The following is a 72,089-nucleotide window of genomic DNA, read 5'->3' as shown; positions in this document are numbered from 1 at the left end:
AGAGCAACCCGGCAAAAAACTAAAGCTGTGAAGAAGACTGCCCACCGGAAAAGAACCACTCCATCTTCTAATCCGGCCTCTGATGACGAGGTGGATAATCCGGACTTTGAGGTAGAGCTTGACTCACTTGGTTTATTTTCCATGCATCTTATTGATGATGATATTTGTTAGGATGATGCTGAAGCCAGCCATGCGGATGTTGCAGAGGTAATTATTCTCTCTTCTGATTCAGAAACTAAGCCTTCACAAAAAATCCGTCAGGCAAATGGAAAGTTAAATTTTCTCATCCTCTTGCTTATTTGGATCCTAAACTTCTTATGAAGACTCAACAACACGAAGCTCGCCGCACCACCCGGCACAGCGGCCAGGTAGTTACCTCTGCCAGTTTACCGAACAGTCTGGTTTGGAAACATCATTCCGAGATCTCTAATTCGCTTGTCAGTACTTGTCCTAAAGCGGGCTGCTTTCGTCAACCTCTTAATCCGTCTAACTCCGATTATCAGGTTATTTCCCACTCATCTTTTGGCGAGTCGTCGGCTACTCAGCTCCCACCGCTCAAAACGGTGCTTGGGTAAGCTATATTTATTGTGATGTTTGCAGTATATTGCCTTAGAACATATGCTATATTTAATTTTGTTATTTTTCTCAGGGCCAAACCTAGGCCGAGCAAGAAGGCCCGCCTGGATAAAGCGGCCGAAGAAGATGTCATTCTTGAACCAGGCACAACACCCAATCTTGAAGCGGCTATTCCTGAGGATATTCCCAATGATCCACCGCGGCCAGATAATGATCTTACTGCTGAGGAAAGACCTACTGATACCTCAGGTCCTATCCATCAGCCCCATAGGTTCCCTCCGGGTTGAAAGCTCCACCGGTCTCGCGAAACCTACTGACAAGCCAACAGCTCCAGTGCAAACCGGCGGTACGAATGATGATGAAGTTGTCATTACTGGCACTGGCCATACTGAGCCAAGCAACCCTGTCGCTTTATCCAAACATTCTGCCAAGGAGGAATTAGCTGCTTTTGGCAAAGGCAAGTGGAATGCTGATCTGACGGCTTACGCTGCTCTGAACGCCCGAGATATCCATTCCGGCTATCTGAACCGGCTGTATACCAGCCGTGACTGTGAAGTCGGTCTGGTTAATATGATGAAGGATAAATATGAGGTAACTTCCACATGCTCCTTCTTGCTTGTATGCTTTCATTCTTGTTGACTCTCCTAGCCCCTAAGGGCCGATTTGAAATATTCTTTCAAACCGGGACTTAATAATATGAATCTTGATGCTTTGAAATTTGCTGATGTAGTCCCCAAGGGTCGGTTCAACTTAGCGTAGTTAAACCGGTACTTTAAGTAATTGAAACTGCCGCATCAGAATACATATGATCAAATAGCCATTAGCCCCCAAGTGCCAAGTTGAATACTTGTATTGAGCTTGGGACTTTGTAAACAATTGAAAGATGAAGATCGAATGTGCATTAGCCCCCAAGTGCCAAGTTGAATACTTGTATTGAGCTTGGGACTTTGTAAACCATTGAAAGATGAAGATCGAATATCCATTAGCCCCCAAGTGTTAAGCACATAACTTGTTATGTGGTTGGCACTTGAATCCTTCTACTGATTTGTTGAAACATATATCTGTCTGCCTGCAGGCGGAGCTGAAGGCGAAAGAAAACGAAGTCATCAATCTTCAAGAAAACTTGAAAACCCAACAAGCTGAAACCTCCAAAGCAAAAGAGGAATTGGCCAGTGCCTTAAGCGCCATGGAACAACTTAAGGAGAACTTCAAGAAGAAACGGGCGGATTGGGCCACTGAAAAGTCCGCTTTGACCAAACGAGCAGAGGATGCCGAGGCTGCATTAAAACCAGTGACAGATGAACTGACCAGCATAAAGCGGCATGTTCATGCCATGACCACTGCTATCTTTGGTAAGCCATCTTGCCTTCTGAATTGGTTCTGCCTTCTTTACAGGGTCGCCGGTTTATTAACCCTTTATGGTATTTCAGGGACACGCATTGGTCACTTGGGGTCAGATGTGCGGAGGAAACTGAAAGCCACCTATACCTTAGTTGAACAATTGTACACTGGTGCCCAGCGGATCATCTGCACCGCATCTCATAACAAACCGGCGCCCAATTTGATTCAAGATACTCTGATGAAACTGTCAGTTCTTCCTGCCCGGGTTGAAGAACTGAAGAAATCTGCTGCTCGAACCGGTGCAATCAACGCTTTGATCCGGGCAAAAGCCTGGGTGCCGGATTTTGATCTTGTTGAAGCGGCTCAAGGTTATCCCAGCTTGAAGGAAGACGGGTCTGAATTTGGTGAAGCGGATTTGCAAGCCATAAACCGGGAGGTACGTCCACTAGCTTGTCAACTGGCCGAGGAGGCAGATTTGTCTCATTATCAAGCCAAATATGACAGCCAGAACAAGCGAATAGCTGCACCAATCCATGAATCGGAAAACCTGATCCCTCCAATCCGTAAGCATACTTACGCTCCCGATATTGATCCATCTTCGTCAATCCATGACGAAGCTATTTTTCAAGCATTAATGGGAATCGACTGGACAACTGTGGATTTCCAGCCACTAGGTAGAGAAACGGAAGCTGAAGCGGCGCAGGATGACCCACAACCATCAGGCCAGGCTGGTGGCCAATCTTAAACCGGAAGCCGGTTTTAAAACTGTCTCTCCTTTGTGAAAAACAATTATGTTATTATGGGCACCTTGTTGCCTTGTAATAGGCTAGCTGATACCTTTGACGTTTGATATGCCTTCGTGCATAACGTGTTCTTCCTGTGGTAATGAACTTTCCAAAATACTTTCTGAAATAAGAAATTCGTTAAGTGCCACTGCGGTTGTACCGTCAGGCGGAATACGATGTCTATACGTATAAAGTAAAACATCCAAAACAAAAATTTTAAGTATATATGATCAAAAAAAATTTGCGATACATAATACCTGCCACCGTTGAGTGTGAAGTTGGCTTGGCCAACCTTGACGCGGAGTTTTGTAAACCCACACTGTTGGAGGAAATAACGACTCCTGTATATATGTATAATCAAATATGAAATATATCATACCTGTGACATTGAATCACATCGTTGGTTTTACCAACTTTTTGTAGTAAGGGTGATAACCCAAAATTTGAGTACTGATAATTCCTTCCATATTGTGCCGGTTTATAATAAAACCGTGCCGGGTTGTGATAAACACCGTGTTACTCCGTAAGAGGATGTTAACAACAAGGATCAAACCGGGCAAATAGTCTCCGGATTGACGTGAACTGTGTTCCGTCAATTTGATTGGTTAAAAAACTTTGCTGGTTTAAAGAACACAATAAAAAGCAAAAAAAACCTTCAAAGAAAAGTATGAAGCAAAAGCAACGACAAAAACGTTTGCCAAAAAAGATTTATTTAAGGTGATCAAATGGCGTAACCATGGTCAAACACGACCAAGCTCCCGTTAGGTGTAACTATGGTTCTAGTTAGCCAGGTCCCCAAGTGATTCTTGTGGCATTTATGCCGACCAAATGGTGTGGTCATGGTTCGGGTTCGACCAAGCCCCCAAGTGATTCTGTGGCCTTAGGCCAATCAAGAGGCGTGACTGGTTCAGACATGACCAAGTCCCCAAGTGATCTGGTGGCTTTCGCCTATCAAGAGGCATGCTATTGGTTCGGACACGACCAATCCTCCAAGTGATATAACACGATGCTTTTAGAGAAGCAAACTCAAGGGGTAAACCGGAGGCCGCTTTAGAGCAACTCCGTGTAACCTCGCATGATGTAAAAGAACAGATACCCCGCTTTAGCTGAGGTTCCGTTTTATTATATTTAATCATAGTATATACATTGTCGTAATATGTACATAAGTATAGCCAATGGCTCAGGTGTAGTAAGGCCGAAGCTCCGATACATCCTCATAACTCCCTCCATGGATCATTCCCACGAAGGCACGCTTCATGGCCGGTTTAACCCGGGCAGACCGCGCATGCTGAGCCGTCTCGACGAGGTCGGCGCAGATGTCCGGCTCAGGGCCCGGTTCACCGATCTTGCCAATGAAAATGTGAATGCTACCAAAGGGGACCCGGTACCCATACTCAATTGAGCCGGCCTCGGGGCCCCAGCCTGCGTCGTCGATGTAGAGTTTGCCGCGACGACTTTTAGTCATCCGGCCTACAGCGTAGCCCTTGAGTCCTTCAAAGCGGCCCTCCAAGAGCCGGAAACCATCGTGCGATGGCCCCACGGTGGGCGCCAACACATGGCGAGTTATCAGTATCAAGCAAAATAAGTATGCTCGATGGCATAACAGACAAGTGTTTGAAGTAGCCTATTACAAGGCGCTTTCATGCCCATACAGAATAATTGTTCCAGCAAGAGGGGTAGGCTACGACAGGCTAAACCGGCCTCCAGTTTAGGATTCATCACCAGGACGACTTGAAGATTGGGGATCATCTTGCGTTGGTGCATCTTCCTCCTCCCTACCCAGTGGCTGGAAATCAATGGTTACCCAATCGATTCCAGTTAAGGCTTGGAACACGGCTTCTTCACTCATAAGGTTGGAAGGATCAATGTCAGGGGGCATAAGTGTGCTTACGAATTGGCGGAACAAGATCTTCTACATCATGTGTGGGCGTAGGATATCTTTTCTGATCAGCATCATAAACCGGTTGATAATGAGAGAGATCCGTTTCTTCCGCCAATTTGCTTGCTAAAGATCGCATTTCCCTTGTCAGCCTTCAATCATCATTGTTAAATTCTGCACCGTCTTCCTTCACGCCAGGATAGCCTTTGCCAATATCTTACGGTTCAAGATCTGGAATCCATGCCTTGGCCTCGATTAGCACAGTCAGCGCGCCTGACCTTGTAGCTGATCTTTTTAAGTTCATCCAACTGGGCAGGCAACATTGACAATTTCTCAATAGTTTCTTTTATTAACGTTGGAGGGGGCTTGTTATGAGCAGCGGTGCAAATAGCCCGTTGGGCTCCGGAATATAACTGCTCTATCAAAGTATAGGCAGCCTTCAGCTTCATCCGCATGTCAGAGCCCAGATGGGTAACGCGGGTCCCTGTGACATTGAAAGCATCAGTAAACCGGTAACTGATGAGATAAAATGAATCGAAAAACATCAGCTGAGGATACTTACCAAATACAGCAGAGGTCATAGCGTTTATTTGCCTCTTTAAACCTGTCAGTTCTTCGACCACCAGTTTAAGGGCTGCTTTTGCGTCCTCGGCTCTCTTTGTTAAAGCAGTTTTCTCTATGTCCCAATCCGCCCATTCCTTCTTAAAGGTCTCCTTAAGCATCTCCATGGCTGCTAAGACGGTGGTCAGTTCCTCCTTGGCTTTAGAAGCCTCCGCTTGCTGAGATTTAATGTTCTCTTGAAGATCAGCGGTTTGGGTGTCCTTTTTGCTCAGCTCAGCCTACAAAGGAAAGTATCATCAGTGGGCTGTATATACTTGAAGTACCAAGCACATAACAAGTTATGCACTTTGCACTTGCGGGCTAATGCCTATTTGCTTCATTATCAAAAGAAAAAAAATTAAGTCCCAAGTATAATACAAGCATTATTCTTGGCCCTTGGGGGCTAATGTACATCTGCTCAAAGTAACAGTGGTTAAAAGTCCCGGTTCACCTTGGAAAGATAAATCGGCCCCTGGGGACTACACAGGCGAAAGTTACAGGATTACAATGCTAAAATACCGGTTCATTTTTAAAAAGGATCAACCGGCCTTGGAGGATAAGTATGCAGAGTTGAGATATTACAAAGTCCCGGTTTTTGATTGCCATCATAAATCGGCCCTTGGGGGCTACTAGAGTTGGTACTTACAATTGGACTTAAGAGAGAAAAAGGTTATGTAATTACCTCATAACGCTCTTTCATAAGATTCACTAAACCGGCTTCGTAGTCACGGTTTGTGTACAGACGGTTTGAAAAACCAGAATGGAGTTCCTGGGCGTTGAGGTGGGCATAGCTTGATAAATCGGTGCTCCATTTGCCTTTTCCCATAGCAGAATGTTCCTCCTTGGCGTTGTGCTTTGATAATGCAACAGGGTTGCCAGGGGAGGTATGGCCAACGCCAGTGATGATAACATCATCTTCCTTGTCATCGGTAGCCTTCACTGGAGTTGACGGGATATCAGCAGCCTTAACTGGACTAGACAGTCCATCATCAGTACGGACCGAGCTCGTCGGTTTATCAGCATGGTCTGCTGTTTCAACTTCCACTTGTTCATCAAAATCATGATCTTGAGGGGGCGGTTCATCAAACATGACGTCAGCATTTGGACCTTCTGGTTCAACAACCACATGGTCGTCAAACGGTTTATTCGCCCAAGCCTTCTTGTTGGGTCTAGCCTTGGCTCTGAAAGGAAAAAGATGCAAGGTTTAATATAGCATGCAAGTACAAAGCGTTAAAAGATTCAGTTAAAATACTTACCCAGCAACTGTCTTAAGAGGAGGGAGTTGTGTGGCCATCGACTCGCCAGATGATGGCGTTCCCTGATAATTTGAATCGGACAGATTAAGAGGTTGTCGGAAATAACATGCCTTGGGATAAGAAGTAGCATAAGTGGGTGACACCTCAGGTCGACGTTTCCAAACCGGAGTGTTCGGTAAACCGGCCGAAGTGACTACTTGACCGTTGTGCCGGGTTGTACGGCGAGCTTCGTGCTGCTGCTTCTTCAAAAGAAATTTTGGGTCCAAGTGAGCAAGGGGGTGAGAAAATTTTATTTTCCGGATTCTTTGACGGATTTTCTGTGTTGACGGAGTGTCTGAACCGGAGGGAAGAGTAATTACCTCTGCATCGTCAGCCTGGCTGCCTTCAGCATCATCCTGATAATAATCATTGTCAATGAGATGTATGAAAAACGAACCAAGAGAATCAAGTTCTACCTCTGAGTCCGGATTATCGAGGTCTTCGTCGAGGTTCAGCCCGGTGGATTCTACCGCCTTCTTCTTGGCAGGCCTCTTGACCACCTTCGTCTTAGGTCGAGGGGTTTTCACCGGTTTTTCTTCAGGTTTCTTGTTCCAAAATGGGTCATCGCCCTGTTAAGAGAATTGACAAAAGTTATAGGAGATTACACAGATTAAGGACAAGCAGGAGAGAGGCAATGCTTACAGCTGGCGGTTTATTCAAAGTGTAATAGGGACTTAACCCGGTCCTGCTACAGACAGCCTCCGATTCATTCAATATCTTCTTCACAGCTTTAGTAACTTCAGCTTCTGTCAGCTCAATATCAATATGACGTTGAGGGCCTTTTGAGTCACCAGTATACTCGCACATTAAACCGGGGCGACGGCTTAAAGGCAATATACTCCATGAAATCCAGTAGCGAACAAAATCAACTCCTGTTAGACCATTGGCCATAAAGGCTCTGAGCTTGGAGAGTTGTGGAGCATATGTAGCCCGTTTTTTGGTAGTCAACCGTTGCGGAAATGGATGTGTGTTGGTAAGCCCGTGAGGAAGGTAACCCGGCAGAGGATTCTCATCGTCAGGGGAGGTATCTTTACAATAAAACCAAGTCTAGTTCCAGTCCTTAGGATGGCTATGGAGTTTGGCATGAGGGAAACTGACATCTTTCCTCTTCTGAATTGAAACGCCACCCAATTCTGTATTGGGCCCGTCTACAAACTCAGTACGGCGATTCAAATAGAAAAAGTCCTAGAATAGCTCAACAGTTGGCTCCTCTTGCAGGTATGCTTCACAAAATACTTGAAAGTCGCAAACATTGGACACGGAGTTTGGTCCAATGTCTTGAGGATGGATCTACAAATTGGCAAGCACATCACGGAAGAATTTGGACCCGGGCGGTTTAAAGCCACGACTCATGTGATCAACAAACACTACTACTTCGCCATCTCTGGGGGTAGGAGGGTTTTCTGGACCGGGAACTCTCCACTGGATTTCACTCTGTTTCGGTAAAGTGCCAATTCTGACAAATCCAATCAGTTGCTCCTCAGTAACCCGGGAAGGGACCCAGTTACAGGCATAAAATTGTTTGGCCATTGCAAGTGAAGAGTTGGAAAATATTAATGCCGGTTTACGATTCATGATTGACAAAGCATAAAGCGCAACAGGTTAAGAAAAAGGAATTCAAGCATGCAAAATTGTTAAACCGGAGGCTGATGCTGTTATAAATGGTAAAGCGACTGGCGGTTTACAAGGGGACTAATGGCATATGACAGATTATCTTCTAAAGAGATAAACTGCCTACGCAGATGAGGAAGGTACAGATTTGAGGCAGAAAATGGCTAAGTGAGGAAAAACAGGTTTCACAAGTTCACATTGGCATTTTGGATCCACCACAGGTCAGGAAAAGAAAAAGATTTAGACCTCAAACGTTGGTTCTGGAACAGTTTGCAAAAGTCTATATCGGTTTTTATACATAGAAGGCATGGTTTGATAGCCAAGATAAAGACTGCTATAGCTACCGCACGGAACGCATCAAAGTTGAGGTCTGCTGTGTATGAACTGACGAAGAACAAGAGAAGAACACCATGAACCCGTGTGAACCCTAAGTGGATCTACAGAGGAAAGAGGGAAAGACTTACCGAAGTTGTTGAAGTAGCGGAGGTGGGCCGCGTTTTTCTGGTGCGATCAGGTTGATGCAGCGGCCGACGGTGAGGCAGAGGCGAAGCTCGACGACGACGGTAGTGCTCAGGTGTAGAGGCGTTGCGAGGTGGAAGAAGAGATGAAGAGGCAACAGGAGGAAAAAGAAAGGGATCCTCATCCCTATTTATAAGGCAAAGATATAAGCGACTGACACGGGAATCGAGGAGCCCAAAAAATGGATATATAACAAGGTTGTCACCTCGATTGTTGGATACTCATAATAAAGGGTAACTTCGGCTTTAATGAACAAGTGAAGTCACGGCGGTTTACTGCAAATCTGGAGGATGACATCATGGCAGTTTACAAGATCTATGCGAAGGTGCAAAAGGAGGAATTTTTCTAAGTGTTGAAGATTGACATGAACAAGTTCAAATCAATCTGGGGCCTAATGTTGGGGATATTACTATTAAGTATAAACCGGCCCTGAGGGGGCGGGTTATATTTACAAGGAGTTAGTCATGTTTGAAGCCCATGAAGGTAAGAGGGATGGCGCTTTACGGAGGAGATATGACAGGAAGGCCCAGGGCCCAAAGGCAATTAGGGCCCATAGATGTAAACCGCCATATTATATGTAACTCATATTGTAATACAAGGAAAGGTAGAAACCGAGCCGGACACGTTTATGATCCGGCCTCGGGATTCTGTAAACCGCCGAGCGTCAACCTGTGTATATAAAGGGACGACCCGACGGCGGTTTAGGGACAACAGACAACAACTCGAGAGCCAGGCAAAGCGGATTCACTCCCTGGTCATCGAAACCCTAGCAATTCCATCACAACTGGATTAGGCTTTTACCTTCACCGTAAGGGGCTGAACCAGTATAACTCTTGTGTCCTTTGTCCGCTTTAAACCCCTTTAAGCTAACCCGTAGCGATGGCTCCACGACTAAGTCCTTTCACAAGGACATCTACCATGACAAAACCACGACAATATGACCAAGTCATCCACTTCGGTCACACCGAGTTCACTAAGTTGATCTAGGTTTTCCATCTGAGTGCAACCGATTTGAACTTTTCGGTCACACCGAGTTGCAGTAACCGCTCGCGATTCTGCATCTCGGTGCCACCGAGTTGTTCCACTCGGTCACACCGAAAGGGTAGGGATATATATACCGACAGGTTGAATTTTGGAAATTTCTCCAAAACCCTTCACCCCGCGCGTGTCCTGCTCTGTCTCCTCGGGTCTCTGGACCGTCTCCTCGCTGCCAGCGACCTCCCGCTGCTGGTTTCCGTCGCCGTCAACGGAATTCTACTCCGCCGTTGTCACCGTAGCGAACTCTCGCCGAACTAGGGTATGAGTTCGACTCTTTGTGCTATTTCCCAACTCCGATTCGTAGCTCATTACTTTGCCATGATCATGACCACGTATGCAAACAATCCATCCACTGCAAACTTCCTTTAGATTAGATTAGATTTGAAAATTTAGGGTTAGGTCTCCGCCGGACTCATCTCGGACAGACCGAATTGTAGAAATCGGTCTCACCGATTTGGCTTAGGCCATAGCACATGCATTTTCGGTCTGACCGAAAATTGCAAATCGGTGTGACTGAGTTCGATTCTCTATGAAACCCTAGTAGTCCCGGTGCCACCGAACTGTGACTCGGTCTGACCGAGTTCACTAGTTTAGGTTCCAAAAGTTGCTTTGGTATCACCGAGTTTATCAAATCGATAGCTCCGAAATGCTTTCTGTGGAGAACTAAAACTAAGCTTTTAAGTCATCTGTTTTGCAAAAACTCTGCACTTTATGATGCTCATCCACTCTACCTCATCTACATCTATTCACAGGGTTTGCTGTCAGTGACTGCCAAGATATCTGACCAGAGTGACAGTCAGAACAAATCTAAGGAACATGTGCAATTGAGTGAGGGTTCAGATACATCAAGCACCTCGGATGTTGGCAGCAGGAGCATTCCTGGCAGCCACCGGGACAAGGAAGAAGAAAACCGCATACTCCGAGGATGAAGACTATGTGGCTGTTGAGGATGAGGCTACCTCAAAGAGGAAAGTGTTGAAGAAGGAGTATGGCTCAGTTACTACAACAAAGCCAGGGATGCACAATAAGGCACCTGCCAAGAGAATTCCAACATCCAATCCTAGGAAAGCAGCCTTGGAAGAAACTATGGAGTTCACTCTTGAACCCAAAGAGGCTGTAGAAGGAAAGAAGAGAAAGGATAGGGTCAAGAAGACCACTGCCAGAGTTCTAGGGAGATCATCCATGTTCAAGGATCCCACAGAAGAAGAGGAAGAGGAAGAGGATGCTCCAGCACCCAAAGCTCAGAAGCTTATGGGAGATGCAATTAAGTCAGAGGCTGCAACATCAAAGCCCAAGTCTACTCCCAAAGCTCAAGCTCAGAAGTCAAAGAGAAACACTAGAAGTATTCCTGCAGAAGAGAAGAATGAGGCCCCAGTGCCTCAAGCTGAAGAAGAGGATGATGAGTCTCTTGTTTTGAGGAAATTAAAACCCAAGATCCCAGATCACAATGATACTCATCCAGTGGCTGAAGACATGCACATCACAAAAGATGCTGGACTGAGATTGTGGAGACAGTCTGATCCCTATGTTGTGAGGAGAAGGACTGCAGTTGACTGCAGGTTCCACACAAAAGAACAGCAAGACTTCTATGAAACTATTTTGCTTGACAAGAAGCCCATTGTTTGTGACATGAGATGGGTTGATTGGGAATTCATCAAGGAGAATGAAGATCACTTCCCAGGAGTATATGACATCTTCAAAGAATGTGGAGTGGATGAGTTTGTTGGACAAAAGCTCACAAAATGGAATGATGAGCTGATCATGCAGTTTTACTCCACTGCTCACTTTTACCCAGATGGAAAGATCATATGGATGTCTGAAGGTACTAGGTACCAATCCACTGTTGAACAATGGGCCAAGCTGATCAATGCCCCAGAGGAACATGAGGATGACTTGGATGTGTGTGCCAAGAAGAAGAAACTCCATGGAAAACATGTACAAAGAGATCCCTGATAAAGCTTTGGAGACTCACAAGCTTGGATCTGTACATTACTTGCTGTCTGGTCTGCCTACCATCAACTGGATCCTAAGGCACACATTGCTACCCAAGTCAGGAGATCACAAGATGATCAGAGGACATTCCATCAACATGATGCAAATCTTTGATGTCCCTCAGAAATTCAAGGTCATGAGCCTGATTGTAGAGACAATCAAGAGGACTGTTGCTGACCAAAAGAGAAGTTGTGGGTATGCTCCACATATTCAGGAGCTCATCAATTCTAAGATGGGCACAGGAACATACTTGTTGGACAAGTAGCATCTACCCCTTTATCCTGAATTTGAAGACAACATAGTTGTGATGAATGAGGAAGAACCATCTTCTATACAGGCGCAAGAGAAGAGAGCCAAAGCTAAGGCAGAGAAAGCTGCAAGGATGCCAAGTGCAGCAGAAGCATCTCAGGTGTTCCTCAAGTCAAAACAAGATCAATTAGGCTATCTGATTCAAGCTACACTAAGGATTGAGAAGGGCTTGGCCACCCTGACTCAGAATCAGGAGAGCCTGGAGAGGATTGTTGAGACAAAATTCTATGATCTTGACCTCAAGGTAACTGAGATACAGACTGCAGTTCAGCAGCTCCAGGAGGAAGCAAAAGAAAGGAGAGGGAAGGCAACTACTGATGCATTTCGGCGTGTGCCCCGAGGTCAAAGGTCTGCCGCAGTGCCAGTACTAGTCTCTAGAACTACTCTGTCAGCACCAGCAGCTACAGCCTTAGTACCACCTCCAGCAGCCACTCCACCAGCTCCAACTACATCGACAGATGCCTTCATCCTTGGAGTTCTCTCTACACCACCTCCCAAAGACCGAGCGTGAGAGACGCAAGCACTATGCATTTTCAAAAAATTTGGTAACTTGTTGCCAAAGGGAGAGAAATATGTATAGATCATAGGCTTCAAGAGAGAGTGTGTTGTTTTTTATCTCTCTTGTTTTTGGTTGAAACCTTTTTATGTGCTTGGTTGATACACTATGTCTTTGTCTGTGTGAGATAATTGTTTGATCATATGCTACCTTAATGCTTTCTTGGATGATATCATCTATTATATTCTTATATGGTCATTCACTTTGCTTTGTGATGAGTGCATGCTTTTAAGTTATATCATTTTGAGCGCTCCACCAAGATGTGTGTGACATGGAAGAGTAACCCATGATCCTAATCGATTGTGCATTTGCATTCAAAAGCAAATTTTAAATAATGCACAAATTTAGGGGGAGCTCTTGCTTATCACATACTTCTCAAAGCGACGATGTATTTTAATCTTATAATCATTTGTCAAAGTTTTGATCTATATGTTGTCATCAATTACCAAAAAGGGGGAGATTGAAAGTGCAACTATCCCTGAGTGGTTTTGGTAATTCCTAACAACATATAGCTCATTGAGCTAATACTATTTCAAGATAAATATTTCAAGAAAACTCAATGATTGGCATGGCATGGATTAAGAATGTGGACCCCTCAAAATGCTAAGGACAAAAGATTGGCTCAAGCTCTAAAGCTCAAGACTCTACATTTTACCTTTTAGTGATCTAAGATCACATTGAGTCCATAGGAAAAGCCAATACTATTAAAAGAGGATGAGGTGTTGCTTAATGGGTTACTTGCCCAAAGTGCTTAGTGATATGCTCCAAAACCCTCAACCACTTTCTCGTATCCACATATGTCTCAAACCAAAAGTCAAACTCGGCCCCATCGAAACTTTCCATCCGGCGCCACCGAGTTCAGTTGGCATAGCCACTTCAATAAAACCCTAGTCTTTTCGGTCTCACCGATAGGGATCCTGGTCTCACCGAGATGGGATTGCAAACTTTCTGTTTCCCTTCGTAACGTTTCGGTCTAACCGAGATGAGCAATCGGTCCGACCGAGTTCGCAATGCAAACTCTCTATTTCTCCTTCGTAACGATTTCAGTCTAACCGAGATAAACGATCGGTCCCACCGAGTTTGCCTGACCAACTCTCTGGTTAGCTTATTACCAAAATCGGTCCCACCGAGTTTGTGTAATCGATCTCACCGAGATTACGTTATGCCCTAACCCTAATGAAATCGGTCCCACCGAGTTGACGTATCGGTCCCACCGAAAATCCTAATGTTCACATTTTGAACTAAATCGGTCCGACCGAGTTTCATGATTCGGTCTCACCAAGTTTGGTAAATTGTGTGTAACGGTTAGTTTTTGTGTGGAGGCTATATATATCCCTCCACCCACTCTTCATTTATGGAGAGAGCCATCAGAACATGCCTACACTTCCAACTTACATTTTCTGAGAGAGAACCACCTACACTTGTGTTGAGATCAAGATCTTCCACTCCAACCACATAAATCTTGATCTCTAGCCATCCCCAAGTTGCTTTCCACTCAAATCATCTTTCCACCAAATCCAAGTCAGTGAGAGAGAGTCGAGTGTTGGGGAGACTATCATTTGAAGCACAAGAGCAAGGAGTTCATCATCAACACACCATCTATTACCTTTTGGAGAGTGGTGTCTCCTAGATTGGTTAGGTGTCACTTGGGAGCCTCCGTCAAGATTGTGGAGTTGAACCAAGGAGTTTGTACGGGCAAGGAGATCGCCTACTTCATGAAGATCTACCATAGTGAGGCAAGTCCTTCATGGGCAATGGCCATGGTAGGATAGACAAGGTTGCTTCTTCATGGACCCTTCGTGGGTGGAGCCCTCCGTGGACTCGCGCAACCGTTACCCTTCGTGGGTTGAAGTCTCCATCAACATGGATGTACAATAGCACCACCTATCGGAACCACGCCAAAAATCTCCGTGTCTACATTGCGTTTGATCCCTCCAAACTCCTCCCTTTACCTTCATGTGCAATGTTTTACATTCCGCTGCTATACTCTTAGACTTGCATGTGTAGGTTGTTTACTTGACTAGTGCTAAGTTGCTGAAATCTGCCAAGTCTTAAAATTGGGAAAAGGCTAGATTTTTATTTGGTCAAGTAGTCTAATCACCCCCCCCCCTCTAGACATACTATCGATCCTACACCTAACCAACACCAATTTTTTCCAACCTGAGGAAAACAATGAGCACTAAAGGAGACTAGTCTAGAGGGCAGAGTTGTTGATCCATTGCTCTAACATTTCAATAATGGAGAAAGTCGCTCCAGAAATGGACTTCTTTTCCCCAAATTGATTGATGTTAACATTTTATCTGCAGAAGCTTGAACATATCCAGTGATCTTTGACTTGTACGTACATGTGTACAAAGACGGACACGAGAATTCCATTGAATTTTCATACATACAGGAATAATAATGCAGGTAAGACAGGCACATAATTGGCACAACTCAATTGGCTATGGATTAACAAGCGAGTAGAGTAGAACCATATGTTGCAAGATCAGCATCTGGAGCAGCCTTGTTAGGATACAAAATGTGGCCTGATGTCTACTACACAACCTTCTTCTTGTAGACGTTGTTGGGCCTCCAAGTGTAGAGGTTTGCAGGACAGTAGCAAATTTCCCTCAAGTGGATGACCTAAGGTTTATCAATCCGTAGGAGGCGTAGGATGGAAATGGTCTCTCTCAAGCAACCCTGCAACCAAATAACAAAGAGTCTCTTGTGTCCCCAACACACCCAATACAATGTTAAATTGTATAGGTGCACTAGTTCGGCGAAGAGATGGTGATACAAGTGGTATATGGATGGTAGATAAAGGTTTTTGTAATCTGAAAATATAAAAACAGCAAGGTAACTAATGATAAAAGTGAGCGTAAACGGTATTGCAATGTGTTAAAACAAGGCCTAGGGTTCATACTTTCACTAGTGCAAGTCCTCTCAACAATAATAACATAATTGGATCACATAACTATCCCTCAACATGCAACAAAGAGCCCACTCCAAAGTCACTAATAGCGGAGAACAAACGAAGATATTATGGTAGGGTACGAAACCACATCAAAGTTATTCTTTCCAATCAATCCGTTCGGCTATTCCTATAAGTGTCACAAACAGCCCTAGAGTTCGTACTAGAATAACACCTTAAGACACAAATCAACCAAAACCCTAATGTCACCTAGATACTCCAATGTCACCTCAAGTATCCGTGGGTAGGATTATATGATATGCATCACACAATCTCAGATTCATCTATTCAACCAACACATAGAACCTCAAAGAGTGCCCCAAAGTTCCTACTGGAGAATCACGACGAAAACGTGTGCCAACCCCTATGCATAGGTTCATGGGCGGAACCCACAAGTTGATCACCAAAACATACATCAAGTGAATCACGTGATATCCCATTGTCACCATAGATACGCACGGCAAGACATACATCAAGTGTTCTCAAATCTTTAAAGACTTGATCCGATAAGATAACTTCAAAGGGGAAACTCAATCCATTACAAGAGAGTAGAGGGGGAGAAACATCATAAGCTCCAACTATAATAACAAAGCTCACAATACATCAAGATCGTGCCAAATCAAGAACACGAGAGAGAGAGAGAGAGAGAGATCAAACACATAGCTACTGGTACATACCCTCAGCCCCGAGGGAGAACTACTCCCTCCTCGTCATGAAGAGCACCGGGATGATGAAGATGGCCACCGGACAGGGATTCCCCCTCCGGAAGGGTGCCGAAACGGGTCTAGATTGGTTTTCGGTGGCTACGGAGGCTTCTGGCGGCGGAACTCCCGATCTATTCTGCTCCCCGGTCGTTTTAGGGTATATGGAGATATATAGGCGGAACAAGTACGTCAAGGGGGGCACAAGGGGCCCACGAGGGTGGAGGGCGCGCCCAGGGGGGTGGGCGCGCACCCCTGCCTCGTGGCTTCCTCGTTGATTCCCTTATGTGGACTCCAAGTCTCCTGGGTTGCTTTCCTTCCAAAAATAAGTTCCGTGAAGTTTCAGGTCAATTGGACTCCGTTTGATTTTCCTTTTCCTCGATACTCTAAAACAAGGAAAAAACAGAAACTGGCACTGGGCTCTGGGTTAATAGGTTAGTCCCAAAAATAATATAAAAGTGTATAATAAAGCCCATAAACATCCAAAACAGAAGATAATATAGCATGGAGCAATCAAAAATTATTGATACGTATCATGGCACGCAGCAACCGGGTTAATCCTACGGTTGTCGCAGTTGCATTGAATCTTCCGTGCGAGAATAATGTAGGTAGGCCAAGCTGCATCACTGGCGGAATTCAACTGGCTATAAACCTTGAGTGTGGTAGGCAGTCGCGGAGGTTGATCTGAGCCAGCCATTGCTCAATCCGACCACCCGGACACCGCCATTCCCACGGTTCAGAACGGAAGAAGATTCATCCACAAGTTCATGACTAACGTGTCAGCATGTGCGGCTGTCACCGGTGCCATATGTACACTACAGTTGCCATTGCATTGCTTCCAACAGATCATGGTATCTTCAACGAGGTGGCCAGGCAATTCAGCTCGTGGAGCTCCGGTTCCCGGCCGCTGAGTTAGCATAAATTGCTTCCAGGGAGAAAAGAACATAAACATATAATGGCTCCACTCGAAAGTAAAAATGTTAGTAGTACTACTCCATGAAACAAAAGGTATAATTTGCACTGCATAAGGAGTTACAGACAACAAATGTTTCCATGGGCAACTTTTTAGGCATTGCAGACTTGCAGTTGGTTGATAGTTTAGTCATGGCTACATATTTTAAACAACTAAAACCATATTGCATGCACATCACTTTTCAAACCAATGTATTTGATCATGTCAAAGATGAAAATGAGCTCGTCATGATCATGGGGCAGGTAAGACAAGCACATCATTGGCAGAATTCAATTGGCTATGGGTTGACAAGCAAGTAGAGTGGAACCATATGTTGCAAGATCAGCACCTCGAGCAGCCAAAAGTCAGGATACCGAATGTGGCATGCAGCAGTTGGGGTTAATCCTTGGCTCCAACATGTCGTCTAAGAAAATTTTATGGATGTCACAGTTACATTGAATCTACATACGGGAATAAGGCAAGCCAAGCTGCATTACTAGCAGGCAGAATTCAACTGGCCATAAACCACGAGTGTAGCAGGCAGGCGCGGGGGTTGATCTAAGCCATCCATTGCTCAATCCAACTTCTCGGACACCGCCTTTCCCACCCTTTCCCACGGTTCAGAAGTGAGGAAGCTTCATCCACGAGTTCATGACTGACGCGCCAGCATGTGCGGCTGTCACTAGGTGCTATATATGTACACTATAGTTGCCATTGCATTGCTTCCAACAGATTGTGGTATCTTCAAGGTGCCACATTCGCTACCACAGCCAATTATGGCCATGACCTCCGCTAACAGCGGCGATGGCCAGAGAAGCTCAATAAGGGCACACTTCATGTTGGTGCAACTGTTGGCGCAGGGCCACACCATCCCCAGGATCGACATGGCGTGCCTGCTGGCAGAGCATGGCGCGCAGGTCAGCTTCATCACCATGCCGGTGAACGCCTCCAGGTTGGCAGGATTTGCAGCCAACGTGAAGGCGACATTCCTGGTGATTCAGCTCGTGGAGCTCCGGTTCCCGGCCGCTGAGTTCGGCCTACCGGACGGCTGCGAGAACCTCCACATGATTCATACCACGGACCTGCTCTCAAAATTCCTGAAGGCCATCGGTGCGCTTCAGGAGCCGCTCATAGCCCACCTCCGTGAGCAGCAGCACTCGCCTCCGAGCTGCATCATATCTGATATGATAAACTGGTGGGCAGGTGACATTGCCAGGGAGCTCGGCATCCCGAGGCTCGCCATTATTGACTTTTGTGGTTTCTCATCCCTGGTCAGGTACAACCATGAGAGGCAAATTTTTAGTAGTAAATTTTGTACTGGATGTATTTTTCCTGCTATAGTTAAGTGCTTTACTTCAACAGTAAGGGGATATTAGTGTTAATTACTTCTAGAGAGAAAACAACATGCACATATAAAATGCTACAGTCGAAAGGAAACAAGTTAGTAGTACTACTCTAGTACTCTATGAAACCAAAGGTGTAATTTGCATTGCATAAGGAATTACAGACAACAAATGTTTTCATGGGCAATTTTTTAGGCATGTTGCAAACTTGCGGTCGGTTGATGTTTGTCGAAGAAGTCTGCACCTCTATGCATTTTAAACAACTAAAACCATCTTGCAGGCACATCACTTTTCAAACCAATGTATTTGACCAAGTCAAAGATGAAAATGAGCTCGTCATGATCACGGCGTTCCCAACACCACTAGAGTTGACGAAGGCTAAATCCCCTGGAGGCGTTTCCATTCCTGGTGCGGACCAAATCCATGGCATGATCCTTGAGGAGACACTGAGATGTGACGGTGAGGTCATTAACAACTTTCAGGAGCTTGAGGCATTGTACATCGAATCGTTTGAGCAGATGACAGGAAATAAGGCCTCGATGACTGGGCCAATGTGTCTCTGCCATCGAAACAACAACGCAGTAGCCGCAAGAGTAAACAAGGCGTCAACGGATGAGGCACATTGCTTTCAATGGCTTGATTCAATGAAGCCAGGCTTAGTGGTCTTTGTCAACTTTGGCAGCCTGCTTGCACTACACCTCAACAGCTTGTTGAGCTGGGACTGGGACTTGAAGCCTCACAGAAACCATTTTTTTGGGTGATTAAAGGAGGAGCTAAGCTTCCAGAAGTCGAGGAATGGCTCGCAGATGGGTTTGAGGAGCGTGCCAAAATAGAGGCATGATCATAAGGGGTTGGGCGCCACAAGTGATGATCCTGTGGCACCAAGCCATTGGAGGATTTGTGATGCACTGTGGGTGGAACTCAACAATAGAGGGTATTTGTGCATGTGTGCCCATGATCACATGGACGCACTTTGTGAAGGTGTTTGTGAATGAGAAGTTGGTGGTAGATGTGCTGAAAATCGGGGTGGAGGTTGGAGTGCAAGGAGTTATACAGTGGGGAAGTGAAAACAAAGAAGTTATGGTTATAAGAGATGCCATGGAGACTGCAATGAACACCCTAATGGATGAGGGGGAGGTTGCAAAGGAGTTAAGGGTGAGAGCAAAACACTACGCCATTATGGTAAGGAGAGCTTTCAATGAGGAAGGTTCTTCATATAACAATACAAGGCTATTGATTCAAGAAATGGGAAACAAGATAGATTTACATGGTTGATACAGATGGTAATAAGATCTCTTTTCCAATGTGAACATAAAGGGAAAGAAGCTATAGTATGAAAGTGCGTTATATCGACTAGGGGGGGGTGAATAGGCGATTTTTATGAAAGTCTTCAAAACGTGAGAGTTATGAAGACAAACAGTGAAGATTATGCCTATTACTATGCAGCAGAAGTTAGATTACACTAGGCCAGCCATGGTCATGTATTCAATAGAGTGAAAGCGCAATGACAAACAGCTTCAGTGTAATGAGGATCAGGTAGGAAGAAGTTATGAAGCCAAACAGATCATACATTCATGTTGTGAAGACAAAAGATAAAGCAAGCATGCAATGGCTTCACAATGAATAACTGTAAGTGAAAGGAAGTGAAGATGAAACCAGTGACACGTTGAAGACAATGATTTGTTGGACCAGTTCCAGTTGCTGTGACAACTGTACGTCTGGTTGGAGCGGGTAGGTATTTAAACCAAAGGACACACAGTCCCGGACACCCAGTCAAGGACACTTAGTCCAAGACACCCAGTCCTCACCGTTTTCTCCTTGAGCTAAGGTCACACAGACCTCGCACAATCACTCAGGTAAGTCTTCAAGGTAGACTCCCAAACCTTCACAGACTTCGTTCACTGGCAATCCACAATTTCTCTTGGATGCTCAGAACACGACGCCTAACCGTCTGGAGGATGCACAGTCCTCAAGTGTAATAAGTCTTCAGATCACACAGACAAGAAGACTTAAGTGATGCCCAATTTACTCTGGCTCTGGGTGGTTAGGGCTTTTCTCCTCACTAGGAATTTTTCTCTCAAAGGCTTCGAGGTGGGTTGCTCTCAAATGACAAAAGCCGTGCACTGAAATCTGAGCAGCCAACCGTTTATGGTTGTGGGGGGTGGACTATTTATAGCCACTTGGCAACCCGACCTGATCTGTCCGAAATGACCCTAGGTCACTAAGGAACTGACACGTGTACCAACGGTCGAATTTTGAACTCACACGGCAACTTTACTTGGGCTACAAGTAAAGCTGACTTGTCTGACTCTGGACAAGATTTTCTCTCAAAGTCTTCGCTCGAAGACATAGGATTTGAATTAGGCATCACTACAGTCATTCTGACTGGTTCTCTTGGACCCCACTTAACAGTACGGTGGTTCCTATGACACAACATGAAAGAAATAAAACTACGAAGGATCTAAGTCTTCGAGTTCCATAAGCTTCATAGGGAGTCTTCTCATGTCATTGTCTTCAATATGAATATCTTCATAAACCACCATTGTCTTCAATGTCTTCGTACATTTTTAGGGGTCATCTCTGGTAATAAAACCGAATCAATGAGGGACTTCTACCTGTGTTTTCCTGCAATTCTCACAAACACGTTAGTCCCTCAACTAGGTTTGTCGTCAATACTCCAAAACCAACTAGGGGTGGCACTAGATGCACTTACAATCTCCCCCTTTTTGGTGATTGATGACAAACTAGTTGAAGTTTTCAACGGGGAACATAATTTGTGAGATAGTAAAGGAATTTGTCTTCATAAGTTGCAAGGGCTCCCCCTGAAGATGTGCATATAAGTAATTTGCCTTTTGAATGCAAATGCACATGGCAGGTTGTACTTGTGGAGATCCACTTCAACTAAGATAATGACATGCATAATGGAAAATGGACGTCTGCAGTAAGAGATGAGTGCGGAATTTATCGTCGCACATGCGGAATTTATCTTCGCATAACTGAGTGACAAGCAGGTAGCAGACGGCCATCAAGGCTAAGTGTTACAACTCAAAGAAGCAAATGTAGCAAAAACGGGAGTTGTAAGCACGAAGCAAAATGTAGCAAAATATAGAGGCACCCGCCCAAAGTGACCCGCTTGAAGACTATAAACATCATGCTTCTCCCCCTTTTGTCAGTGATGACCAAAAAGGTTTGAAGACATAGTTTTCTACGCGTTCCCAGGCGCAGCAGGGTCGGTGGAGTGGTTTGGTGGCGGTGCAGATGAGCTTGGTGCAGATTCGACGTGTGTTGAAGCAGGTGGAGATGATGTCGCGTCGTCGTCTTCTTCAGTAATCCGGGCAGACACGGTGGCAGCAGAAGAAGAGAATTCTGACTCTTCAAGTGATGGTGTGCTTCGCATCACAGCTCTTCTTGGAGGCGTGGAGTCAAATTGGAATCTCTCTCTGAAGCCATCCTCTTGCAGTTCAGCTTCATTGCTCATCATGGTGAGGCCTTTCCAAGTGCGGCGACAGGTCTCGTGTGCGACAAACGCATTCTTGGTTGCCAGATTTCTGATGCGATTGACGTCTTGCATGATACTTCTCATCTGCCGTTTGAGCCAGTCGTGATGCCTATCTTGCTTTTGGTGAAGAGCCACAAGAAGCTCTCGGTCATTGAGTGCACGAGCGCGCTTCTTGGGTCTCTTGGCAGCTGTGTTGTCAGTGGCTTCAGTTGATGCAGGGGCACGTGTGGTGCCAGCCATTGGATACACTCGGAAGAGAGCTTCAACACCTTCAATATTTTGAGTGAAGCTCTGGTGTTCTGCATTTTGAAGACTTAATGGTTGCTTGCCAGGCTCTGGATATATTGCTTCAGCAGATGTGTCCACATCTGGTAAAAATATCCTATGGTTGCGGGCTGAGGGTTGATAGGAGATTGCAGAGTGAAGCTTGATCAGCCTCATAACCCAAGGAGCATAGAACTTTAATCCAAACAGTTCTGAGGCAGATGCTGCAAAGTGACGGATGAAGAGATCCTGTGCATTGAAGCATTTGCCATGAAGAATGCAGAAGATGAGAGTCTTCATTGCACCATCGATTGTTACATATCGAGAGTGTCCCTTTACAGGCCATAGAGTCCGCCTTATGATGTGATATATTGTTCTGGGCAGGTACTCTAAGTCTTCAACGAAGAACCTAGTTGGATAGGGTGCATTAGGAGGCAATGGCTTCATCATTGAGAGCATCTGACTCATATCTGGCTCAGGACGCTGAAATATGCTCTCAATTGCTTCAGCATGGAGTTGGCACCCTTCTTCAAAGAATTCGCCAGGAGTGGGAAGGCCGGTAAGCTCAATTAGGTCGAAAGCATTGGCTTCATGATGGATATTGCCTGTCATCCACTCCAGAATCCATGTCTTCGGATCTCTGTTATAGCCTTTGATATGCAAAGTGGCATAGAACTGGAGCAGAAGCTCTTCGTTCCAGTGCTCTTCATCAGTGATAAATGGCAGCAAACCCACTTGCTTGAAGCAATCCAGTGCTTCTTCCAGACCAGGCAGACCAGCAACAGCTTCAACCTCAAGGCGCTTGTGAGGAAAGATGCGGCCTTGGTTGTATAGGATGCATGAATAATAGCTGCGCTGTTGATGGCTCCAGAACCTATCTGATACAATCCGTTCCCTTGAATAAGGGTTCTTGGAGCGGTCGAAAAACGTGTTATCTGCCCTGAAGCCGTTGATGTTGAAGGAACCAGGAGCTGATACAGGACCTGGGAACCTTGGCAGTCGTGGGATCGGCTTCTGAACCTGGGGTCTGTACGCAATATGATAGTTGAATTGTGGTCCGGCAGCAGACTCAGGCACAGAATGTTCAGGAGCAGTAGCTTCATTGTCTTCTGAAGCTATTGTTGGGTTGGGCTCCACATTTTCTTCGGCGTTGTTTGTGGCAGCCTCAACATTTGCAGACGCAGGCACTTTCTCCTGGAGAACTGCTTCTTGTTGGTGTGGGGGAGTTGGATCTTGTGGTGTCTCTGCATGCTCTTCGGCTGATGCAGCCGGAATGTCGTCAGCAGCCTGAGCCCTTGGCCCTTTGCGAAGCCTACGGAATTTGGGCGACGCTTGTGGAGTTGCAGTGGGTTGTGGCTCATCTTCCTCCTGTGGGCGATCTGCCCACGATGCATCTTGTGTGATTGGCGTCAATGGACGACCAATACTGATCAGTTCGCTTGTCTCAAGCTGAGGAAGGGCTGCATCACCTTGCACATTGTCTTGGAGACCAATGTCTTCAGCAGCGTAGGGTTCGTTTGCTGGAATGTCTTCAGTGTTGGTTTCATGCACAGTCAACTGACGATCTGCGTCAGGATAGCGGACGGAGAGGGGTTCAACTGTCAAGGGCTCTGTGGGAGCAGCCCGAGATTTCTTGGTCTTGCGCTTCTTGATGATGGGTTCAGAAGGAGAGGCTTCAGAATGTTTTCTCTTCTTAGCTTCAGCCTCTGCAGTACGTGTCTTCTTGTGCTGTGAGGCGGTTGATCGACTCTTTGGCTTCGAGCAAGTCGTTGCAGCGGGGAAGACAATCGGAGCAGTTTCTGACCTTGGCGCTTCAGGTTCAGGCACAGCAGCCTTCTTTTTCTTCTTCACGGCCATCCTGGGGTCAATGCCGGGACGCCCAAGTGCCATGCGTTTCTCTGCCTCATTGTAGGCCTGCACGCAGCGATCAGCCAAAGTCTTCATGCGTTCTCGCGAGCCTTGAGCTTCGGCACGCGTCTTCAGGAAGTTCTCTTTCAGCTCGTGCAACATGATCTTGAAGTTTCTCACTTCTTGCACACTGAGCTTGGCCACGTGCTTCTTGAACTGAGCCTTTTTATGATCAATTTTCTGCTTCAGTTCTACAATTCGCTGGGCTATTGCAAGTTCTGAAGCAATTGCACCTTGAAAGGCAACGCTGAGGCCTATGGGTAGCTGCAGATCATTGAAGCTTATGTCTGGTGTGTCAAACCATTCATCAATGAAGTTCTGGATGATGGCAACATCAAACAGAGGCAGATTGTTGAAGATTTCAGCCTCCTCCTTGCTCTTGATGAGCTGCTCAAGAGCATCATCTCCAAGATCTTCATCGCTTGAGCGATCAATGGCTTCGCAGCGCAGAATGTCAGCAGCTGTGAGCTCTTTGCCTGTGTGTGGCTGAGGCTTCTTGGCTTCTTGGGGCTTGGACACTCGTGATAAGCCTTCTGACTGCACACTGGCTTCAGGAGGTGCAGTTGCTAAAGGCTTCACTCTTGCGATCTTGGGAGAAGCGGCTGGCTTTGAAGCTTTTGGCTTCTTCTGCTTCGGCTTCGACGCAGCAGGGGCGTCATCTGACTCAGTATCTGCTGGAGGGTCATTCACAGCAGTCCCTTGGACTAGGATGCGAGTGATGAGGCCTGCAAGATTGGCATATGGCCCGATGATATTGGGATCGGCGTTGCGTGTGCCATCTGCCCTTGGTGAGGAGGGACCAGGGTTGAAGTCAAGCCCAAATTTCTTCTTGTTTATCTTTGCTGACTGTTGTGCAAACTGAAAGTTGCGCTTGAAGAGATTATCATCGCGGCACCAGAGAAGTGATGACGGATGTGCCTCAGCTGGCTGTGGTCCTCTCACCATGCATGGATAGAAGCCTTGAGCAATGGCTTTGAATCTGGACCTGGGTATGAGATTTTTGTATAGTACGTCTCCCCACGGTCTCTTGATGGCGCACTTCTCCGCATATTCCTGAGTGACGAAGCGGTAGTGGAACCATTGCTCTGCCCATTATCTTCGAATCCATTGGATTCGTGTCTTGCGCTGACCATAGCTTTCTTCAGGATCAGTTTTGTACATCTCTGCCAATTCATCAGGCAGATCTTTGGACGTTTCACCACGTCGCTGTCTGCCTCCCTTCCTTGCTGCTGTTTCTGAAGCCATGAATAACTTGGAAGGCTTCAAGATGTTCAAAGGCTTCAAAGGCTTCCTTTTGCAAGAACTGGCTTCAGGAGAGTTGATGTGATGCTGCAAGTACTCTGCAAATGAATGCAGACTATGAGAACCAAAGGATTCTCCCACGGACATGTACCTGTAACAGCATTAAGGTGCGAGGGAAGGGGAAGAGGTCATATGCATTCTCAGAAGATTTTGAAGATAAATCGGTTTAGAAGACATAGACCTCATTATGCGAAGACATTCACTCATAGATAAGAAGTTGGTTCCAGATTTGTACGAACCCACAGATCAGTACAAGTGAAGAATCTAACTACCTTATGAAGCACAAGTGAATATACTAGGCATGTCATGAGATGTAGCGAGATAACTAACTGATGTGAAGAGAAACTCCTTATGGCAGAAAGTGACTGAGCTATGGGATCAAAAGAGGCTGTAAAAAGAGGTTTTATTTACCACACTTGGAACTGCTAGACGAAGTGAGAGTTGAGGCCGAGCAGTTCGATCCTCCATGCCCTAACTTGGCGACGGAAGACACCTACAGCGACGGCGGAGAGAGCGATGTCCGCTGTCGGCGTGAAAACGGCGTCGGAGAGGTTGCGGCAGTGAAGAGCTTCGTCGCCGGCGTCGTTGAGTGCTAGCGGTGGCGCTAGGGTTCGTGCGAGGGTGGTAGAAGGAGATAATGACCGCAGTAAATCGTGTACTTATAGGGATAGAGGCGGCACTGCGCTATTACGCAGGTACCCCTGGCGGTTCGCATTTGAGGCACGCGTGGCCAGTTAGAGGAAGATTGGGATTTGTTCCACGTCCCACACACGCCTAAATTGTCGGGCGGTCGTTCCTGCTTCTCCGGATCTTATGTGGAGGAATGAGCATTAAAAACGGACTTTTATGGTTGTCACTATGTCTTCAGCTGACAAGGACACAGTGAAGACATTTGACAGTTTCAACAGAATGCATATGACTTGGAGAGATAGAGTTTGAGATAGAAAGCATAGAGAGGTTAGGGTCCGATCACATTCACTTAGTTCAAAAGATTCAACCAAGAAGACATAGCTATAAGTGAATGCTGTAGAGGACAGAACATCAGTACATATATATCCATATAATCAATGCAGTGAAGATAATCATGAAGACATATTGAGAATGAAGCCAAACCAAATGTGAAGACATTGAGAGGTAACGCCATGAGAGAAACACTTCAAAATGGAACGTTTGGTGGTGGCGTTACCCACCGTATAGGAAGTATTAGACCCAGACACGGCGCACAATTATCGTGGCGCTCCGAAGTCAAATTCCACATTAATGTATTCACACTTAGAATGTATGTCTTCATTGTTTGAAGATATACGCTACTTCGTGTGTTGCACATCTAAGTCATCAATATGCTCAAGTGTTAGGATGTGTGCCTGATCACAGGACATTTGAGGATTCCAAGATATTTAGCTCACACCGTAACTTGCAAAATCTCTTCTCATCCAAGGGCTTGGTGAAGATATCTGCCAATTGCTCTTCAGTGTTGACGTGTATGATATCAATGTCTTCCTTCACAACATGATCTCTGAGAAAGTGATGACGAATTTCAATGTGCTTTGTCTTCGAGTGCTGAACTGGGTTGTTGGCAATCTTGATGGCGCTTTCGTTGTCGCAGTAAAGTGGCACTTGCTTCAGATGAATGCCATAATCCTTGAGTGTTTGCTTCATCCACAGAAGCTGAGCGCAGCAAGATCTAGCAGCAATGTATTCAGATTCAGCAGTGGAGAGAGATACACAGTTCTGCTTCTTTGAAGACCAACATACAAGTGATCGTCCCAGAAAGTGACATGTGCCTGATGTAGACTTGCGATCAACCTTGTCACCAGCATAATCAGCATCAGAAAATCCAACCAAATCAAACTCTGAGCCCTTTGGATACCATAATCCTAGAGTTGGGGTGTGAGCCAAATATCGAAGAATTCGCTTCACAGCTAAGTGATGCGACTCCTTTGGTGTCGCTTGAAATCGAGCACACATGCAAACACTAAGCATGATATCTGGCCTAGATGCACATAAATAAAGCAAAGACCCAATCATGGAGCGGTATACCTTTTGATCGAACTCTTTACCATTGTCGTCGGGACCCAGATGATGCTTGGCTGGCATTGGTGTTGTGAAGCCTTTGCAGTCTTGCATACCGAACTTCTTCAGGCACTCTTTAAGATATTTCTCTTGAGATATGAAGATGACGTTGCGTTGTTGCCGTATTTGAAGACCGAGGAAGAACTTCAGCTCCCCCATCATGGACATCTGATATTGCTCTTGCATCATATATCCAAACTCTTCACTATACTTCTGATTGGTGCAGCCGAAGATAATGTCATCCACATATATTTGGCACACAAACAGTTCACCATCATATGTCTTCATGAAAAGAGTGGGATCCAGGGAACCAGGTATGAAGCCTTTGCTTTTCAGAAAGTACTTGAGTGTATCATACCAGGCCCTAGGGGCTTGTTTGAGGCCATACAGTGCCTTGTTGAGCTTGTATACCATATCAGGATGTTTTGGATTTTCAAAGCCAGGTGGTTGTGCAACATACACTTCTTCTTCAATCTTGCCATTGAGAAAGGCACTTTTCACATCCATCTGATAGAGAAGTATGTTATGATGATTTGCATAGGCCAGCAGTATGCGTATGGCTTCAAGCCTAGCCACAGGAGCAAATGTTTCATCGAAGTCAATGCCCTCCACTTGAGTATATCCTTGAGCAACGAGACGAGCTTTGTTTCTGACAACTTGACCATGCTCATCTTGCTTGTTGCGGTATATCCATTTGGTGCCTATTATGTTGTGCTTCCGTGGATCAGGACGCTTAACCAGTTCCCATACATTATTCAGCTCAAACTGTTGAAGCTCTTCTTGCATAGCTTGAATCCATTCAGGTTCCATGAAGGCTTCTTCAACTTTCTTGGGTTCTGATATTGAGACGAATGCGAAATGCCCACAGAAGTTTGTTAGCTGAGTTGCCCTTGAACGAGTGAGTGGACCAGGTGCATTGATGCTGTCAAGTATTTTGTCAATTTGTACTTCATTTGCAACACGAGGGTGTGTGGGGCGAAGACTTTGCTCTTGCTGATCTATGTGGTCATTTGAAGGTATATCTTCAGGCTGAGCATTGTCTTCATGTGGATCAGGTGCTGAGATGATAAGTTCTTCTTCAGGATGAGCTTCAGAAGGTACAATTTCTCCAGTTCCCATAAGCTTGATTGATTCATTTGCTGGAACTTCATCTAGCACATTTGGCAATTGCTCTCTTTGTGATACATTGGTTTCATCAAATCGCACATCCACTGTTTCAACCACTTTGTAGTGGAAGAGATTGAAGACTCTGTAGGAGTGCGAATCCTTTCCATATCCAAGCATGAAGCCTTCATGTGCTTTTGGTGCAAACTTTGAGGTGTGGTGTGGGTCCTTGATCCAGCATTTTGCGCCAAATACTCTGAAGTAACTGACATTTGGCTTCTTGCCAGTTAGGAGTTCATAAGATGTCTTGTTCAGAAGCTTGTGAAGATAAACATGATTGATTGTATGGCATGCAGTATCAATGGCTTCAGTCCAGAATTTTCTTGGAGTCTTGTATTCATCTAGCATTGTTCTGGCCATCTCAATGAGTGTTCTGTTCTTGCGTTCGACGACGCCATTCTGCTGTGGCGTGTATGGAGCTGAGAATTCATGTGTGATGCCCAAGGTATCCAGATATGTATCAAGGCCAGTGTTCTTGAATTCAGTGCCATTGTCACTTCTGATATGCTTTATCTTGGCGCCAAAATTGTTCATAGCTCGATTTGCGAAGCGTCTGAAGACATCCTGCACTTCAGTCTTGTAAAGGATTATGTGCACCCAAGTATATCTAGAATAATCATCAACAATTACGAAGCCATAGAGGCATGCAGAAATAGTAAAAGTTGAGTAGTGAGTGGGACCGAAAAGATCCATGTGAAGCAGTTCGAAGGGTTGAGTAGTGGTCATGATTGTCTTCGAAGGATGTTTTGCCCTTGTCATCTTCCCTGCTTCACAGGCACCGCATAAGTGATCTTTCTTGAACTTGACGCCCTCGATGCCTATGACGTGCTTTTTCTTCGCAAGGGTGTGGAGGTTCCTCATGCCAGCATGCCCAAGCCTTCGATGCCAAAGCCAGCATTCTGAAGCTTTTGCAAGAAGACATACTGCAAGTTGTGGTCCTGCTGAGAAATCTACCACATACAAATCACCTTTCCTATACCCTTCAAACACTAGAGATTTGTCAGATTCCATTAGCACCAGGCAGCGATATTTGCCAAACATTACAATCATATTCAAATCACAAAGCATTGAGACAGACATTAAGTTGAAGCCAAGGGATTCAACAAGCATGACTTTATCCATGTGTTGATCCTTTGAGATTGCAACTCTACCTAGACCCAATACCTTACTTTTACCAGTGTCAGCGAATGTAATGTGGCTCTTGTCGGATGGACGTAAAGTTGAGTCCATAAGAAGGCTTCTTCTGCCAGTCATGTGATTTGTACACCCACTGTCAATAATCCATTCTGAAGACTTTGAAGTCACTGGTGTCGTACCCTACAGTGCAGTTAGGGGGATAGGCTTCACGAAGAGTGTTGTGAAGCATAAACATTTGACGAACCAGTGGGTTATGAAAACTTAGATCCAGATTAGGACTAATGGGGAGAGTAGCATGCGATTCAGGAACGAAGTACATAATGATGCCATTTGGGCAGTTTATCTTGCGCCCCACAAGATTTTTATGGTCCCCAGCAATAGCATCAGAAGATTTTGTTTTTGTGCTGGAGACCTTTCCCTGCAAAAGAGAGTTAAGCTTTCTTAACCACCCACATCTTCAAGGGTGGCTTAGAAGCTATGAGTCTAAGTGCAGCATCTGAGAATTTTGGCTTTGAAGCCTTAGCAAACAGTCTAGCAGGGGGATAATAATACTCATTGGCATAAGCAGAATAATTTTTGGTCATATGAATATGACGGTTCGATGAACCGCTCTCATATTCATATGCCTGAGTATGGTTTCCCTGCAAAACATTTGCGTTAGTGTGACTCAGGTGAGTCCTCTGTCTGTATGAAGCCTTTGGACCGAGGTTTGTCTTCTTCAAGTGAGGTGTCATGAAGACATTCACAGGAAGATTTTCCAGACATTTTTTCGGAACCCAGATCTTCTTCATAGGCGGTCCATTCCTGCAGTTAGTACCAATGTACCTGGCAAACACTTCACCATTCTGATTCTTAAACAGTTTATAGTTTGCATCAAAGGATTCATCAATGATAATTGGGTTAGCACAAGTGAAGCCAGATAAATTGGATGGATCTGCTGAAAGTTCCTTTGCAGCAACCCATGTAGTTTTGGGGTACTGCTCAGGTTTCCAGTAAGAGCCATCTGCATTGATTTTCCTCACGAACCCAACACCCTCTTTCCTAGGGTTTCGGTTCAGAATCTGCTTCTTAAGGACATCACATAATGTTTGATGCCCTTTCAGACTTTTGTACATCCCTGTTTCAAGCAATGTCTTCAACCTAGCATTCTCATCAGCAATAGCAGTGGTATCCTCAGCAGAGGGGTTAGTTGCCACATCAACAGTTGAAGATATTGGAACAGTAGTAGCAGTGGAACATTCAGCAACAGAATTAGCATTATTACGCTCAATGCATTTAAGACATGGTGGTTCAAATCCTTCCTGAGCGGGACTGATCTATTCGGCGCGAAGTGACGCGTTTTCCTTTTGAAGATCTTCATGAGCCACCCTCAATTTCTCAAGTTCTTGCTTCCTTTGAAGATAGTCATAGGAAAGCTTTTCATGAGTTGTTGAGAGAGTATCATGACGATCTTCAAGTTCCTGATACTTAACGTGAAGGTTTTTTATGTCTTCAATTAAGGATTCAGATCGAGTCATTTCAGCACCCAACAGATCATCGCTTCTGTCTAACAGTTTTTGAATATGTTCCATAGCTTTCTGTTGTTCAGTTGCAATTTTAGCAAGTGTTTTGTAGCTAGGTTTTGAATCACATTCAGAGTCATCGTCACTGGATGTTTCATAGCGAGTGGTGCGTGTGTTTACCTTGGCACCGCGTGCCATGAAGCAGTAGGTAGGAGTGGAGTCGTTCTTGTCATTTGCGTCGGTGTCGGTGATGCAGTTATTGTCTTCAGTGTTGAAGATGGACTTGGCAACGTATGCTGTAGCCAGACTCGCAATGCCAGAATCAGACTCCTCCTCAGACTCCACCTCTGCCTCCTCAGATGCGGACTCCTCTTCTGAATCCATCTCCTTTCCAACAAATGCACGTGCCTTGCCAGATGAGCTCTTCTTGTGTGATGAAGACTTTGATGAAGACTTGGAAGAATACTTTGAGTGTTTCTTCTTCTTGTCGTCAGAATCATATTCCTTGCTCTTCTTCTTCCTTCTGTTCTCATTGTCCCACTGTGGACACTCAGAGATGAAGTGCCCAGTTTTCTTGCACTTGTGACATGTTTTCTTCTTGTAGTCATGAGCAGAAGCTTCATCATTCCTTGAGCTTGATCGTGAAGATTTTCTGAAGCCTTTCTTCTTGGTGAATTTTTGAAACTTCTTCACTAGCATTGCAAGTTCTCTTCCAATGTCTTCAGGATCATCAGAACTGCAGTCAGATTCTTCTTCAGATGAGGAGACAGCTTTTTCCTTCAAGGCACGAGTTCGCCCATAGTTTGGACCGTAGATATCTCTTTTCTCAGAAAGCTGAAACTCATGTGTGTTGAGCCTCTCAAGTATGTCAGACGGATCGAGTGTCTTGAAATCAGGACGTTCTTGAATCATCAGGGCCAGAATGTCAAACGAACTATCAAGTGATCTCAGCAGCGTCTTGACGACTTCATGTTTGGTGATCTCAGTAGCGCCGAGGGCTTGTAGCTCATTTGTGATGTCAGTGAGCCGATCAAAGGTGTGCTGGACATTCTCATTGTCATTTCGTTTGAAGCGGTTGAAGAGATTGCGAAGGACACTGATTCTTTGATCTCTCTGGGTTGATATGCCTTCATTAACTTCGGAGAGCCAGTCCCAGACCAGTTTGGATGTCTTCAAGGCACTCACACGGCCATACTGTCCTTTGGTCAGATGACCACAGATGATATTCTTGGCAGTAGAGTCCAGTTGAACGAACTTCTTGACATCAGCAGCAGTGACACCTTCTCCAGCCTTGGGAACGCCGTTTTCGACGACATACCATAGGTCGACGTCAATGGCTTCAAGATGCATGCGCATCTTATTCTTCCAGTAGGGATATTCAGTTCCATCGAAGACGGGGCAAGCAGCGGAGACTTTGATTATCCCTGCAGTCGACATAGCTAAAACTCCAGGTGGTTAAACCGAATCACACAGAACAAGGGAGCACCTAGCTCTGATACCAATTGAAAGTGCGTTATATCGACTAGAGGGGGGTGAATAGGCGATTTTTATGGAAGTCTTCAAAACGTGAGAGTTATGAAGACAAACAGTGAAGATTATGCCTATTACTATGCAGCGGAAGTTAGATTACACTAGGCCAGCCATGGTCATGTATTCAATAGAGTGAAAGCGCAATGACAAACAGCTTCAGTGTAATGAGGATCAGGTAGGAAGAAGTTATGAAGCCAAACAGATCATACATTCATGTTGTGAAGACAAAAGATAAAGCAAGCATGCAATGGCTTCACAATGAATAACTGTAAGTGAAAGGAAGTGAAGATGAAACCAGTGACACGTTGAAGACAATGATTTGTTGGACCAGTTCCAGTTGCTGTGACAACTGTACGTCTGGTTGGAGCGGGTAGGTATTTAAACCAAAGGACACACAGTCCCGGACACCCAGTCAAGGACACTTAGTCCAAGACACCCAGTCCTCACCGTTTTCTCCTTGAGCTAAGGTCACACAGACCTCGCTCAATCACTCAGGTAAGTCTTCAAGGTAGACTCCCAAACCTTCACAGACTTCGTTCACTGGCAATCCACAATTTCTCTTGGATGCTCAGAACGCGACGCCTAACCGTCTGGAGGATGCACAGTCCTCAAGTGTAATAAGTCTTCAGATCACACAGACAAGAAGACTTAAGTGATGCCCAATTTACTCTGGCTCTGGGTGGTTAGGGCTTTTCTCCTCACTAGGAATTTTTCTCTCAAAGGCTTCGAGGTGGGTTGCTCTCAAACGACAAAAGCCGTGCACTGAAATCTGAGCAGCCAACCATTTATGGTTGTGGGGGTGGACTATTTATAGCCACTTGGCAACCCGACCTGATCTGTTCGAAATGACCTTGGGTCACTAAGGAACTGACACGTGTACCAACGGTCGAATTTTGAACTCACACGGCAACTTTACTTGGGCTACAAGTAAAGCTGACTTGTCTGACTCTGGACAAGATTTTCTCTCAAAGTCTTCGCTCGAAGACATAGGATTTGAATTAGGCATCACTACAGTCATTCTGACTGGTTCTCTTGGACCCCACTTAACAGTACGGTGGTTCCTATGACACAACATGAAAGAAATAAAACTACGAAGGATCTAAGTCTTCGAGTTCCATAAGCTTCATAGGGAGTCTTCTCATGTCATTGTCTTCAATATGAATATCTTCATAAACCACCATTGTCTTCAATGTCTTCGTACATTTTTAAGGGTCATCTCTGGTAATAAAACCGAATCAATGAGGGACTTCTACCTGTGTTTTCCTGCAATTCTCACAAACACGTTAGTCCCTCAACTAGGTTTGTCGTCAATACTCCAAAACCAACTAGGGGTGGCACTAGATGCACTTACATAGTACAACAAGGTTGTCTTGTCCTGTTTATATCAAAAGTAGCTAAAGGATCAAACTCAAGAGTAGTGAGGAAAATATATTGTTTTGAATGTACTGGTTAGTGCTCCTAGCTACCAAAATCCATCCAAATATGCATTTTAGTCTTCTAAACTAATTTTCTGGATAAATGTATGTTTATCTTAGCTTGTTTGTGGAGGCACAAAGAGGTGTGAATAACTTCAAATAATCCATGGTGTAAGAAAAGCACATAAACAAAATGAATGTTTCATAAGAAGTGTAATGACTTGCTGAACAATCATGAACAAGTATGGTCATCAATATTGTAGCGACCCGAACTCAAACGGTCAAGCCTCTCTGTATCCGTGCCATCCCTGGATCGGTATGCTGGCACACACAGTACATCAATGTATATATCAAAGTGCAATCACATGTATAAATAATGTAAAACTGATATATATATATACCTCATAAGTCTCAGCGGAAACAAACATAAGGGTGTGGAGTCCATCAACGCCAACGGCAAGTTGAGTGTAGACCGTAACCCTACAACGTAACACTTACTCATCGTAGAAAATTCCTGTAACATAAGACGTTGCAGCCCTATAGGTCAGTACATTGAATGTATTGGCAATTCACATCATAAGAGTAATGAACCTATTTGTACATGCAATTGGGCTGGTGGAAAGCTCTAAGTTTAGTTTTTGCATAAAGCGAGTTTTTCCCTAGAATAAAAGATATTATTCTATCACTATTGTATAGCATAGGATGAGTTGGTAAACCCAACTCAATCCATTCCCAAAGTTTCATTTAAAACCCAACTGTTTAATTAAGAGTGATGAGATCTCCCAGCATTTCCACTACTAGATGCTCAAGTCGTTCGTAACCGGGGACTTGGCTAATCGATTAGGTTTTAACACTCTGCAGAGGTTTGCGCACTTTTCTCCACAAGACTCGATCGCCTCCCTTCAAATTCGCGCACTGCCTGGTGTTTGAGAACAGGATGACCGAGACATAGTCTTTCGAAAGTATTTCCCCTTAACCCACGGATAGGCCGGTACACCTACTCATTCTACATCTGCTAGCCCATCCCGGAAGGGGTCACACTAACTACTCAACTAAGCCAGAGCCCATATTGGCTTGTGGCTGCACGCGTAAGCTTCTAGACATGAGAATACGATTGATCTCTTTGAGCCTGGGCGGCCGACCACTAGTGGTGCACCACCATGGATTAACCATGCATGCTCCCACTGTACTTCGCCACCATTCAAACCAAATACCGCCCAGGTAGTTCATTTACAAGTCTTGGTCCTGATTACTACTTTGTCACTCATGTCTCACCATGCTCGCTTCCCAAACCACGTCTACATTTAGCGAGGCAAAAATAAACCTACACGATGGTGACAAGGATGTATAGATCAGACCTACCTCAATGAACTACTAGGTAACGACATAGCCATCTGGCAACAATAAATCCTACCATGCAATCCTACCACAAAAGGACTAAGTGCATAATATAAACATAGGTAATTGGAAGAATGGTCAAAGGTGAACTTGCTTGGTAACAGTTGATGAAGATTATATCGCTCTCAGAAATTTACTTAATAAAACTATTCGTCACTCTTCGATGAAAATCTATAAGGTCAAACATTGCATTCACATAAGCAATCATTTCGGAGAACCAAATAACATGCAACATGAAAAGACTCGGAAAATCCAAATGAACACACAACACACTTAACTATCAAAAGAAAATACTAAGTGCAAAACAACATAGGGCATGGGTGCAAAAAAATTATGACGTGGACCACAGTGCATACTAGGCATATGAGTAAAACTACGATGGACAGATCCTAATGTGTGAAAAATATCGTGAGATAGGTCCAAGTGATAGGGTTTGGCAACGGTGACACGGTGCAAAAAGAATCACATAAATCGGAGCTACGGTTTAGGAGATATGGCCAGTTGAAGTTTGAATTCAAATCTAAATAAATTCAAATTTGAAATTGTCCAAAAGTTTTCAAAGCTGGTTCTCCGGATAAAGCTATTTGAGACGAACATTTTGCCGTTGGTTTTGTCGAATTTGGAGTTACGGTTAAAAACTTGTGGCTAACTAAAGTTCAGGGACCAATCTGCAAATCCTAGGGACTAATCAGTGAAATAGAAACTAAATATACTGCAAACAGGCCCTTGGCCACATGGCGGCTCGTGGCTGGCTGAGCAGCGTTCGTTGTGGAAGCTTATATGGCGAATGGCCGCTAAATAAGAAAAACACCTACCGCGGAAAAAATAAAAGTAAAACCGGGATTGTTTTAACTAAACCGATCGGTTTAATAAAAAACGCGGTTAACCGCGTTGTTTTTTTTATGAAACCAAGGGTGGGCAGCTTACAGCAGGCGGTCGGTGGTCGGCGACGAGCAGCGATGGGGCGGACGTGGCGGCGGCTCCGGCGCTCCTCGTCGACAGGGAAGGAGGCCGCAGGGTCCGACGCGGCGTGGGCGATCCGGTGGCGGGGTCGGCGGCGGTCGGGGTGCTCGGGACAAGGCGAGGCAAGGCGGCGGCTCCAAGCTCCAGCGAGGGCGCGCTGCGTCGGGGCAGCGACTCCGGCGATCCTAGGGGAACAAGAATATGTCAACCAGGTGCTCCTGGACCCGGGCAATAGGTTGGAGAAGAAAAACAGGGTCGAGGCGGCCATACGGACAGCGTAATACCCCGGCAAGGTAGCTCCAGCCGGCGAGATGCAAAGCGTCGTGGCGCCGGCTATGGACGGCGTGGGTCGATGTGGAGTGGCAGGATGAGACGAGGAGGTCTGGGGGCATTTATAGGCGCGGAGAGGAGGCGCGGGGCTGTGGGATAAGCCTTATCCCGAGTGCTTCGGCCGGCGGGTTCGCGCGGAGCGCGTGTGCGTGCTCATCCAGCGGGAGGAGCGGGAGGTTGGGAGTGACCTGGGGAGCGGGCCCCATCTGGCAGCGACGGGGGGAGAGAGCGAGCGAGGGAAGAGGGGCGTGGGCGAGCGATGCGAGTAGCGCTCGGGCGCTGGGCTAGCCTGGCCAAAACTGGCCATGGGCCGGTTGGGTGCGCTCCTGGGCCGAACTGGCCTCGGTCCAGGTGGTGTGCGTGTTTTTTTGCAGAAACAAAAACTTCAACATAGGAAAAATAGCTAAAAAATTACGTAGGAATATTATATACCAAAATGTTCAGAAAAAAAACTCCGAATAAGATGAACTATTTTTCAAGTTCAACTAAATTCCATAAAAATTCATAAAAGTCAAACAGTGCTACTATTCCATTTAAAATCAATAAAAATCATTTTTAAAATAGAAAAATGATTTCAAATTTATTTTCTCCTAATTTTCTATTGTAGGGAATCATTTTACCCTTATTTCCATTTATTTATTTTTAGGAGAAAAATAATTTGAATATAAACCCAAATAACTCCTAATTGGATTTGAATTTGGAATTTCAAACAACTTCAAATGGAAAATGAGTTTCAAATAACTTGAAAGTGACCTCCAAATTATTCCTTTGAAACTTCCAACTCTTTTATATTTTGAGGAAGTCATCTTATCCCCTCTCCTTTATTTTTCTTGAGTGGAAAATAATATTTGAACATTCGAAAAAACTCCAAAATGCAATAAATCATGAGAGGCAAATGATTTCGGATATTATTTTAAAATAACATCTATTGGTTTCATAACCCATTTCCATTTTCTTTCTGATAATTGAAGGAGTCATATTTCCTTCTCTCTTTATTTTATTTGAATGAATGGAAATGTTTTTGAAACTCAAACCGGAAAACTTTCCAAAAGTGAACCAAATTAAATTTAAAAGTGCTCCTCATCACTCCCCACTCTATTTCATATATTTTGAAGAAGTCCTATTATATTCTCTCATGAAAATCCTTGAGTGGCATAAAGTTTCTGAGTTAAAACATTCTCAAATGGAATTCAAATCTTCTCAACCCCCTTTTCATTTGTTTAAATGAAAGAGAAGTCATATTATCTTCACTCTAGGGTTTTGTGATGAAATGAATTTGAATTCAGGAAGATCAAAATGCAAGATGAAAAGTTTTGGGACAGTCCTTTTATTCCCTCGCATGCAACTTTCAAAAGTTTCAATTTCCACTCAATCAATCACACAACAAGCAAACAATCAATCATAATTATGTATTTAATATAACATTCCAAAATTTAGAATTTTGGGATGCTACAAACTAGCACCCTTAAAATGAATCTCGTCCTCAAGATTCGGAGAGGCTAGAAAGAAGGTTCGGTTTGGGGGGGGGGGTCTTCTTGAAAATCCATTAATCAACACATGGTATGGGGTGCTACCACCCTTAGAAGCATGGTTATGGTTCCAACAAAACTCATGTACTCCGCCCTTTGGGTTGACGGTGTCGGTCTTCTCATACTCCCTGGAGTAACTCTTTCTTTGAGGCTCTTTTGGTAGGGCATAACCTTTTCCTCAAAATCTTGAGCCCTTGATATGATCCTTCCGAGACTGGACAGGTCTGGCGCCAATGCTAAACAACTATCGAAAACCTCATGGTGGTCGACAAGTTTTTTGGTTTCTCCTGCAGGAAATGGATCTGGGTTGAACCTCACCGCATAACCTACGATTGGCAACAGGTGCATGTACAGGGTCTCCATCGTCCTGCCATTCTAAGGTTTTTTTGGCTTATTGTGTCGATGCTATTCTAGGGTTTTAAGTCTCTCTAATTTTTTTATCAACATATGATAGCTCATGATAGAAGTCTCCGGTATGGGGGCCAATCCATCCCGTACTTGAATCATTACTACATACGCAGATACTGAATCACGTTTTCTAACACTTGGGCATCCTCACAAACATTGCAGAACTTCTCTTCTCCATGAACTGGGTTTGGGTAAATCCATTGGTTCTGCAAGCCACACAAAATCTCTATCGTTTCTTCACAACTCTCAGGTTGTACGTAACCTCCTATGAAATGTATGCTGATGAAATCATAGTTTCTTTCAGAATTATTTTCTTCAACAAGATTGTGCTTGTTTCCTTATCAAATCCTGGGTCATGTGGGTTATGGCCCACTTCCACACTTGTATATCTTTAACTCATCCTTGGAGTTACTATTGTTCCATATTCCAACATTACATCTCCTTTAAACCTAGTAGTACTTCATTCCTTCATACTCTTGGGGTAACCATCATAATTAAAATCAAACTCCAACTCATTTGTCCAAACTCCACTCTATGGAATACATTTTCTTTTCCATTATTCAAGTGTTCACACAGACAAGTACCGCCAAAAAAATGCACTGGTTCATCCATAATCCATATTCTCTTCATATCAAATCATTTATTACATCCTTAACCACTACTCAAAACTCAAATTTCAAAAGTACTTTATTACAAAAGCTGCCATCCACATAGTTTGGTATGGTCAAGCATTACTTCCATCTTTATTCATTTGCCCTTCTTGAAGATACTTCAGTCCCACTAGAATTATGCGATGTGATCCTTCAAATCATCGATGTTTTACTTCATCGTGGTGGCCATGAGCTTCATATCCATCATCTCTGCATGCACCTCCCTCAGGTATTCCTGAGTGTGACGGAGTCTTGCTTCTAGTATTTCCCCAATCTGACGTATGGCTTCCATAGCAGCTTCACGAACAGAGTCGAAGAATGTTGCTCGTGGTACTCGAGAAATGAAAAGGTATTGACCCGTAGTCTTTGGGCAAACTCCCTTCACACGATGAAGGTGTACCTCCACATACCAAAGTTCAACTCCCTTCTCCATGAAAGGATAACCCTTGTAGACTGCATCTCCTTCAAGATTAATATGCTTCATCATGTCCTTCAGGATCTTCGGGTAATCCTGATCACTGGTCAGGGTCATGATCATTTCTGGGCCCTTCAGAAAAGACTCGTAAAGGGTTGTCATCTGCAGGTATAAGATAGAAGGGGTACTCAGGATACTATATGTATTTCCTTGGGTGAGATGTGGTTATTTTTCAGGGAAAGGTTTGGGGTCAGCTTGTCCATGGGTTCAAGGTTTAAGTCTGGGTGACATAGTGAGAGAGGCACTCACAATCAACAAACAACTCATAACATTTCATATGAGATTCCAAACACCTCGACTTTTATTGCTTCATGAGCTATTACAATTTCCATTTCACAACTCAACTCAACATCCCCAACAAAAATAAAAGTGTGTTCCAACTTTATTACATGCTTTATTCCAATATCAAGATCTCAACTACTCTGCTCAAGCTCTCCTCGGGTCTGAACATTCTCTGGCAAAATTTCCTACTCCTTTGTAGCGTAAACAAATGATGTCAGACAAATCCAGGGGTTTCCTGGTGGTTATCTTGGCTCCTTGGGTTCTTGGCTTCCTTGCTGGGCATTTGCTAGCGTAATGACCTAAATCCTTGCACCTGTAACAAGTGATTTGACTCAGGTCCTTTTCTGTAGAATTTGGGTTGTTCTGGGGATACATGCTTTTTCTCTTCCTCGACTTCTTCGTTCCGATCAATTCCTCTATCTCTTGTCGATCAAACTCCACTTCTTCCGTCAGGAAGTTTCCCAAATACTCTTGGCTTTCCTTCGTGTAATACTGTGAAAAATGTCCTTCTTCTCCACATGAATAGCAAGCATTGGAGTAAAATCTGTTTAGGCTTTCTCCATCAGGGTCGTCAACATCTTCTTTCATCACCGGTTTTCTTAAACTTTCCTCGAGGGATTCTTTCATTGCTTCCTTCTTCTGCTTGGTAATTTCTTGTACCTTGGGGTAAATATGACACTGGGCAGGGTAGTGCGTAGTTCCTTCACACAAGAAACAAGAACCTGCCTTGTTGGGCATTCTTCCGCTTGGTGATTTCCTTCACAATGAGGGCATCCATCCTTGTGTTCTTCATGGGTATGTCCTATCTCACCACAAATCTTGCATGCACAAGGTTTCTTCATTTCATTGCCATAGGGCTTCTGAATAAGACGAGACTTCAGTAGAGTCATCTTGAGTTCCTCCCAAGTTTTTGCTCCGTCACATCCTTGTATGGCCTGATGCATTTTCCACCAGGTTGCAGCACTTTTTGTAAAGTACTGAAGAGCGTATTGAACCTCATACTTCCTTGCAACCAAATTGCTCCTGAAGTGATTCTCCATGTTTTGAATCCATATCTCTGCCTCCAACTGAGTGATCGGTTCAGAGAATACAAGTCCATCTTCATTCATCATCTATTGGGTCCAAGGGTTTTGGGATGAGATACGGGAGAGGGATAGAGAGAGATACACACAATACAAACAATGTAGTTTTGAAAATAGGTTTTATTTGTTGCTGTCAGAAAACACACACAAAATATGACAGCTCACAAATCATCGCATCTAACGTGAGTATACAACAAGGGTTTGGTCTTCTAAAGGTCATATAAATCTTGACATTTGTCGGTGTCTTCAAATTCTTCAATTCTTCAGAGGCTTCGACTGTTGTAACTTCAATTATTCTAGTGTATGGTGAAGTCTGATATCTTGTCCTTCTTGGAGTGGTCTCATCAGTTGATCCTCCGTGTGGTCAAAGGGAGAAGGGGTATTGTCTAACTATTTGAGGTAAAAGGAAAGATTTGATAAAGCTCAGAAAAGAAGAGAGGTAAAGGATCTTTCTGAAAATAAAGGTTTAGAGAAATCCTTTCCTAAGGGCTTTCCAGTTTCTACGGTCACGTCCTACAGTCAACATGTGCTCTGATACCATCTCTGTAGCAACCCGACCTCAAACGGTCAAGCCTATGTGTATCCGTGCCATCCCTGGATCGGTATGCTGGCACACACAGTACATCAATGTATATATCAAAGTGCAATCACATGTATAAATAACGTAAAACTGGTATATATACCTCATAAGTATCAGCGGAAACAATCATAAGGGTGTGGAGTCCATCAACGCCAACGGCAAGTTGAGTATAGACCGTAACCCTACAATGTAACTCTTACTCATCGTAGAAAATTCCTGCAACATAAGATGTTGCAGCCCTGTAGGTCAGTATATTGAATGTACTGGAAAGTCACATCATAAGAGTAATGAACCTATTTGTACATGCAATTTGGCTGGTGGAAAGCTCTAAGTTTAGGTTTTGCACAAAGCTAGTTTTTCCCTAGAATAAAAGATATTATTCTATCACTATTGTATAGCATAGGATGAGTTGGTAAACCCAACTCAATCCATTCCCAAAGTTTCATTTAAACCCAACTGTTTAATTAAGAGTGATGAGATCTCCCAGCATTTCCACTACTAGATGCTCAAGTCGTCCGTAACCTGGGACACGGCTAATCGATTAGGTTTTAACACTCTGCAGAGGTTTGCGCACTTTTCCCCACAAGACTCGATCGCCTCCCTTGAAATTCTCACACTACCTGGTGTTTGAGAACAGGATGACCGAGACATAGTCTTTCGAAAGTATTTCCCCTTAACCCACGGATAGGCTGGTACACCTACTCATTCTACATCTGCTAGCCCATCCCGGAAGGGGTCACACTAACTACTCAACTAAGCCAGAGCCCATATAGGCTTGTGGCTGCACACGTAAGCTTCTAGACATGAGAATACGATTGATCTCTTTAAGCCTGGGCAGCCGACCACTAGTGGTGCACCACCATGGATTAACCATGCATGCTCCCACTGTACTTCGCCACCATTCAAACCAAATACCGCCCAGATAGTTCATTTACAAGTCTTGGTCCTGATTACTACTTTATCAATCATGTTTCACCATGCTCGCTTCCCAAACCACGTCTACATTTAGCGAGGCAAAAATAAACCTACATGATGGTGACAAGGATGTATAGATCAGACCTATCTCAATGAACTACTAGGTAACGACATAGCCATCTGGCAACAATAAATCCTACCATGCAATCCTACCACAAAAGGACTAAGTGCATAATATAAACATAGGTAATTGGAAGAATGGTCAAAGGTGAACTTGCCTGGTAATAGTTGATGAAGATTATATCGCTCTCAGAAATTTACTTAATAGAACTATTCGTCACTCTCCGATGAAAATCTATAAGGTCAAACATTGCATTCACATAAGCAATCATTTCAGAGAACCAAATAACATGCAACATCAAAAGACTCGGAAAATCCAAATGAACACACGACACACTTAACTATCAAAAGAAAATACTAAGTGCAAAACAACATAGGGCATGGGTGCAAAAAAAATTGTGACGTGGACCATAGTGCATACTAGGCATATGAGTAAAACTACTATGGACAGATCCTAATGTGTGAAAAATATCGTGAGATAGGTCCAAGTGATAGGGTTTGGCAACGGTGACACGGTGCAAAAAGAATCACATCAATCGGAGCTACGGTTTAGGAGATATGGCCAGTTGAAGTTTGAATTCAAACCTGAATAAATTCAAATTTGAAATTGGCCAAAAGTTTTCAAAGCTGGTTCTTCGGATAAAGCTATTCGAGACAAACATTTTGCCGCTGGTTTCGTCGAATTTGGAGTTACGGTTAAAAAGTTGTGGCTAACTAAAGTTCAGGGACCAATCTGCAAATCCTAGGGACTAATCAGTGAAACAGAAACTAAATATACTGCAAACAGGCCCTTGGCCACATGGCGGCTCGTTGCTGGCTGAGCAGCGTTCGCTGTGGAAGCTTATACGCGAATGGCCGCTAAATAAAAGTAAAACCGCGATTGTTTTAACTAAACGGATCAGTTTAATAAAAACCGCGGTTAACCGTGTCATTTTTTTATGAAACGAAGGGCAGGGCGGCTTACAGCGGGCGGTCAGTGGCCGGCAATGAGCGGCGATGGGGCAGACGGGGCGGCGGCTCCGGCGCTCCTCGTCGACGGGGAAGGAGGCCGCGGGGTCCTACGCGGCGTGGGCGATCCGGTGGCAGGGTCGGCGGCGGTCGGGGTGGTCAGGACAAGGCGAGGCGAGGCAAGGCGGCTCCAAGCTCCGGCGAGGGCGCGATGCGTCGGGGCAGCGACTCCGGCGATCCTAGGGGAACAAGAATATGTCAACCAGGTGCTCCTGGACCCGGGCAATAGCTTGGTGAAGAAAAACATGGTCGAGGCGGCCATACGGACAGCGTAATACCCCGGCAAGGTAGCTCCGGCCAGCGAGATGCAAAGCGTTGTGGCGACGGCTATGGACGGTGTGGGTCGATGTGGAGTGGCAAGATGAGACGAGGAGGTCTGGGGGCATTTATAGGCGGGGAGAGGAGGCGCGGGGCTGCGGGATAAGCCTTATCCCGAGAGCTTCGGCCGGCGGGTTCGCGCGGAGCGCGTGTGCGTGCTCATCCAGCGGGAGGAGCGGGAGGTTTGGGGTGACCTGGGGAGCGGGCCCCATCTGGCAGCGACGGTGGGAGAGAGCGAGCGAGGGAAGAGGGGCGCGGGCGAGCGATGCGAATAGCGCTCGGGCGCTGGGCTAGCCTGGCCAAAACTGACCATGGGCCGGTTGGGTGCGCTCCTGAGCCGAACTGGCCTCGGTCCAGGTGGTGTGCGTGTTTTTTTTTGTTTTTTTTGCAGAAACAAAAACTTCAACATAGGAAAAATAACTAAAAAAAAATTACGTAGGAATATTATGTATCAAAATGTTCACAAAGAAACCCCGAATAACATGAACTATTTTTCAAGTTCAACTAAATTCCATAAAAATTCATAAAAGTCAAACTGTGCTACTGTTGCATTTAAAATCAATAAAAATCATTTTTTAAATAGAAAAATGATTTCAAATTTATTTTCTCCTAATTTTCTATTGTAGGGGATCATTTTACCCTTATTTCCATTTATTTATTTTTAGGGTAAAAATAATTTGAATATGAACCCAAATAACTCCTAATTGGATTTGAATTTGGAATTTCAAACAACTTCAAATGGAAAATGAGTTTCAAATAACTTGAATTCAGGAAGATCAAAATGTAAGATGAAAAGTTTTGGGACAGTCCTTTTATTCCCTCTCATGCAACTTTCAAAAGTTTCAATTTCCACTCAATCAATCACACAACAAACAAACAAACAATCATAATTATTTATTTAATATAACATTCCAAAATTTAGAATTTTGAGATGTTACAAATATTCAAAGTAGCTCAATGTGTTAAGTTCATCAAATTCAAATGTTAACTAGGCTATGGGATCGAACATTTGTAAGCTGCAAACTGGAGGAAATAGAACAAACTTTGTTTCACTACACACCAAAGAGTGGAGCTTCGACAGACACTGTCCCGCCCACATTTACTACCAAGCAATTGACAGAACATTGTTGCACCATGACCAGTGGCAGAGCTTGACAGAAATTGTTGAGGGGGAAAGCAGAGTTGAGGGTCCAAAAGGACAAATTCTGCTTAAATTTTCATAATCTTCAAAATTTTAGCTTAGCAACTAATGATATTTCACATAATTTCTCTAGGGTAGGGGTGGCATAGCCCCCCTTGCCCCTAGTGAAGCTCCGCCCGTTTTGTGTTTCAAAATTTGATATATCCATTTTAGTTCTAAGTAGGGATGGACATCACTTGGTAGATTGGGACAATTGGCAGCACCTGATTTGCTTGCATCTCCACCATCGTGTTGTGCAGTTTTCTGGTGCGCGACACAAAGAAGATGGTGAAGATGTATAGCCACGACGAGTACGCGCGTGCAAAAGGCTAAATTTCCCTTCATCTAGGCCCTTCAGATAAAATTATCTTTAGTTTACTGCCCCTCCTTCCAGGCCTCAACATAGCTCCGCCTTTGCGTGTGTGTTGTGATACCGATGTACATGGCCCGCGTGAATGTGATTGGCGTCTTGGCGGTTTTCTACAAGAAGGTGATACGTCAGTCGATCGAGGAGAGCTGCCTTATTGATATGCCGACATTCAAATTATCTTTACGATTATAAATCTTGTTTGGATATTAGGCAAAGCAGAGTTGAGAGGGGCCAAACGAACAAATTCTTCTTAAACATTGACAATCTTTAGAATTATAGCTTAACGACTAATGATATTTCACATAATTTCTCTATGATGGGGGCATAGCCCCCCTTGGCCGTAGTGAATTAATTCTAACTAGAGATGAACATCACTTGGTAGACTGGAACAATTGGCAGCACCTTATTCGCTTGCATCTCCACCGTCGTGTTGTGCGGTTTTCTGGTGGATGAGATAAAGAAGACGATGAAGAAAGTACAGCCGCGACGAGTATGTGTGTGCGCGATACCAATGTACATGGACACTCTGAATGTCATTGGCATCTTGGCGAGGGTCTTTCACAAGAAGGTGATACGTGAGTCGACTGTGGAGAACTACCTCGTGGATCTGCCGACATTCAACTTATCTTTACCGTTATAATTCTTGTTTGGATATTAGGCCATTCAATGTATATAGTAGTTAATATAATTTCTCATACATTGAATGACTAATCACTGCTTAGTCTGTTTCATTACATATTTTTGTTTGGATACAAACAATTAATATTGTTTTTCATACATTAGGCAATCTCTATGCTCAAACCATGGCTCTTCATCCTACATCTTCCGGTCAGAATCAATGTTATTGAAAGACTTCCCTCAATGAAACTTACTGAGTGAATCATGTACGACATGCTAGTGGAAATTATATAAGAAGGCCAGGCATATTCCTTTCGACCTAAAAATATAAGAACCGAGTCGTACCTCTCTCAAAATAACATTGTGGCTAAGAACACTCAGAGGAGCAGAGAAAAACTTACTACTACCGTGAACCATACAAGTTGCCTGCTAGCGGGGATCCCCCAAATTGCAGCGCTGGGTCTCATCTCATGTGCATTTTAGATATTCTCTCCCAATGCTTCTATTAGCTTCGCAGCTCAACCAAGGAGGTGGATTATGCATCCATAGTGGATCACACTATGAGCACCCCTGTAGACGCTGAGAAAGCAACCCTTTGTTAATCAAGCTGGCAGTGAAACACCGATGAATGTCACTGGAACATTTGGAAGCAATTTTTTTAGTACCGGTTTTATTTTAGCCCAAATTTTTGAAATCGATCTATTACCAGTACAGAAGGGGAGTATAATTCGAAAATGCCAAATGGAGACCGAGCTCCGTAAAGGTTTTAATTTGAAAACTTCAAAATTTGAATTTTTCAGTTTCAAAAATTCTAAAAACAAATTCATACATACCTACTCCCTCCGTCCCATAATGTAAGACACTTTTTGACACTATACATTATGGAACAGAGGGAGTAGATGGGAGCAACTACAATAGTAAACATGTTTGTGAAAGAAAAATATAAAAAATGGATCTGACCACTAGTTGGAAGACTGATGGCCCAGATTTAGGTGGAGCGATTTGTCCGCATAATTTGCAAAAAGGTCCTTCGATACAGGATAATTTGGTCTCAATGACCTCGTCGTTCAATCACAAATCGCGTACAGAGCGGCAACCCCAACGCTGGCGACGGCGGCCCAGATCCCTCCTCAAGCTAGGTGAATTAAGAAAATCTCCAACGGCTCCTGGCCTCATGTCGCCTGCGGCGCAGTTTGAGGCCGACCAAATCAGATTTCCTCGGCTACTAAGCTCCGCCCCACAATGTGCTCGTGCAGGCTCGCAACCTAGCTACATAACATGTTTGTAAATTTTGAAATCTGTTAAAATGAGAGCTACCAAAAAGGAAAAATCTGGATCACACTTTGAGCAACCCTGCAGGCGCTGAGAAAGCAACCCTTTAGAGGGTGTTTGTTTCCAGGAACTTATTGGTTTAAGGACTTAAAAAGTCCCTATGAGTCTTATCTACACCAAACAGGAGGGACTTATAGGGACTTAAAATGGGCATTTGGGACTTATGAAATAAGACTCTCAAGGAGAGACTTATAGCGACTTATAGTTGTAATGTGGTCTTATAGAGGCTTATAAGTCTCGGAACCAAACAGGAAGAGACTTTTTAGGGACTTGAGACTTATAAGTTGGGACTAAAAAGTCCTAAGACTTATGAATCAAACAGGGCCTTAGTTGATCAAGCCGCGAGTATAGCTGGCCAAACGGGCCGTGCTAACTGGGCTGGCCCGGTAGCACGCAGGCCCGGCACGACCCGGGCACGGCACGGCCCGGCCTAAACGGGCCAGGCCCGGCACGCGGCACGCCATGGGCCATGCCTGGGTCTGGAGGCTAGGCACGCGGGTCGGCACGGCACGGCCCGTTTATGTTTTTTTGAAAAGTATAAATATATATGTCCTATATAAATACCGAATACCCTAATATGTTTAATATTTTCATAGTGCATGCGTATTTTATTAGTGCTTGAATCTAAAGTAGTAGTGTTATAGTGTAGTCTTTGTATTTTTTATCCTTTTGTAATTATAGAGTATGTTTTGTATTCTTTTATTCTTTCAGATGGGAGTTTTAATAATGTACATGTGCTAATAAAACTCTAGATTTATCTCACATAATAGTCTACCAGATTTTGCAATTTTCTACATTTTTTTGGCCTTTTTTTTGCTGTTTTCAGAGGTATTAGGAAGAAAAAAAATCATGCCAGACGGGCCAGCGTCCTCCAACGGGCCGGCGTGCCTAGGGTGCCGCGTGCCAGCCCACGTAGCCACGTGGCGTGCCTGGGCTGCTAGCTCCCGCCCGTGGGCCGGCACGGCATGACCCGGTTATTATTCGTGTTGAGACGGGCCGTGCCGTGCCAGGCACATTTACGGCGGGCCGGGCCGGCCCGTTTGGCCAGGTATGGCCGCGAGGCACCCCGGCTTGTCGGTGTTTGACTGGAGGCAACCCAAAGAATTCTAGGCAGCTCAAGCCTCAAGGGATACACGCAATGTCACCAGCTGGATGGATAAGCCTGAACCGCTCGCCGCTGTTGCTGCCATTGTTGACCAGTGCGTACAGCGGGAAGAGATGGCTGCGTCGGAGCTACACTTCCTGCTGGTGCCGCTGGTGGCGCAGGGCCACATCATCCCCATGGTGGACCTGGCGCGCCTCCTCGCCGCGCGGGGGCCGCGCGTCACCGTCGTCACCACGCCTGTCAACGCTGCGCGGAACAGGGCCACCGTCGACAGCGCCAGGAGGGCGGGCCTCGCCATCGAGCTCGCGGAGCTCCCCTTCCCCGGCCCGCAGCTGGGGTTGCCGGAGGGGCTGGAGAACCTCGACCAGCTGCTCGACGACGTCAGCAGTACCACGTACCTCGCCTTCTTCCAGGCCATCTGGAAGATGGCGGAGCCGCTGCAGGGGTACGTCCGTGCGCTGCCGCGGCGGCCGGACTGCCTCGTCGCCGACTCGTGCAACCCGTGGACGGCGGGCGTTTGCACGGCGCTCGACATCCCGAGGCTGGTGCTGCACTGCCCGTCCGCCTATTTCCTCCTCGCCGTGCACAACCTGTCCACGCACGGCGTGTACGACCGCGTCGGCGACGACGAGTTGGAGCCGTTCGAGGTGCCGGACTTCCCGGTGCGCGCCGTCGGGAACACGGCCACGTTCCGCGGCTTCTTCCAGCACCCCGGCGCGGAGAAGGAGCAGCGCGACGTTCTCGATGCCGAGGCCACCGCTGATGGCCTGCTGATCAACACGTTCCGCGGCGTCGAGGGCATCTTCGTCGACGCGTACGCGGCGGCGCTCGGCAAGAGGACGTGGGCCATCGGGCCGACGTGCACCTCCGGCATCTTGGACAAGGACGCCGACGCCATGGCCGGCCGCGGCAACCGCGCTGACGTCGATGTCGGCCACGTCGTCTCATGGCTCGACGCCATGCCACCGGCGTCTGTGCTGTACGTCAGTTTCGGCAGCATCGCGCAGCTGCCAGCGAAGCAGCTCGCCGAGCTCGCGCGCGGCCTCGAGGCGTCGGGGCGGCCGTTCGTCTGGGCCATCAAAAGGGCCAAGGCCGACGCCGCCGTGAAGGCGCTGCTCGACGACGAAGGGTTCGAGTCGCGCGTGGAGGACAGGGGCCTCGTCGTGCGCGGGTGGGCACCGCAGGTGACCATCCTCTCGCACCGGGCGGTGGGCGGCTTCCTCACGCACTGCGGCTGGAACGCCACGCTGGAGGCCATCTCCCACGGCGTGCCGACGCTGACATGGCCCTGCTTCGCCGACCAGTTCTGCAGCGAGCGGCTGCTCGTGGACGTGCTCCGCGTAGGCGTCAGGTCCGGCGTCAAGGTGCCCGCCAAGAACGTCCCCGAGGAGGCCGAGGGCGTCCAGGTGCCGAGCGGCGACATGGAGAAGGCCATTGCCGAGCTGATGGACGGCGGGTCCGAGGGGATGGTGAGGAGGTCCAGAGCCAAGGAAGTCGCCGCGGAGATGAGAGTGGCCATGGAGGAAGGCGGGTCGTCCTACTCCGACCTGACGGACATGATCCACTACGTCTCGGAGCTGTCGAGGAAAAGCAGCCACGAGAGGGACGGAAGCTCGATGACCCTGCCTTTCGCGGTGGCAGAGCTCCGAAGCAACGACAGCGACAAGATCGAAGCCGGTGCTGCATTGTCACTACAGTCCTAAGTTGTAGTACTATAACTCATTATCGGATTGCAAAGCTGTTTTTTTTGTATTGCAAAGATACGAGTATAAGGGACGCGGAGTTTCTACACCCGAACTCGGGTGAACAGTAAAATCAAAACTAAATCAAAAAAAAATCTAAAAAATCCAATTTTTTTTGGGAGAAACATTGACAAAAGTTCTAAGTGCTTGCAAAAATTTGCCATAAAATCACATTTCTAGAAGGCGTGGCAAAAAAACAAAATCAGTATACTGAAAAAGCTACTTTCAAAAGCATTTTGGAGCATTGAATTTATTTTTTTTGCCACGCTTTACAGGAATGTGATTTCATGATGAATTTTTGCAAGCAATTAGAACTTTTGTCAATGTTTCTCCCAAAAAAATTTAGAATTTTTTGATTTTTTTTTGATTTTTTTTTCGATTTTACTGTTCACCAAGCTCAAATGAGCTCGGGAGCAGAAAGGCACTTTCGGAGTATAAGCTACTTCCTCCATCTGATAATATAAGAGCGCTTTTGACCCTACGCTACAGGAGAGTAGTTTTTTAGGACGAGAAAATCAAGGAAATAGTTGTTATAAAACTCATTATTGTACACGTGGGCTTGCAAAATTTGGGCAACAAATGTATAAAATGTACCATTGAGCTAATAGCCGGTCGCTTGGTACGCCAAAAGCGAGAAAAACTTCATCCCTGCTCTTTTGGCATCCCCATGCCGGAGCCGGAGCCGGATCCTCTAACTTACAGAAGCAAAGTCACGGTGCTACAATGCTATCCTAGTATAAAATAAAGAAGTAATTGTAGAGACGTTTAGTACATAGTGAACCAACCCATGGTTGGATGATTAGAGGGACTGTGGTATCCCTAGCCCATATTATTTATTATTGGTACTTGATGTAGATAAAAATAATCTATAATTGATTTTATTTCAGCATCAATTTGTTTGCAAGTAATGATTATAAATGTACATATTAAATCTGTAATTCACAAATTAATCTAAGTCATTTTAGCCTTAATCATATGGATTGAAAGAAGGCAAGTTAGGATATTGTAACTTCTCTAACATTCCTTTTTAATGTTAGAGGATCTAGTTCCCCTCGTGCCGCGGAGAGAAAAGCAGCACTCCCTTGGGTGTGTGGTTTTGTATGTACGTCTTTATTTTTGCCAAACTATTAGTGAGAAGATTCTCATAAAAGAGGAAGGACGCCGACCGCTTCAACACTAATAATGGAAGAAGTCACTCCAGAAATGGACTTCTTTTTCTCAGATTGATTGATGCCAACATTTTACCTACAGAAGCTTGACCATATGTAGTGTCTTCAAACATACAGAAATAATGCAGGTAAGACAAGCAAATCATTGGCAGAATTCAGTTGGCTATGGATTGACAAGCAAGTAGAACCATATGTTGCAAGATCCGCATCTCGAGCAACCAAAAGGCAGGATACCGATTGTAGCATGCAACATCACAGGCAGGCATAATTCAACTGGCTATAGATCTCAAGCCTGGAAGGCGGTTGCAGGGGTTGATCTGAGCCACCCATTGCTCAATCCGACCACCCGGACACCGCCTTTCCCACTCTTTCCCATGGTTCAGAACCGAAGAAGCTTCATCCATGAGTTCATGACTGATGTGTCAGCATGTGCGGCTATCACCGGGTGCTATATGTACACTACAGTTACCATTGCGTTGCTTCCAACAGATTGTGGTGTCTTCAAGGTGCCACTTCCGCTGCCACGGCCAATTCTGGCCATGATCTTCCCCCGTAGCGGCGATGGATGGAGCAGCTCAACAATGGCGCACTTCTTGCCGGTGTCGTTGTTGGCGCAGGGCCACACCATCCCCATGACTGACATGGTGCGCCTGCTGCCAGAGCATGGGGCGCAGGTCAGCTCCATCACCACGCCGGTGAACGCCTCCAGCTTGGCAGGATTTGCAGCCGACGTGAAGGCAGCGGGCCTGGCGATTCAGCTCGTGGAGCTTTGGTTCCCGACCGCTGAGTTCGGCCTATCGGACGGGTGCGAGAACCTCGACATGATCCATGCCACGGACCTGCTTTCGAAATTCATGAAGGCCATTGACGCACTTCGGGAGCCGCTCATGGCCCACCTTCGTGAGCAGCAACGCTTGCGTTAGAGCTGCATCATATCTGACATGATAAACTGGTGGACAGGTGACATCGCAAGGGAGCTCGGCATCCCGAGGCTCGCCTTTGTTGGCTTTTGTGGCTTCTCGTCCCTCATCAGGTACAACCATGAGAGGCAAATTTTCAGTAGTAATTTTTGTACTGGACGTATTTTTCCTGCTATAGTTAAGTGCTTTACTTCAACAGTAAGGGGATATTAGTGTAAATTGCTTCTCCACAGAAAAAAGAACATGAACATATAAAAGGCTACACACTAAAGGAAAAACTTAGTAGTACTACTCTATGAAACAAAAGGTGTAATTTGCATTGCATAAGGAACTACAAACAACAATTTTTTAGGCATGTTGCAAACTTGCGGTTGGTTGATGTTTGTCGAACAAGTGCTCACCTCTATCTATTTTAAACAACTAAAACCATCTCGCGGGCACATCACTTTTCACACCAATGTATTTTTGAACATGTCAAAGATGAAAATGAGCGCGTCACGATCACAGGGTTCCCTACACCACTATAGTTGACGAAGGCTAAATCCCCTGGAGGCCTTTCCATTCCTAGCGCGCACCAAATCCAAGGCATGATCCTTGAAGAGGCGCCGAGGTCCGATGGTGAGGTCATTAACAGCTTTCAGGAGCTTGAGGCATTTTACATCGAATCTTTTGAGCAAATGACAGGAAAGAAGGCCTGGACGATCGGGCCAATGTGTCTCTGCCACCGAAACACCAACACACTGGCCGCAAGAGGAAACAAAGTGTCAATGGATGAGGCACATTGCTTGCAATGGCTTGATTCAATGAAGCCAGGCTCAGTGGTCTTTGTCAGCTTTGGCAGCCTTGCTTGCACTACACCTCAACAGCTTGTTGAGCTGGGACTGGGACTTGAAGCCTCGCAGAAACCGTTTATTTGGGTGATAAAAGCAGGAGCTAAGCTTCCAGAAGTCGAGGAATGGCTCGCAGATGGGTTTGAGGAGCGTGTCAAAAACAGAGGCATGATCATAAGGGGCTGGGCGCCACAAGTGATGATCCTATGGCACCAAGCCATTGGAGGATTTGTGATGCACTGTGGGTGGAACTCAATAATATAGGGCATTTGTGCAAGTGTGCCCATGATCACATGGCCGCACTTTGCGGAACAGTTTGTGAATAATAAGCTGGTGGTTGATGTGCTGAAAATCGGGGTGGAGGTTGGAGTGCAAGGAGTTACACAGTGGAGACGGCAGTAAAAACCCTGAATGATGGGGGGGGCTGCGGAGAAGTTGAGGGTGAGAGCAAAAGACTACACCATTATGGCAAGGAGGGCTTTCGATGAGGAAGGTTCTTCATATAACAACACAAGGCTATTGATTCAAGAAATGGGAAAAACGGTGGATTTACATGGTTGATACAGATGGTTATAAGATATATTTTCCAGTGTGAACATAAAGGGAAAGAGCCTATAGTACAACAAGGTTGTCTTGTCCTGTTTATATGAAAAGTAGCTAAAGGGTAAAACTCAAAGAGTAGTGAGGAAAATATATTGTTCTGAATGTACTGGTTAGTGCTCCTAGCGGCCAAAATCCATCCAAATATGCATTTTAGACTACTAAACTAAATTTCTGGATAAATGTATGTTTATCTTAGCAAGTGGAGGCACAAGGAGGTGTGAATAACTTCAAATAGACCATGCTGTAATAAAAGCACATAAACAAAATGACTGTTTCATAAGAAGTGTCGAGACTTACTGAATAATCATGAACAAGCATGGTCATCAATATTCATAGTAGCTCAATGTGTTAAGTTCATCAAATTCAAATATTAACTAGGCTACGGGATCGAACATATGAAAGCTATAAAATAGAGGAAATAGAACAAACTTGGTTTCACTATGCACCCAAGAGTAGAGCTTCGACAGACACACTCCCACCCACATTTACTACAAAGCAATTGATAGAACATTGTTGCACCATGACCAGTGGAAGAGTTTGACAGAAATTGTTGAGGGGGAAAAGCAGAGTTGAGGGGCCAAAAGGAAAAATTCTGCTTAAACTTTGATGATCTTCAAAAATTTAGCTTAACAGCTAATGATATTTCACATAATTTCTCTAGGGTTGGGGTGGCATGGCTCCCCTTGGCCCTAATGAAGCTCTGCCCGTTTTGTGTTTCAAATTTGATATATCCATTTTAATTTTAAATAGGGATGGACATCACTTGGTAGATTGGGACAACTGACACCACCTTCGCTTGCATCTCCATGATCATTTTCTGCAGTTCTGGTGGATGACACAAAAAGATGGTGAAGATGTATAGTTGTGACAAGTACGTATGTGCAAAAGGCTTATTTTCCCCTCATCTAGGCCATTCAAATACATTTTTCTTCTGAGTTTTCTCCAAAGCTTTTTTTCGGGGGGGGGGGGGGGGCGCCCCCACCACCCCTGACCTCAACATAGCTCCGTCATTGCGTGTGTGCTGTGATACCGATGTACATGAACAACATGAACATGATTAGCATCTTGGTGGTATTCTACAAGAAGGTGATACGTGAGCCAACTGGAGAACTACCTCGTGGATCTACCGACGTTCGACTTATCTTTACCACTATAGTTCTTGTTTGGATATTAGGCCATTCAATGCATATAGTAGTTAACATAAATTCTCATACATTGAACAACCAACCACTGTTTGGTCTGTTTTATTACATATTCTTGTTTGGATACAGAGAATTAACATAATTTTTCATACATTAGGCAACCTCTATGCTCAACTCATGGCTCCATCCTACATGTTATGGCGATGATTATGAGCTTCCGGTCAGAATATATGTTACTGAAAGACTTTCCTCAATGAAACTTACTGCAAAGCCAGTGAGCGAATCATGTATGACTTGCTAGTAGAAATTATATAAGAAGATCAGGCATATTTCTTTTGACATAAACATATAAGAATTGAGTCGTGCCTCTCTCAAAATATCATTTTGGCTAAGAACACTCAGAGGAGCAAAGAAAAACTTACTACTGCCGTGAACCGTACAGGCTGCCTGCTAGCAGGAGTCGACCTATAATTCTTTTTGGATATAAGGCAAAGCAGGGTTGAGATGGGCCAAAATGACAAATTATGCTTAAACTTTCACAATCTTTAGAATATCAGCTTAACAACTAATGATATTTCACATAATTTCTCTACGGTGGGGGGGCATCGCCCCCTGGCCCTAGTGAATTAATTCTAACTAGGGATGAACATCACTTGGTAGATTAGGACAACTGGCAACACCTTATTCGCTTGCATCTCCACCGTCGTGTTGTGCGGTTTTCTGGTGGATGAGATAAAGAAGACGATGAAGAAGTATAGCTGCAACGAGTACGTGTGCGCTGCGATACCGATGTACATGGACAGCTTCAAGGTTATCGGTGTCTTGGCGAGGTTCTTCTACAAGAAGGTGATACGCGAGTCGGCTGTGGAGAACTACATTGTGGATCTGCCGACATTCAAATTATCTTTACCATTATAATTCTTATTTTGATATTAGGCCATTCAATGTATATAGTAGTAGTTAATATAATATCTCATACAACCAACCACTGCTTGTTTGGTCTGTTTCATTACATATTCTTGTTTGGATATAGACAATTAATATAGTTTTTCATACATTAGGCAACCTCTATGCTCAAATCATGCCTCCGCATCCTACTGTACATGTTATGACGATGACTAGCTTCCGGTCATAATCAATGTTACCAAAAGAATTTCCTCAATGAAACTTACTGCAAAGCAGGTGAGTGAATCATGTATGACATGTTAGTGGAAATTATATAAGAAGGCTAGGCAATTCCTCTTGACTTAAAAAATATATAAGAATCGAGTTGTACCTCTCTCAAAATAACATTTTAGCAAAGAACACTCAGAGGAGCAGAGAAAAACTTACTACTATCGTGAACCATACTACTTGTCGCGGTGGCTGAGGTCTGGCGCGGATCTTCATGTGACTCCACACGGCCTTTTCAGTGTGGGTTGGTTCGACGATCATCTTTGGCGAAGTCGGAGTCGTTTCTTAGAGTTTGGTATGGAGATGACGCCTCTAGGGGAGAAGTGATGACGATGACGTCATTGTATTGTCTCGATGAGGCCCTCTTTGGAGTGGCATGTGTGGGTATCCTCTGTGTGCCGCTCAGCGGTTTGTGGTGATTTTCACCTGGTTTTCACTAATTAACTGGGCAAATCTCTTCTGCTTAATTAATGGATGAGGCAAATATTTTGCCTCCATTTCGGAAAAAAGAAGACATATGCTTTGTTAGTATTTTGAGAGATATGGAAACATGGATGGAATTTCAGTTTGTTTTAACAGTCTCAACAATAGTGGGTGTCGATAAAAACCAGGGGTGTATTTTGGTTTAGGTAATGAATATGATTCACCGATATATGAATTATTTCAAAATATTTGAAGATACTTTAGTGTACAAATTATTTAGCATATTATTATTTTTGAACTCTCACCAAGGGGGAAGGCTTCCCACCAGAATATATTTCAACTAAAAAAATATCAACACATGTTTAGGAGAGACGAGAGGAGAAAAAATCCCACCACATTCCGTCGTGGATTTTCAGATCCTCCTTTGGGAGATGGTGGCCTAAGTCCAAACGATCCCAAAGCCACCAGAGTAGGATCTGAACATGTCCGAGCCAACCAGCAAATCGACTGCTACCTTGGAAGGGGGTGGGGCTGCACCTGCCGCCAACAAAAACACGAGATTTGGAGCCAACATGACTCATAGGTGGACAGGATCGGAGAGGCAGCGGTGTAGAGAGCCGACGCGGATGGAAGGAAGGCAGCTGATGCCACTGGCAATCCGATCCGTGCTGCCGAGGCAAAGCCACCAGAACGCCGGCTAACCGAAGCTGAAAAGTGCGCATCAGCCGGTGCGCCGAGGCCAAAACCACACCGGTATAGGTGGCTAGTAGATCAAGGACACGGGAGAACACAAGTCCATGGACGTCGGGACCAGAGCGGTGTCGACAAAGATACATCGCGAAGCTACACCAGACTATCCGAGGATCGCTGTGAGTGTGTGACCACAGATAAGCAGGGGTAGTCACCGTAGCTCGGAGGAGACGTCGTCGAGGATGGAGGGCGGCCTGCACCGAGGTAGGACCGAGCCCAGGCCACCTTCCCCAAGGGCCTTGCCCGTTCCAATGGACAGTAGCAAAAAGGGCTCTGCACCAGTGGGGGACCAGAGGCGAATGAGGGAGGAACGCGGGCGCGACCGCGCCGCCGAGCAGGATGCGGTGCAGCAGCTGGATAGGGAGGTAGTTCGCGGCACGCTAGATCTAATCGGGGGCCAGCAGGAGGGAGGGTGTTGAGTATGTTATTTGTGCATGTATATTGACTAGGACCACCTCTCTAGTTTGTTGTATAGATTGAGGTAGAGGCCCCATCTTGTACTTATATATACCGTGCACATTGCACCGAATCAATATGACGTGCAATTCATACATCTACATGGTATCAGTTTTTAGGTTCTAAAACCCTAGCTTCCGCCGCCGCCGCACCTCCTCCTGCACCGCCGCCGCCGCCTGCGCACTCCTGCGCCGGCCGCCGCCCGTCACGCATGCGCCTCTCCAAAGGCTTCGCGTCGCATCTCCCGCATCGCTCCAACCCCGCCGCCTACGCATCGCCAGGTAGCGCATCTCCCGCATCGCTCCAACCCCGCCGCCTACGCATCGCATCGCGCCAGCCCTTCGCTCGCCAGTTCCCTTCGGCAGCTCGCCAGTTCCCTTTGCTCACGATCGCCCCGCCAGCCCGCGCCACACTACCTAGCCTCGTCAGCAGCCGCTGCCCTACACCTGTGTCCTCTGAAGCCGCTGTTGCCACCGCGTGTCATGTCATCCGTCACCTTCTCCGCGTCCACCAATTCCAACCCGTTCGCCGATGCCAACCCTCCCAACGTCAACGACATCCGCAAGCTCAACATCTTCGAGCGGGTGCCGGTTCATCTCTCCCAGGCGGACTCCTCCTATCACACGTTGAAGACGTACTTCTCCCTCGTATTCCGGGAGTACCATCTCATGGACCACGTGGACGACACTGTTGACTCCAGCCTCGTCCTCGAGTTTCACGACTGGTCCACCATCGACATCACGATCATCCGTTGGTTTTTCCTCACCATCACGCCCGACCTCTTCCAGGCGGTCGTGACAGATGGTGATGATGCCTGCGCCGTGTGGACCAAGCTGAACGGGCTCTTCACCGACAACAAGCTCCAGTGTCGCGTTTTTCTGCAGCAAGAGTTCTTTGGGTGTCATCAGGACAACACCTCCATCGATGACTATTGTCGCTGCCTTAAGACTCTCGCCGATGAGCTTCGTGATATCGGCGCCAAGGTCGATGATGACCTCCTCCTCAGCACGCTCACCGCCGGGCTCAACGAGGATTTCGGCAATGCCGGGGGGAACCTCAGCCTCATCCCCAACCCGTCCTTCGCCAAGTTTGTTGCGTACCTCCGCTTGGAGGAGAAGCGGATGAAGCAGGTGAAGACGCGCGCCATCCACACCGCCCTCGTCGCCGTCACCTCCCGCGGTGGGCCTCCGGCGCCTCCTGCTGCCCCGGCGCCCCAGCAGCGCCATCAGGCGCCTTTCCCAGCGCCCCAGCAGCCGGGGCTCCTGCAACTGCCGTACGGCCCACCCGCGCCCCCCGCTCCTCCCGCTGAAAAGCGGCGCGGGGGCTGACGTGGCGGTCAGCAGCACCAGCAGCCGCAGCAAGCTGGCCAGCACAAGCAGTTTCAGGCACCGTAGCAGCTCCAGGTGCCGCCCCATGGGCCTCCGGCTACAACCCCTGGACCGATATTGTCCATGCGTACACCATGCCGGTTCCACGGGCTCCTGCACCGACGCTTCCCGTGCCGCGCCCACCGGCGCACCAGGCGTACTATGCGGCCCCACAGCCGTACGGAGGATACCCACCGCCGCAGATGAGCGGTGCCTACGGTCTTCCTATCGTTCCGCCGCCACCCTCGCCGGTCCTGCCGCCGACACCTTGGGATCCGGCGCTCCTCGCCGCGCTGTACGCTGTGCCTAAGCCGAACAACTACACTGGAGGCGGTGATAGGTACATGGACACCGGGGCTACGGCTCACATGTTTGCTCATCCTGGTAATCCTGCCTCCTTCACCCCTGTCACCACCGACCGCCGCATCATTGTCGGTGATGATTCCACACTACCTATCACATATGTCGGGCACACTTCCTTTCCTTTTACTTCTATGCCTATTACTTTGTCTAACATACTTGTGTCACCTCATCTTATTAAGAATCTTGTTTCCGTTCGTTGTTTAACTCGTGAAAATCCTGTTACTGTTGAATTTGACGAACTTGGTTTTTGTGTCAAGGACGCTCGAACCAGGATGGTACTTCACCGATGTGACAGCCTCGACCAGCTTTATCCGGTGCATCCGCCGTCCACCTCTACCACCGCACCAGTTGCTCTCTCCGCCAGCGTCGATCTCTGGCACGCTCGTCTGGGTCATCCCAACCCCGTCACACTTCGTCATATTCTTAGGAGTTTCAGTTTCAGTTGTAATAAGATAGAGGATCACACATGTCATGCCTGTTGTGTCGGCAAACATGTTCGCCTTCCGTTTAATAACTCCACCATCGTAGCTTCTTTTCCTTTTCAGTTGATTCATAGCGATGTGTGGACCTCTCCGGTTCCTAGTAATTCCGGCTATTTATACTATCTGGTTCTTCTTGATGACTATTCTCACTACGTGTGGACGTTTCCTTTACGACGAAAGTCGGATGCACTCTCCACTTTGTCGGCCTTTTACTCCTATGCCAGCACGCAGTTTGGGCGTCCCATCCTTGCTCTTCAGACTAACAATGGAAAATAGTTCGACAATCTTGCTTTCCGCACTTGTCTGTCACACCACGGCACAGTTTTTCGTCTCACATGCTCGTATACTTCACAGTAGAATGGTCAAGCCGAACGTGTCCTTCGCACTTTGAACGACTGCGTTCGGACGCTCCTGTTCCACGCTCATGTCCCGCCTCGTTTTTGGCCAGATGCACTCGCTATTGCTTCACTTCTCCTTAACCTTCGCCCTTGCCGCCCATGGTGGAACTATGCACCTCACCATCTTCTCTTCGGTACGCCCCCATCTTATGATGACTTGCATATTTTTGGGTGCCTTTGCTATCCTAGCACTGCGGACTCCGCTCCTCACAAAGTCGCACCTCGTTCTGTAGCTTGCATCTTCATCGGCTACCCCTCCAACTCCAAGGGATATCGGTGCTACGATCTCGTCTCCCACCGTGTGTTCACTTCCCGGCACGTTTACTTTGATGAGCATGTGTTTCCATTTCAGCAGGTGCCTCCGGCTGTTCCTCCCGCCACCGGTGACGCGGGTTCCTCGGCGTCGCTCCCAGGGCGCTTGCGCGCCTCTCTTGGCCCACCCCTGGCTAGGCGCGCCCTACGCCTGCGGTGCCTCCTACAGCCGCGGGACTGGCCCCCGCGCCCCCCCTCCGGCGCCCGCGTCCTCCTCGGTCCCCTTGGCGCCCCTCGGCGCCCCCGCCCCCCGCGCCTCCGGCACCTGTGGCCGGCCCGGTCACCCGCGCCCATACGGGCATTTTTTGCACGAGCTCGCGCTATGCCGCGGATGACTACGTCCACCTCTGAGCCGTCCCCTTTGCCATCTTCCGTCCGAGCCGCTCTTTGTGACCCGCTCTGGATGGCTGCGATGCAAGAGGAGTTTGACGCCCTGTTGTGCAACCGGACGTGGCAGCTTGTTCCCCGTCTCCGGCACACCAACGTGATTACCGGGAAGTGGGTCTTCAAACACAAGCTTCGTCCTGATGGTACTCTTGATCGCTATAAAGCGTGCTGGGTCATTCGGGGCTTCAGGCAGCATGCTGGCATCGACTTTACCGACACCTTCGCTCCGGTCGTCAAGCCCGGCACGATTCGCATGGTTCTTCACCTTGCGGTCTCCCGTGCTTAGCCAGTGCACCAGATGGACGTCTCCAACGCCTTCCTCCATGGTCACCTCGAGGAGCAGGTCTTCTGCCAGCAGCCCACCGGGATTGTTGACCCGGCACTTCCCGACCACGTGTGCCTGCTCTCACAGTCCTTGTATGGACTCAAGCAGGCTCCGCGTGCTTGGTACCAGCGCATCACGGCGTTTCTCCACCAACTTGGGTTTCGCTCTACCCGCTCAAACGCCTCGCTCTTCGTCTATCATCAGGGCTCCAACTGAAGGAAATATGCCCTAGAGGCAATAATAAAGTTATTATTTATTTCCTTATATCATGATAAATGTTTATTATTCATGCTAGAATTGTATTAACCGGAAACATAATACATGTGTGAATACATAGACAAACAGTATGTCACTAGTATGCCTCTACTTGACTAGCTCAATAATCAAAGGTGGTTATGTTTCCTAACCATAGACATGAGTTGTCATTTGATTAACGGGATCACATCATTAGGAGAATGATGTGATTGACTCGACCCATTTCGTTAGCATAGCACTTGATCGCTTAGTTTGTTGCTATTGCTTTCTTCATGACTTATACATGTTCATATGACTATGAGATTATGCAACTCCCATTTACCGGAGGAACACTTTGTGTGCTACCAAACGTCACAACGTAACTGGGTGATTATAAAGGTGCTCTACAGGTGTCTCCGAAGGTACTTGTTGGGTTGGCGTATTTCGAGATTAGGATTTGTCACTCCGATTGTCGGAGAGGTATCTCTGGGCCCACTCGGTAATGCACATCACTATAAGCCTTGCAAGCATTGCGACTAATGAGTTGGTTGCGGGATGATGTGTTACAGAACGAGTAAAGAGACTTGCCGGTAACGAGATTGAACTAGGTATTGAGATACCGACTATCGAATCTCGGGCAAGTAACATACCGATGACAAAGGGAACAACGTATGTTGTTATGCGGTTTGACCGATAAAGATCTTCGTAGAATATGTAGGAGCCAATATGAGCATCCAGGTTCCGCTATTGGTTATTGACCGGAGACATGTCTCGGTCATGTCTACATAGTTCTCGAACCCGTAGGGTCCGCACGCTTAAAGTTCGATGACGGTTATATTATGAGTTTATATGTTTTGATGTACCGAAGGAGTTCGGAGTCCCGGATGAGATCGGGGACATGACGAGGAGTCTCGAAGTGGTCGAGACGTAAATATCGATATATTGGACGACTATATTCGGACATCGGAAAGGTTCCGAGTGATTCGGGTATTTTCGGGAGTACCGGGAAGTTACGGGAATTCGTATTGGGCCTTAATGGGCCATACGGGAAAGGAGAGAAAGGCCTCAAAGGGTGGCCGCACCCCTCCCCATGGGCTGGTCCGAATTAGACTAGGGAGGGAGGGCGCTCCCTTCCTTCCTTCTCCTTTTCCCTTCCCTTTCCTTCCCTCCTACTCCTACTACTTGGAAGGGCTCCTAGTTCTACTAGGAAAGGGGGAATCCTACTCCCGGTGGGAGTAGGACTCCCCTAGGGTGCTCCATAGAGAGGGTCGGCCCCTCCCCTCCTCCACTCCTTTATATACGTGGCCAGGGGGCACCCCATAGGGACAACAATTGATCTCTTGATCTCTTAGCTGTGTGCGGTGCCCCCCTCCACCATAATCCACCTCGATCATATCGTAGTGGTGCTTAGGCGAAGCCCTGCGTCGGTAGAACATCATCATCATCACCACGCCGTCGTGCTAACGAAACTCTCCCTCAACACTCGGCTGGATCGGAGTTCGAGGGACGTCATCGAGTTGAACGTGTGCAGAACTCAGAGGTGCCGTGCGTTCGGTACTTGATCGGTCGGGTCGTGAAGACATACGACTACATCAACCGCATTGTGCTAACACTTCTGCTTTCGGTCTACGAGGGTACGTAGACAACACTCTCCCCTCTCGTTGCTATGCATCACCATGATCTTGCGTGTGTGTAGGAATTTTTTTGAAATTACTACGTTCCCCAGCAGTGGCATCCGAGCCAGGTTTTATGCGTTGATGTAATATGCACGAGTAGACCACAAGTGAGTTGTGGGCGATATAAGTCATACTGCTTACCAGCATGTCACACTTTGGTTTGGCGGTATTGTTGGATGAAGTGGCCCGGATCGACATTACGCGTACGCTTACGCGAGACTGGTTCTACCGACGTGCTTTGCACACAGGTGGCTGGCGGGTGTCAGTTTCTCCAACTTTAGTTGAACCGAGTGTGGCTACGCCCGGTCCTTGCGAAGGTTAAAACAGCACCAACTTGACAAACTATCGTTGTGGTTTTGATGCGTAGGTAAGAACGGTTCTTGCTCAGCCCGTAGCAGCCACGTAAAACTTGCAACTACAAAGTAGAGGACGTTTAACTTGTTTTTGCACGGCATGTTGTGATGTGATATGGTCAAGACGTGATGAGATATAAGTTGTTGTATGAGATGATCATGTTTTGTTGAAGTTATCGGCAGCAGGAAAAAGCCTTATGGTTATCTCTCTATTGCATAAGATGCAAGCACCAAATAATTGCTTTACTTTATCGCTATGCGATAGCAATAGTTGCAAGAGCAATTGTTGGCGAGACAACCATGTGACGACACATTGATATAGATCAAGATGATGGAGATCATGGTGTCATGTCGGTGACGATGGAGATCATGATGATACTTTGGAGATGGAGATCAAAGGCACAAGATTATGATGGCCATATCATGTCACATATTTTGTTTGCATGTGATGTTTATCTTTTATACATCTTATTTTGCTTAGTTCGACGGTAGCTTTATAAGATAATCTCTCACTAATTATCAATGTACAAGTGTTCTCCCTGAGTATGCACCGTTGCGAAAGTTCTTCGTGCTGAGACACCACGTGATGATCGGGTGTGATAGGCTCTACGTTCAAATACAACGGGTGCAAAACAGTTGCACACGCGGAATACTCAGGTTAAACTTGACGAGCCTAGCATATAACAAATATGGCCTCGGAACACGGAGACCGAAAGGTCGAGCGTGAATTATATAGTAGATATGATCAACATAGTGATGTTCACCATTGAAACTACTCCGTCTCACGTGATGATCGGACATGGTTTAGTTGATATGGATCGCGTGATCACTTAGAAGATTAGAGGGATGTCTGTCTAAGTGGGAGTTCTTAAGTAATATGATTAATTGAACTTTAATTTATCATGAAGTTAGTCATGGTAGTATTAGCATATCTATGTTGTAGATCAATAGCTCGCGATATTGCTCCCAGTTTATTGTGTTCCTAGAGAAAAAATATGTTGAAAAATGTTAGTAGCAATGATGCGGATTGGATCCGTGATCTGAGGATTATCCTCATTGCTGCACAGAAGAATTATGTCTTTGATGCACCGGTAGGTGACAGACCTATTGCAGGAGTAGGTGCAGACGTTATGAACGTTTGGATAGCTCAATATGATGACTACTTGATAGTTTAGTGCACCATGCTTAACGGCTTAGAATCGGGACTTCAAAGACGTTTTGAATGTCATGGACCATATGAGATGTTCCAGGAGTTGAAGTTAATATTTCAAGCAAATACCTGAGTTGAGAGATATCAAGTCTCCAACAAGTTCTATAGCTAAAAAGATGGAGGAGAATAGCTCAAGCAGTGAGCATGTACTCAGATTGTCTGGGTACTACAATCGCTTGAATCAAGTGGGAATTAATCTTCCAGATAAGATAGTGATTGACAGAATTCTCTAGTCACCATCACCAAGTTAGTAGAACTTCGTGATGAACTATGATATGCAAGGGATAACAGAAACGATTCCCAAGCTCTTCATAATGCTGAAATCAACGAAGGTAGAAATCAATAAAAATATCAAGTGTTGATGGTAGACAAGACCACTAGTTTCAAGAAAAGGGCAAAGGGAAGAAGGGGAACTTCAAGAAGAACGGCAAGCAAGTTGCTGCTCAAGTGAAGAAGCCCAAGTCTGGTCCTAAGCCTGAGACTAAGTGCTTCTACTGCAAAGGGACTGGTCACTGGAAGCGAAACTGCCCCAAGTATTTGGCGGATAAGAATGATGGCAAAGTGAAAAAAGGTATATTTAATATACAAATTATTGATGTGTATTTTACTAGTGTTCATAGCAACCCCTCGGTATTTGATACTGTTCAGTTGCTAAGAGTAGTAACTCGAAACGGGAGTTGCAGAATGAACAGAGACTAGTTAAGGGTGAAGTAACAATGTGTGTTGGAAGTGGTTCCAAGATTGATATGATCATCATCGCACACTCCCTATACTTTCGGGATTAGTGTTGAACCTAAATAAGTGTTATTTGGTGTTTGCGTTGAGCATGAATATGATTTGATCATGTTTATTGCAATACGGTTATTCATTTAAGTAAGAGAATATATTGTTGTTCTGTTTACATGAATAAAACCTTATATGGTTACACACCCAATGAAAATGGTTCGTTGGATCTCGATCGTAGTGATACACATATTCATAATATTGAAACCAAAAGATGCAAAATTAATAATGATAGTGCAACTTATTTGTGGCACTGCCGTTTAGGTCATATTGGTGTAAAGCGCATGAAGAAACTCCATGTTGATGGACTTTTGGAATCACTTGATTATGAATCACTTGATGCTTGCGAACCATGCCTCATGGGCAAGATGACTAAGACTCCATTCTCCGGAACAATGGAGCGAGCAACTGACTTATTGGAAATAATACATACTGATGTATGCGGTCCGATGAGTGTTAAGGCTCACGGCAAGTATCGTTATTTTCTAACCTTCACAGATGATTTGAGCAGATATGGATATATCTACTTAATGAAACACAAGTCTGAAACAGTTGAAAAGTTCAAAGAATTTCAGAGTGAAGTGGAGAATCATAGTAACAAAAATAGAAGTTTCTACGATATGATCGCAGAAGTAAAATATTTGAGTTACGAGTTTGGCCTTCAATTAAAACAATGTGAAATAGTTTCACTACTCACGCCACCTGGAACACCACAGTGTGATGGTGTGTCCGAACATCGTAACCGTACTTTATTAGATATGGTGCAATCTATGATGTCTCTTACCAATTTACCACTATCGTTTTGGGGTTATGCATTAGAGACAGCTATATTCACATTAAATAGGGCACCATCTAAATCCGTTGAGACGACACCGTATGAACTATGGTTTGGCAAGAAACCTAAGCTGTCATTTCTTAAAGTTTGAGGTTGCAATGCTTATGTGAAAAAGTTTCAACCTGATAAGCTCAAACCCAAATCGGAGAAGTGCGTCTTCATAGGATACCCAAAAGAAAATGTTGATTACACCTTCTATCACAGATCCGAAGGCAAGATATTCGTTGCTGAGAATGGATCCTTTCTAGAGAAGGAGTTTCTCTCGAAAGAAGTGAGTGGGAGGAAAGTAGAACTTGATGAGGTAATTGTACCTGCTCCCTTATTGGAAAGTAGTTCATCACAGAAATCTGTTCCTGTGACTACTACACCAATTAGTGAGGAAGCTAATGATGATGATCATGTAACTTCAGATCAAGTTACTACCGGAACCTCGTAGGTAAACCAGAGTGAGATACGCACCAGAGTGGTACGGTAATCCTGTTCTGGAGGTCATGTTACTTGACCATGACGAGTCTACGAACTATGAGGAAGCGATGATGAGCCCAGATTCCGCGAAATGGCTTGAGGCCATGAAATCTGAGATGAGATCCATGTATGAGAACAAAGTATGGACTTTGATTGAGTTGCCCATTGATCGGCGAGCCATTGAGATTAAATGGATCTTCAACAGGAAGACGGACGCTGATAGTAGTGTTACTATCTACAAAGCTAGAATTGTCGCAAAAAGGTTTTCGACAAGTTCAAGGTGTTGACTACGATGAGAGTTTCTCACTCGTATCTATGCTTAAGTCTGTCCGAATCATGTTAGCAATTGCCACATTTTATGAAATCTGGCAAATGGATAAACAAAACTACATTCCTTAATGGATTTATTAAAGAAGAGTTGTATATGATGCAACAAGAAAGTTTTGTCAATCCTAAAGGTGCTAACAAAATATGCAAGCTCCAGCGATCCATCTATGGACTGGTGCAAGCATCTCGGAGTTGGAATATACGCTTTGATAAGTTGATCAAAGCATATAGTTTTATACAGACTTGTGGTGAAGCCTGTATTTACAAGAAAGTGAGTGGGAGCACTACAACATTTCTGATAAGCATATGTGAATGACATATTGTTGATCGGAGATAATGTAGAATTATTCTGCAAAGCATAAAGGAGTGTTTGAAAGGAGTTTTCAAAGAAATACCTTGGTGAAGCTGCTTACATATTGAGCATCAAGATCTATAGAGATAGATCAAGACGCTTGATAAGTTTTTCAATGAGTACATATCTTGAGAAGATTTTGAAGTAGTTCAAAATGGAACAGTCAAAGAAAGAGTTCTTGCCTTTGTTACAAGGTGTGAAACGGAGTAAGACTCAAAGCCCGACCACGGCAGAAGATAGAAAGAGAATGAAAGTCATTCCCTATGCCTTGGCCATAGGTTCTATAAAATATGCCATGCTGTGTACCAGATCTATTGTATACTCTACACTGTTTTTGGCAAGGGGTACAATAGTGATCTAGGAGTAGATCACTGGACAGCGGTCAAAATTATCCTTAGTGGAATAAGGATATGTTTGTCGATTATGGAGGTGACAAAAAGGTTCATTGTAAAGGGTTACTTCGATGCAAATTTTGACACTGATCCAGATGACTCTAAATCTCAATTTGGATACATATTGAAAGTGGGAGCAATTAGCTAGAGTAGCTCCGTGTAGAGCATTGTTGACATAGAAATTTGCAAAATACTTACGGATCTGAATGTGGCAGACCCGTTGACTAAACTTCTCTCACAAGCAAATCATGATCACACCTTAGTACTCTTTGGGTGTTAATCACATAGCGATGTGAACTAGATTATAGACTCTAGTAAACCCTTTGGGTGTTGGTCACATGTCGATGTGAACTATGGGTGTTAATCACATGGTGATGTGAACTATTGGTATTAAATCACATGGCGATGTGAACTAGATTATTGACTCTAGTGCAAGTGGGAGACTGAAGGAAATATGGCCTAGAGGCAATAATAAAGTTATTATTTATTTCCTTATATCATGATAAATGTTTATTATTCATGCTAGAATTGTATTAACCGGAAACATAATACATGTGTGAATACATAGACAAACAGTATGTCACTGGTATGCCTCTACTTGACTAGCTCATTGATCAAAGATGGTTATGTTTCCTAACCATATACATGAGTTGTCATTTGATTAACGGGATCACATCATTAGGAGAATGATGTGATTGACTCGACCCATTTCGTTAGCATAGCACTTGATCGCTTAGTTTGTTGCTATTGCTTTCTTCATGACTTATACATGTTCATATGACTATGAGATTATGCAACTCCCATTTACCGGAGGAACACTTTGTGTGCTACCAAACGTCACAACGTAACTGGGTGATTATAAAGGTGCTCTACAGGTGTCTCCGAAGGTACTTGTTGGGTTGGCGTATTTCGAGATTAGGATTTGTCACTCCGATTGTCGGAGAGGTATCTCTGGGCCCATTCGGTAATGCACATCACTATAAGCCTTGCAAGCATTGCGACTAATGAGTTGGTTGCGGGATGATGTATTACAGGATGAGTAAAGAGACTTGCAGGTAACGAGATTGAACTAGGTATGATGATACCGACGATCGAATCTCGGGCAAGTAACATACCAATGACAAAGGGAACAACGTATGTTGTTATGCAGTTTGACCGATAAAGATCTTCGTAGAATATGTAGGAGCCAATATGAGCATCCAGGTTCCGCTATTGGTTATTGACCGGAGACATGTCTCGGTCATGTCTACATAGTTCTCGAGCCTGTAGGGTCCGCACGCTTAAAGTTCGATGACAGTTATATTATGAGTTTATATGTTTTGATGTACCGAAGGAGTTCGGAGTCCTGGATGAGAACGGGGACATGGCGAGGAGTCTCGAAATGGTCGAGACGTAAAGATCGATATATTGGACGACTATATTCGGACATCGGAAAGGTTCCGAGTGATTCGGGTATTTTCGGGAGTACCGGGAAGTTACGGGAATTCATATTGGGCCTTAATGGGCCATACGGGAAAGGAGAGAAAGGCCTCAAAGGGTGGCCACACCCCTCCCCATGGGCTGGTCCGAATTGGACTAGGGAGGGGGCGCCCCCTTCCTTCCTTCTCCTTTTCCCTTCCCTTTCCTTCCCTCCTACTCCTACTACTTGGAAGGGCTCCTAGTTCTACTAGGAAAGGGGATCCTACTCCCGGTGGGAGTAGGACTCCCCTAGGGCGCGCCATAGAGAGGGCCAACCCCTCCCCTCCTCCACTCCTTTATATACGTGGCCAGGGGGCACCCCATAGGGATAGCAATTGATCTCTTAGCTGTGTGAGGTGCCCCCCTCCACCATAATCCACCTCGATCATATCGTAGCGGTGCTTAGGCGAAGCCCTGCGTCGGTAGAACATCATCATCGTCACCACGCCGTCGTGCTGATGAAACTCTTCCTCAACACTCGGCTGGATCGGAGTTCGAGGGACGTCATCGAGTTGAACGTGTGCAGAACTCGGAGGTGTCGTGCGTTCGGTACTTGATCGGTCGGATCGTGAAGACGTACGACTACATCAACCGCGTTGTGCTAACGCTTCCGCTTTCGGTCTACGAGGGTACGTAGACAACACTCTCCCCTCTCGTTGCTATGCATCACCATGATCTTGCGTGTGCGTAGGAATTTTTTTGAAATTACTACGTTCCCCTACACCGACACAACCTACTTGCTGCTCTATGTCGACAACATCATCCTGGCGGCATGTACGGCTGGTCTCCTCAATCAGCTCACGGCTCGTCTTCGCGCTGAGTTCGCCATCAAGGACTTGGGCCCTTTGCACTACTTCCTCGGTGTCGAGGTGGTGCGTCGTCCGGATGGCTTCTTCCTTCATCAGCAGAAGTACGCTCATGAGCTCCTGGAGCGCGCCGGCATGCTTAACTACAAGCCCGCCACTATGCCTGTTGATACGAAGGCCAAGCTTTCTGCCACAGATTGTTCTCCTGCTTCGAATGCTGCATTCTATCGGTCTATCGTTGGTGCTCTTCAGTACCTCACCCTGACTCGACCGGAGATCCAATATGCCGTGCAGCAGGTGTGTCTTCATATGCATGCTCCTCGAGACGTTCACTGGGCTGTCGTCAAGCGGATTCTTTGCTATGTCTGTGGCACTATGGATCTTGGCGTCACGCTTCACGCCTCCGCCGACACCGTCCTCACCGCCTACTCCGATGCAGACTGGGCGGGCTGTCCTGACACTCATCGTTCCACTTCGGACTATTGTGTCTACCTTGGACCCTCACTTATCTCGTGGTCATCTAAGAGGCAGCCTACGGTCTCTCGTTCCAGTGCTGAGGCTGAGTATCGTGCAGTGGCCAACACCGTCGCCGAGTGTTCGTGGCTTCGCCAGCTGCTTCAGGAGTTTTCCTGCCCTGTTGACCATGCCACGATGGTCTACTCTGACAACGTCTCGGCGGTCTACCTCTCCGCTAACCCGGTACATCATCGCCGGACCAAGCATATTGAGTTGGATATTCACTTTGTTCGGGAGCAGGTGGCTCTTGGCCATATTCGTGTTCTACACGTCCCTACTTTCCAACAATTTGCCGATATCATGACCAAAGGCTTGCCTACGACGTCTTTTGAGGAGTTCCGGTCTAGTCTTTGCGTCAGCCGCGGTGCCGCTTCGACTGCGGGGGGGGGGGGGGGGGGGTGTTGAGTATGTTATGTGTGCATGTATATTGACTAGGCCCACCTCTCTAGTTTGTTGTATAGATTGAGGTAGAGGCCCCATCTTGTACTTATATATACCGTGCACATTGCACCGAATCAATATGTGCAATTCATACATCTACAGAGGGTCCTCAACGTATGGGGGAGGGGAGGTGGGCAGTCGATTATAATTGTTAAAACACACCCCAGAACAAATAGGGCACCACCGGCTGAAGTGGCTACCATACACGCCGATTAGATAGAGGTTGCCTCCAAGAGTAATCATCATTTATCTCCGAGCACGCAACATATGCTCCTTAAATTCAACTTAAAAGCAAAAGTGGCATAATACTTACCCCTGCTCCGTGATCACATAGAACATTTTTTAATATCCATCTTGCCGATAGAACAAGAAATTGTTAGTATACCTCGATCTTCAAGTTTATCAAGATTTTCTCGTTGAAGGGGTAGCTACTTATTGTAGCCACTCGCTCTTTGGGAACTATACTCCTCTTTTGGTTAAGGATATCCTTTA

At 45.7% G+C, this 72,089-nt stretch overlaps 1 protein-coding gene, 1 long non-coding RNA gene and 4 pseudogenes across 2 annotated transcripts; 5 read left to right on the top strand and 1 right to left on the bottom strand.

The window, feature by feature from the left end:
• Positions 1-17,889: 17,889 nt before the first annotated feature.
• On the top strand, positions 17,890-19,725 carry LOC125548059 (UDP-glycosyltransferase 1-like; annotated as a pseudogene).
• Positions 19,726-43,126: 23,401 nt separating this feature from the next.
• On the bottom strand, positions 43,127-44,333 carry LOC147978753 (uncharacterized). The gene is made up of 3 exons (XR_015599621.1): positions 44,263-44,333; positions 43,941-44,163; positions 43,127-43,211 (listed from the first exon to the last, which is right to left on the bottom strand). It is a non-coding gene; the product is annotated as an uncharacterized LOC147978753 (long non-coding RNA).
• Positions 44,334-48,611: 4,278 nt separating this feature from the next.
• On the top strand, positions 48,612-50,666 carry LOC125543089 (UDP-glycosyltransferase 73C5 pseudogene; annotated as a pseudogene).
• A 1,469-nt stretch (positions 50,667-52,135) lies between these two features.
• Positions 52,136-54,148, top strand: LOC125543087 (UDP-glycosyltransferase 73D1-like; annotated as a pseudogene).
• LOC147978752 (scopoletin glucosyltransferase-like) lies at positions 53,326-54,129 on the top strand (annotated as a pseudogene).
• Positions 54,149-58,597: 4,449 nt separating the features above from the next.
• Positions 58,598-60,603, top strand: LOC147978751 (uncharacterized). Its single transcript, XM_087514873.1, has 3 exons — positions 58,598-59,393; positions 59,501-59,946; positions 60,103-60,603. The coding sequence occupies exons 1-3, from the start codon at positions 58,598-58,600 to the stop codon at positions 60,601-60,603; spliced, it is 1,743 nt and encodes a 580-aa protein (XP_087370999.1).
• Positions 60,604-72,089: the final 11,486 nt, after the last annotated feature.

The sequence above is a fragment of the Triticum urartu genome, chromosome 3A, assembly GCF_056163025.1.
Source record: "Triticum urartu cultivar PI428250 chromosome 3A, HENAU_Tu73, whole genome shotgun sequence".
NCBI lineage: Eukaryota > Viridiplantae > Streptophyta > Magnoliopsida > Poales > Poaceae > Triticum > Triticum urartu.
The sequence above is the reverse complement of the archived record's forward strand: the minus strand, read 5'-3'. Positions and strand labels throughout refer to the sequence as shown.

Excerpts from the sequence above, each read along its gene's own strand:
- LOC147978751 (XM_087514873.1), top strand. The coding sequence starts at position 58,598 with ATGTCATCCGTCACCTTCTCCGCGTCCACCAATTCCAACCCGTTCGCC. Across the intron at positions 59,394-59,500 it reads GCTCCTGCAACTGCCGTACG|GCACCGTAGCAGCTCCAGGT; the intron begins GCCCACCCGCGC and ends AAGCAGTTTCAG. Across the intron at positions 59,947-60,102 it reads CCACACTACCTATCACATAT|GACGCTCGAACCAGGATGGT; the intron begins GTCGGGCACACT and ends TTTTGTGTCAAG.